Here is a 70,346-nt window from a genome sequence, read left to right on the forward strand (position 1 = left end):
GGATGTGACCTCCATAGGTAAAAAAGGAAGAATGAAATGGAAAACAAACTAGTTAGACATATACGTGGGTTTTAATCCCAGAACAAGTAGTGGTGAAAGATTTCTTTCCTCATTATGTGAAACTTGCTATGGAGGAGTGTTTACCTACAGATGATCTAAAATACACATCTTTATGTGAAAACTGCATTTTACTTACAAATTAAATAACTACATATTTTATTGTCATTTTAACGTTGACTGAAAAATTGGCTCCAGTTTCTAGTTATCTACCGTATTTCAATTAGACTCAGTGAGGGTTTTGCAGGTTGCTAGCACTGCAGATTATAAAACTTTCAAATTAGGTTGAACTACCTACATTTTCCAAATGTAAACATTTTCTGTCTGCTGGCATTGCAGTCTCAGGAGGGTAAAAATAACTGCCTAAGCACTCTGTGGGCTTTTTGTAGTACTTCGTATTCCTAACTCTGTCCTGTTTTCTGCATACACATAATCTACACATTGTAATCATAAATGTACTTAGTCTTTTTAGCTATTAAATATCTGACATTTTAATGCTGCAAGAGTGGCCTAATGAAATCATGATTTGTATTTCCTTAGCCTGACAAATTCAGAGTAAAGTCTAAGATTTGCTGATCCTGTGGTAAATCAGTAGCCAGGTAAAGATTATGAGTGAGAAAGGAAAAAAGGCTATTGTACTATTCCCTCACAGGAGTGCTGAATGATATGAAATTAATGTGATGAAATACAAAACCAGAAAGGAAGTGCCTTTTCTGAGAGAAAATTAAATTATTAATGGCAAACTTTTCATTTATGCAGTTCAGCCAGATGCTCCTGTGAACCTCTCTCTAGAAACAAAAACATCTGCTGGCATAATGTACCTTTGGGCAAAATGGTCTCCACCTCCGTTAGCTGATGTCAGTTCTAATTCACATGTATATCACTATGAGCTACAACTGAAACCTGAGAAAAAGGAAGAGTGGGAGGTAATGGAAAAAATATATTTATTGTATAAATGTTCTTTTCAGTGAGTCCTCTTGTCTGAATTTAACTGGTATTACAAAAAGTTTCTCTAAGGACAGAAAAATTAATGTAACCATATCTGATTAAAGAAAGAAAAATACTGTAGTGGTTTGTACAGACAGTGAAATTCAAGGTATTTGTATAATTGTCCTAATGCCATATACTAAAAAAAAAAACTATTTAGCCCACTGATATATTTAATTGTAATTTTTGTAAATGTGTCTGTTCCCCAGTGTCACAGTAAAAGACTGCTCAGTTCATGTAGTTTAAACCAAATCAGGATCAAAGCAGTATATTGATTCATTAAGATGTAGTTAACAAGCAATCAGTTAACTATGCAGTCAAGGTCAGTATCAGCAATACACAGATAAATCACAATACCGGGCACTTAAAAATGTTAACAGACACATACAAATTTATAAAACACTTCTCTAACTAGTCCCAGAAATATGCTGTATACAGAAATTCCCCTCTCCCAAGAAGGGTAGGTTACAAGCACACCCCACCCTCTTGGGAGTACAAACTCCCCTATTTACACCCACTTCTGCAGGGGACCATGGATGCTTTACCTTAATGTGAACTCATGTCCCTTCTTACAGTCTGCTAAGACACACATCAGTGAGAAGGTACCCACATGATCACATGCGTACACACAGGCATGGGTTTCTGCGGTGCTGCAGCCCACACTGTCTGGAGTGCAGCTGCTCACAGCATCAGAGAGGAAGGCTGCTCTGTCTGGCCCAGGTGGAGGTCATGATGCTAGCAGAGCAGCTTCTGATAGCATCAAACTAAACTTCAGCTACTGCTGAAGTTTCCAATCTACCCCCCACTATTACAAATTTTCATGCTTCTTTAATACTCTTTGTTTCAGAAGTCTCTCAGTTATTCCCTAATTACTGTTTAATTGAGCTGAGAGTCATCGTCATAATCATCCTCTTCAACCTGATCAGTTGGGGGCAACCCCCCTCTCAGAAAGTTTGGGGTGTCCTACTCACATACACTATTTCCATTGGCATTCCCAGCTGTTGCCATTTTGCTAGTAGTGGGCCACAGTACTCCCACGACTGAGATACCAGGATAAAGTATCATTCTTAAAGTCATAGTCAGATGGCCTTAATGCTGCCTAAATTGTTGATGCCTTATTGATGGAGAAAGCTATGTGTCTTGAAAGACTTCTGAAGAGAGATTCAAAGGGCCTGAGGAAGACACTTATTTTTAAGCACTAAAACTAGCCACTAAGAAGCATTTACACAGAGGGTTTATCTGTGAGTTGGACTGTCTGTAGTGTTCCTTGAATGGTGGATCTGATGGAGTACTAACTCTAGGAAGTCTAAACTAAATATGTTCTCGAGTGTCAGAATCTCAGTGTCAGTGAAGTGAGTTTTTCTGTTAAGTCGCTACCTTTGCTTCTTTCTAATTCACATCTTATAAAATATCTGACTGAAACCCTTGCCTTTCAGAAGTCAGTGACACAAGCCTGCTCCTTTATGGTTTATTTGTTAAAATGGCCCAATTCTTTATTATTTTTCCAGTCCATTTTCTTTTCCAGACAATATCTGTTGGAGTGCAGACACAGTGCAAAGTGACTATGTTACAAGCTGGGGTGAAGTATGTTGTTCAGGTCCGTTGTATGTTAGACCATGGAGAATGGAGTGAGTGGAGCTCTGAAAGACGCATTCAGATCCCCAATGGTGAGTGAATGATTGCTCCTCTGTTAGTCGTTTTTAAATTCTAGCCAGTTCAGTGTTGTGAAAAGTGTCTAAATGGCAGCCCTGAAAACACAGTTCCTCACACAGATACTTCATAGTGCTGGAGGAACAGCTTAGTGATCTTACCATACTTTTTGTGTAATTGTGTATTTAGTCCTATTGATCCACTCAGCTAGCTATAACAAACAGGTTGGGATTTACTAGGAAGTCACTTCTGATACAGGTATGCCTAAATAATTTATTGTTCCTATCCCTCTATTTAAAAATCATGCTTATTTCATCTATAGCTATAGAGAACAGGTAATGCCACTTGTGTAAGAATCATTTCTTTGTTCATTAGTTAGTGTCCTGAAAGCACTGCCATGTCTAACAGAGCATAACACCTGCAGCTACTATCACATGGAAATAATTATCTGAGTTTTGTTGGGTTTGAGTGGACATATTAAATATGCATGACATCATGTCTTGTTGTCAGACACTTTAGCTAGGTTGTCTCAGTGTCTTCTTCTGTATTCATTATTTGACATGGAGATTGCTGAGGTACTGTTAATAGAAAAATATTTTTTAAATGTTCCATTTTCAGATCTGCCTTAGGCAATTAGCAATTTTAAAAATCAATGTCCCTACTCTAAATAGTAGAAAATACATATTATTGATGTAATAAGGCCATATTTTGCCACAAATATATAACTGCAAAAGTTTCAAACACATCAGGGGTTTGACTAGCATCATCCTATTCAAAATTTAAGCATTTTCTTCTGCCCTACTCTAAGTGCTTTCTTTGGTCTATGAAAACATCACGAGGAATCCAAATAATTATAAATTGCTTGGCAGCAATCAGGCAAGTAGCCTGAGTATTGAGCATAACGTCACTTCTTTCAGAAAAGAATTACTGGCAAGGACATAGACAAATGGGCAAACACTTTTTTCATTTTTTTCCTATAAAATCCAACAAATGACAGCATATTTTTTAAACAATCAGAAGCATCTTAAAGCACTTTTTTGAAGAAAAAATGGTTTATGTAGAAAATAGATTGGGTAGCAGAGTGTATTTTAATTCATTTTATAGAACCTGCTATGACAGTATTTGAGCACCCCTTATCAGATCTGGGGGTAGAGAGGAGCTACAGCCAGGGAACTAAAACATAGCTCATCAGCATAACTGCAGTGGGAGAGGGTTTTGAATCCAGATCAAAGTAAGAGGCTGCTGCCCTAACTAGTGAACTGTCCTTCCTTTCCTATGCTAATATGAAGCAAAACTTTTTTCTTGTAGAAAAACAAGTATTCCCCTGTGCTCTGCTTGGCATCATTTTATGAATTCAGGGTTGACCTAATGAATAAAACTTACCAGTTAGTTAACTTCTTTATCTCTTACAGGAGAGTCACCTCCTGAGAAGCCTACAATAATAAAATGCCGTTCTCCAGAAAAGGAAACATTTACTTGTTGGTGGAAACCTGGTTCAGATGGAGGACATCCTACTAACTACACTTTGCTTTACAGCAAAGAAGGGTAATAAGCTGTGTATAATTATTCAGTTTTATTGGAAGGACCTGGAAAATCAGTATTGTTTGGTTTTGCATTTTGGAGATGCTGTTTTTCATAGCATGTGGTTTTGTCCAAGTGACATATTCTGGAATAGCACTATCAGCAACATATTTAAGGTTAAAATAGGATCTTTTGTAAGGTTTTTCAAATTTCTGTGAATTCTTCTTCCACGAAAGATAGACTGCCTTGAAAGTTGCCATGGCACAGCAACTGCACAATAGTATGCAATACAAATGTACAGTCCTGTAGCTCTTCAGTCATGCAGCCCCAGAAATAAAGCTTTCCAAAATGACCAGATATTGAAATTTTCATCTTCTAATAATGCTTATTTTGCACAAGTATTCATAGGCCATGAATGCCTCCTGGCTTCTGCAGTAAGCTTGGTCCTGGAACGTAGATCGAGTACTAAACATTAATTTTAAAGGAGTAGTCAATAGTTTGTTTGGGTCCTGAGAGCTATTTTTGGTTCACGCAGCACTGCTCAGCCTTGGACTGACCTAACTGGATGCTAAACTCTGTACTTAGCTGAGGGCCAGGTCTTAGTGGAAAAAGACAGATACTGGTCCAGCCAGCCAGGGCAGAGTGTGAGGTCCACATCCACAACCTTCTCTTTCGTTATTGTGCATCACAGAGGAGCCTAGAAACAAGTACTACATACTCAACTTTCTCTCCTATCCCTGCTCCCTTTGGGAAGCTTGGGAATGGATTTGGAGGACAGGTACAAAGTAGAGGTTTTCAGCAACAGGTGATGAAAGACCAAAATAAATCCTGGAAATGCAGAACTCATGTAAGTGTGAAATGAACACTGGAAATACTCAGTTTTTAATAGATGGGTTAGAAGACTTCACCAATCACTTCTACTGGCTCTCTGGAACCTGTGAGGACTATGCAGCAGACAATGGCATTCTGAAAAGTAGGAGCTGCACTCTACTAGCCCACTGCTGCATCTACAACAGCCTAAATTGTTCAGGCTTCGTAGTCTTTATTTTGGGAGGAAAACGTGTGCTACAGTCTCTGGAATTGTCCAATGACTCTTCAGTCTGAAAGCAGTTTTCTGATTTTCTTCACATTGCCAGGCATGAAAAATCTTATCCATCCCTAAATAATGCTGAACTCCTAGTAATCAAAGTCATGTGGTTTAGTCTGTGTAACCTAATCACTGTGATTCTTTCATTTCAGAGAACAACAAGTTTATGAATGTCCAGATTACAGAACTGCAGGCCCTAATTCATGCTACTTTGATAAAAAACACACCTCCTTCTGGACCATATACAATATTACTGTGAGGGCAACTAACAAAATGGGAAGTAATGTCTCTGATCCTCATTATGTGGATGTGACTTACATCGGTAAGAGATAAAAACTATTTTCAGTGGAACCAAATAATTCAAAATTATGGGTTTTGACACAAGAACTTTAATTCCAGCTCTTCTCATATATAGTATTATATCAGTTAAAACTTTGTAAGAACAAATAAGATCTTATCTGGTGTAATAATAAATCAATATTCATCCCTTTACCATTTTATTTTCAAATGAAGCATAAAAATGCTAAAAGCTTTAAAATTGCATTCAGATAACCATTTAGTGGTTTTCCATGTTTCTTTCAGTCAAGCCCTAAGAAACATCATCCACCTAAAATCTTTTTCCACTCTACTAGCAACTGAAAGAAAATTGATTTTTTAACTAATAATACTTATATTTGATTGCCTAAAAGTAGTTTCCAGACCCAGGAGAAGCTGAATTAGTGCTTTTTAAAGCAGTGTACTGATAATCTCTTTTCTCAGACTTTTTCCACAGAGTGACTGTGGACAAGTATTTAGGTTTTTTTCTAAGGAAACAGAACATTATCATTGATAACCATTTTTTTATCAAGGACCTGACTGCCAGAAGCCTAGCAACTGGAAAAGGGCTGCTGGAGAAAAGGCTTTATTTTTTAAATCCATGCCCTGACTACTTACTTGATGAAGCTTTGCATCAGACAGTAGTAAAATACATGCACCACATGCAGAAGCTCTGCCTCTGAACCGAGGAAGCTGCAAACCTGACTGTAGCAGAAACCTGCATTCCATTTTGGTTTATTTTTGAGATATAGACAGGACTTTAATATTACTGGTTTGTTTTATTTTAAATATCCTTATGTATGCATGTAGGTGTTATGTTTTCTGAATGTAAAAGGTGGGAGGAGGGGAAAGCAAGTTTCATCAGCTACATCTTGTGTTTTCAGCATTCCTAAATATATATGCCAACTTTGATAAGATTATGGTAAAACACAACTTCCATAACACAGCATTAAAGAAGTTAACTTTGAAACATAGTTGTGGGGAAAAGCAACAATAAATGGTAATGTAAGAAAAAATTATTTCTGGTGATAAATGATTAAGACAAATCTCAACATGAACTCAACATATTTACTGTTCTTCATTTTTTCTTCAAATTCATAAACCCATGCTTACTTTATCAGGAAACTCTTGATCCCTGTATTCCAGCATCAGTTCTAAATTACTAGACACAATGGAGGTGGCAACTCACCACTCACACCATTTTATATTTCTTCCTAAGATGCAAGAAAAAAATCATTTAGACTCTTATTGTCAGTTCTTTCATTTTAACAGTACAGCCAGATCCTCCTGTGAATGTAACTCTAGAATTAAAAAAGCCAATAAATACAAAACCGTATCTGGTCTTGTCATGGTCTCCACCCCCACTGGCTGATGTCAGATCTGGATGGCTTACCCTTGAATATGAGTTGCGACTCAAGCCTGAAGAAGGAGAGGAATGGGAGGTAAGAATGTTACAAGTTTTTGCTGGATGATGTTTTCTGATCAGTTAGATTTTGTCAGCCAGGTCCCATGCCTGATTATAATGAAGCAGGCACGTTGAGTAGTTCATCGTTTTTCTAAAGTGCTTGTGTGGTCTGTGATTTCCTACTGAGAATACTGGTATCTTGGATGCTGTCACATGATAGCAGGTGATAAAGTACTTATTTTTAATTGTGGCCATTTTATATTAATCATATTGGCATTACAGTTTAAATTATTTCTTCTCATTTAGTCAGGTTTCTTTTGTGATAATTTGTTCTTAACCACAAGCGCTTTTTAGGTAACAGAAAGCTCAGTGTCATTATGTAAAATCATTTAAATTTGTACCAACAGCCATTAGGTGATAGTTGTCACAGCAACATAATAATACTTGTCTATAGGCAGGATCTGCAACTCAAACAACTGGCAGCAAATTAAAGACTCCAGTTTAGGATTATTTTGGCTGCATCCCCTTCTTTGCTGCAATACTTCCCAGCCATCTCTGTATCTCCTCCTTCCTTCCTCTGCACTTCCCAGTCCCCTTGGCCATCGCAAGATCCACTTTTTCCTACCTAGTGCAGTTCATCCAACTCCACATTCCTTCTTTTCTCTCTGCATTATCTTTCCCCATCTCTGTTTCTTGCCTCCTTCTCCTCGTTTCACCATTGCAGTTCCCACCATTACCACAGTTCCTCCCTATTTGACATATGCTAATGATGTGTTTTTGTAGTAGTTTAATTTGCACAGTCTACCAGAGCCAGACCTCATTCCCACTGAATTACGTTAGAATGCTGAACTATAGAAATTAAATAAATGTACTGTTATTTCATGCCTGCATAACAATTATTAGGAAGCTGTCCAGATTAGTTCTATATTCCCAGCTTGGTTATCAAGACTTAAACCTAACTGTGATTTTCATAGAAAAATGTCTCAATTTTATATGCATTTTATGAATTTTATTTGATTTCCAGACTGTTTTTGTTGGACAGCAAACACAATATAAAATGTTTAGTTTAAATCCTGGAAAGAAGTACATTGTACAGATTCACTGCAAACCAGACCACCATGGATCATGGAGTGAATGGAGCTCAGAAAAGTATATTCAGATCCCTACTGGTGAGTGGCCAGGTGTTCCTTCAGTAATAGTTATTACATGGAAGTTCATGTAATACTTCTGTTAGCTGTTCGTGGCACCCATGCAGATTGACATCCCATAGTTTCCCTAGGACAGGTAAGAACATCATTGCTAAGGTAACTGAATTCTTAGCATCCCTGCACCATACCCAGTTAGCTTTCCCCTTCATTACTTTTTGGAGTTAAGAAGGTGAAGCCATTTCATAACTTATTTAAACCATGTCCTTTCTGTTTATAGCCTCATTTGTTCTCATGATGGTAGCTTTTAATTAGAAGAATACCAGTAACTGCATTAAAACTGCTACATAGACAATAAAGAGTGACTGCCTTCAGGCAGTAACAGCTCTTCATAACTCTTTATCTGGAATGAACACCTCAATGTAAAAAGTGTCATGTTACAATAGAAATCCTTAAAAATATCTAGTCTAGATCATTTAACCCACCATTTAATTAATTGTATGATATGTATTTGATAATTAAATACAATATTGGCATAATTGGATTTGACCCCAATTGCTACAACTGGCTTTGACAAAATTTTCATCTTCATACATTTGTGTAGCATTTTTCCGAGAGTTTATTTCCTGCACAGTGACATTAATGAAAAGTATATTTATTATCAGATATTACAATGATCAGTGAGATCCACCTGTGCTAATAAAGGCCTCTAGATTCAATACCAAATTCGGTGGTTTAGACCAATTTTTAAAATAAAAGTAATTTGAGACTTTTTTTGCATGATGACTGTCCATATGCTAGATGTGCGTCCTTAAATAATTCTGTTTGTTTCTTAGACTTTAGAGTAAAAGACATGGTTGTGTGGATCATCGTGGGTGTTTTGTCATCTCTTATATGTTTAATCATGAGCTGGACAATGGTTTTGAAAGGGTACAGGTAAGTCACCAATTTCACAATTTCACAGAGTTGAAAATCTCAGCAAACTTTTCAAAAATAGGCTTCTAATATTTGATTCAATTTCCTATAGGTTTTGTGTTCCCTTATAAGCTGTAAGTTACAGGTATTTGACTTTAAATTTGCAACTGATAAAGAGCTATTTCTGTTCTTTAGAGAATCCAGGCTAAATTCTCAATTGGTAAAGACATGTTAGATCTGACCATCTTGGTTAGCCATGTAACTATTCAGTAAACATCATTTGGAGTATCCCTGCTCCTGTAGAAGACACACCTTTTAGTTTTGCCTTGATTTCCTAAAGGAAACAAGGTTATATTATTAGGTTGTCTTTCTGCCCACCTGTCTGTCAATTCCCCAAATAATTTATTAGAACACTTGCTAACTTCAGTCAAATCTGAAAGAGAAAGATTATCACTTTTGTACAAGTCTTGCAAAAAATACTGGCTGAGTAGAAGAAAGAGATAGAAACTGTTGATGGAAAAGCCATCAGAAGTCATTCATCATAAATCTTGTTTAGTAGTAGTCAGTTGATAGTCAAGTATGTACATACAGGCCCACTAATCCTCCTGAACATAGCCCCACATAGCTGTTCCTTGGCCAGTGATGAAGTTACAGAGATATTAGAGGACTGGAGGTTAAGGGGCAATAAAGGGTCATTAGCCCTGTTACTTTTCCAGTTGAATAACTTTTGTACTGTTCTCATTCTTATAAATACATCTAAGAGTAACTTATGAACTGTAACTGGATTTGTAAGTTACCCGACTTGAGAGGTAGACAGGAAACAGAGATCCAACAGCGAAGTATCAGATACGGGAGAAGTGTTTAAAATGTCAGTCACATTCCAAGGAAATAGGAGAACAGAGAGATAGGGCCCATACTCACACCCTGTGTGTTTGTTCTGTTTTTTTAGAATGATAGCCTTTATCCTACCACCAGTTCCGGGACCAAAAATAAAAGGCATAGATACACATCTGTTAGAGGTGAGTACCACTGATATCAACAAAAGGATTCACTTTTCCAAATTATGTACTAGCAAACACAATTACCATAACAAAGTATAAACCAGCTTCAATTAATTTAATCAATGTTAAAAATAAGTGATGCTTTCAGGTTGATCGTGTGGAGTGTATGTGTGAGACAGTCTTGCCTTGCACTAGTAATAGCAGGGTGTTTGAGAACAGGGTTCATGACCACACCAGTTCCCTGGGACACCACAAGACCCAATGCCTGTGTGATCTTCCTAGTAGTTCTTAGGGAAGTTGTTCCTAACTGTCTCTTGCCGTGCTGAGGAGACAGGACATAGCCACTTTATCATTCTCCTCCACTTCTTCCTAAACCGATGAGATCCATACCTGCCAAAAGCTCCCTAGTCCTCCCATTTTAGAAACATGAATTCGGGGATTGTGTCTCCCCACTGAGGGAACTCAAGAAATTTTCTTCTGTTCTTCCACTATTTTCTGCAGCAGTACAAATTCAGTTTAAGTCTAGTGATATAACTATTAAAAGTATTTGTATATTGAATATGTAGATTGTTCACAATTGTTCCAGTCAGATAAACTAAGGTTAACAGTGAAAAAATATATCTTATTATGTCCTTAGACAGGAAAATCTGAAGAACTATTGAGTGCGCTTGGTTGCCATGGTTTCCCTCCAACATCAGACTGTGAGGAACTACTGATAGAATATCTGGAGGTAGAGGACAGTGAAGATCAGCAACTCATGCCAAGCCATGACAACGGTCATCCCAGTAAAAATGCAAAAATGATAACCAAGGAAAAAGACAGCGACTCAGGCCGAGGGAGCTGTGATAGCCCTTCTGTGCTTTCTGAGAAGTGCAGGGAGTCCCGCGCCCTTCCATCAACACTTCAAACACAAGACGTAAGAGATGTTCAAGAAAATAAAGAAGGAAAAAGGAGCTGGGAAACTGAGTGTATAGCCTCAGAACAGAAAATACTCCTCTTTAACAATGAGAGTACAAAAGAGACCACATGGCCTGCAACTCAGTTACCTGATAATCATCCTCCTATGTTTGCCTACCACAGTATTGTAGATGCACATAAGATAACGTTGACTACCACAAATGTGAACATCGCATCATTTTTGGTGGGAAATGAAGAGCATCAGTCACAATATCCTATCACTGAAACTGTCCACGATGACATGGAAAAGCAAAGAGAGATGGAGAATTTGCATTCCAAAACTGACCAAACCACAGTGCAGGTCATAAAAACCAGACCTAATGACAAGTCACCTTTTTTGAATCCTAAACTAATGGATTATGTAGAAGTTCACAAAGTCAGACAGGATAAGGAGACAGCAGTATTACTGAAACATAAAGAAAATAGTGGAAAGAGAGAAAAATATACTGTTCCAGGAACAAGCAAGGAATATACCAAGGTCTCAACAGTTGTGGACCATAATATTCTAGTATTAATGCCAGATTCACGCATCCATCACACATCTGTGATTCAAGAACCTGCAGTGGAAATGTCTCAGAACCTTCAGCAAGGTCAAGCTGAGAAAAATATGAGCTACTGTCTGACAGTTCCAAGCGAGTGCAAAAGAGAGACCAGTGGATCAGAGTACATGGACCCATCTTCCTTTATGCCCTTTAAATAACTAGCAGTTAGCACAGTACATACTTAGTTATTTACAGTACAACAAAACCACAGAGCAAATAGTTCCTTAAAAAAGCCTAGCCTCCTGTGTGTATTATACGAAGAATAAAAGAACCTGTGGGTTGAGATAATAATCATGGAAATAAAACTTGGATCATTAACACACGTTTCTGACACAGCAAAATGAGGAAATGGATATTATCTGCCATGAAAAATACATTCTAAACTAATTATTCAGGTCTGCAGATCTTCTATTAATTGAGTAAACCTGAGGGAATACTGCAGATTCAACAAGATGAAAATTGTTACGGGTCAGTCAGTACACCATAGTGATCTGAGCAGTTCCTAAATCAGATAAATCATTGCACAACAGCGTTCTTATCTACAGTGTATTTTCTTCTGAATGCATTCTGACACTAGATAAGTTTTCATTATATCTTTTCTCAATCCTTAAGAAAAAAGGAGCTCTTATATATGACAAATCATATATAAAAAAGAATATATTCAACAAATTACTGTAAAATAACAAATTCTCCTAAAAATATTTTTGGGTTTTTTCAATGTGACAGAAAACTTTGCATCCCATTCATATCCTAGTCCAATCAAACCAAACATGAAGAAAATATCAGGACAATATTTGATATACCGCCTTGCTGTATATAATATACAATTCTACTTTAGTACAAGACCATATGTTTAACAATGTATTTTTAAAACCTATTTTTCTATTACCCAAAAAAAGCAAAATAAAATATTTTTTAATTTCCCAATGATATTTAGCTACTTAGGAACTTTTCTGTTTCCTTCTGCTGAGACAGCGGTAACAAGTAAAGCTACCATTTCTATACAAAGCATAAAATTAAACTTTATACTAATTAAGAATATGAAGTAATTTTTAAACTATATTTCTAATATATTGCAGATGTATTACTATTTGAATTGTAAATTATTTATTTCACATGGTTTTTTATCACCTGTAATTATAAAAACAGAATCTAGGTTTTGAGAGCAAAGCTTCTTTCCCACTGATGCCAATCATGAATGGAATGGTGTTCTCCTGCATCCTTAGACATTGCACTTTTCTCTGAGCCTGGAAAGAAAGTTTGCAGTCAGATTTTTCATAATGAACTTACCAACATTCACTTTGGAATCCAGCCTCCAGCATCAAAGATATGAGGCATAAAGTCTGAGTCAGAGCTCTGCTGAAATAGCGGTGGGAATGAGGAAAGGAGTCCATGTACTTGGGCTGGACAGATGTACCCGGAACAGCAGTGGGAACAGTGAGGATTCCTCATATCCCATGTAACCAAAGGCAGAATCAAAATGATACTGGAACTCTGAACTTACTGTGGTCCTTCCTTCTTGAAACAAAAGTTTAATTTACTCCAGGAAAATATGACCAAGTGATGACTGATTAACAGTGGGCCAAGTATTTAGCCAGTATCACTATCTTCAGGGGAAACTGGAAACATAATGTAGGGGAAGTTGTACTGTACGTGTGAAGGAAAGTATATTTACTATAGATGAGCTCTCCTCTGTTCTTGTCCTTCCTGAACAGCTTTACATTTCTCCAGCTATTCATAATTTTATGCACTGAGACAGCCTTTCTGCAGTATCAGGTAACCTGCTGCAGAGCCAGCCAAAAGAGACTTTCAGATTTTGACGGTCCTAGGACACATCTCATTTGGCAAATCAGATTCTCACCTTTTACCTTCACTCCATGGAACTACTCAAGTATAGATCAGTCAAGCTGTGTAGCCCTTCTGCTGGCAGGACTTTAGAATTTAACTAATTATCTGTGTGTCTGTAAACATATGTATTAATGTATACTGTAAGATTTACTTTAGGCATCAGACTTAGAGCCTGTGTCCTCTATACAGGCAATGTACTGCCCACTTCCCAGAGGTTGATCAGAGCAGTCTGATGAATGTGTAGGGAAGTATGTTAGATTCCTAATTCAGCCACTTACTTAACACTTGAAGGCATGAAGTGGCTACTTCAGAGGGCAGCCAAACATAGAATTTTTAGCTACAGTTAACAAGACAATTTTACTGTAGATATACTGTTTGTAGTATATCTTACACATTTTCTAGAGATGCTAAAAGTACTGCAAAGAAACTATCAGCTTACCAGTCAAAACTGGCATGTTCTGCGAGGCAGCAACTTGTGTGTGTGCATTTGTGTAAGCTGTACACTCTTTCTGACAGTACTGCATTTACACTTCAGTTTTTTGAGTGAATCTGACAGAGCTGATCTGGATCAGACACATTCTCTTTCTTTACACAGATAGCCATATCTGAGCCAAGCCATTGTTTTCTACTCCTAATGCTGTGCATAAAGACATGCTGCTACAGGCCTTCTGTGATGCATGTGGTGATACATAAAGGCTATTGAATCTTATCAAGCCACAGCCTAAAGATTTTCCTTATCTAGTGGATTTCTTTGGGTAAAACACAGGTGACTACACAGATGTTGTAAACCAAAGAAAGCATGGGATAAGGTGTCAGCAGCAGGCCATTGCTGTCATATCAGTTACTTTGGTCCTGAGACAGACAAAACTTCTAGCAGATTTTAAGTGTATGATTCATCTTGCCTAACTGTAGGTATCTATATGTGTACCTCCAGTAATGCACACAGAAAGAGAACTGAGTGGAAGAGTTTCTGTGCTTTGCCATAAATTGGTACTGAAGCTGCAAAATAGCTGTAGCCTAAATTACATTGTGAGGTGTAGATTCTCTGCCACCTTTGCTGATGAATGTCTCAATATGTCAAATTCTCATGGCTTTCTGTGAAAAGGGAAATTCAGCCAGAGTAGAAAAGGTGCATTTGCTCGTTGCTCTGAGGTAGATAAACTTTCTGAGGGACATGCTAGTTAAATACAATTTGAACACAGTTTTTGTAAATATATTTAATTCTTTAATGACCTGAACAGGTTAATTATTTTTCCCTTGGATTTGCTTTTATTTTCCAAAACACCTTATTACTCCCAAGGTGGGAGCTACACTTTCTGATAGTGGCCTTTAACATCTGAAAGTACATTAAGAATAAACCAGAGTTCTGTAAAATCAGAATAACCTTCAGCTAAGCGCATGGGTCTTTGGATGTTCAAATACTTCAATCTTTATGTTTACAACAATATTTTTGCTTGCAGCTCTTTAAGGAACAGCTTTTTATTAGAAAATAGATGAGATTTTGCAGCAGTTGTACACAGTTGATTGTTGTAAAATTATGACACACCAGTGGGGAATAACAGACTCTTGACACTTCCTTTGATATACAGAGAGATAAAAGGTGTGACAGAATTTACCCCAGGAAAAGGAATTAGCCCTCTAGCTCTTGCACCATTAGTCAAATTTCTCACTTGGAATAATTATTTGAAGAGTTTGAACAATGTTTTCAACGTCAAATTTATGCATGTGTCACTTAAAGTGTGAATTACTTTTTAGTAGCATAACAGCCCTAAAAGGAAGCATAAAGGCTCTTCAAAAGTAATTAATTTTATAAAATTCATAAAATCAAATATATCTATTTTTAATTAATTACTTTTCCTTTGGACTCAGTCTAATTTTATTAAAAATTTTTCTTGAGTAGTGAAAATATGACTCTATCTTAAATTTTCTAATTAGACTTTTTTACTTTAGCAAAGACATATTTGATGTACAATTTCAGTATTTCAGTGTAATATTCCTGAGTGTTAAAGAAACACAATTTATTGAAGTGGGACATGTGCTCCCAAAACTCACTGTCACATAAAATGTAGGCTTGAAGAATGGTCTTGATGATACTATGTAACTAGAAAGATTATTTAATAAAAATGCAGTACACTGACCTTATATAATACTACTACAAGGATATATGTGTTCATGGAACAAACTGTAAAGCAAATATATAACGATAATTAATTTGTGTTAAAGCGGTGAATTTTGTGGTATATCTGTTTATGTGTCTATGTTTAAATGGCTGGAAAATACACAGTTGCTTTAAATGTCATTTAAGTATTTAAAGTGTAGTAACAGCAGGTGTTCAAACTAAGCAAAATATTTTTGTGATCTCTGAAGCATTGTATACATGGGGTTCACATCATGAAGCCTGTAGATGTATTTCATAGTTTTTTATTAACTGTGAACAATTTGAAGGTAGTGTGCAAGGAAACCAGTCATCTAAGCCAGCTGATAGATAGTAGACACCTTCTACAAAGCCATAAAGACAAATGAAATGAAAAAGTGTCATGAGACCAGGCATTATATTCTCAAAGAATTGCTACCTCAGATTATTTTTTTTGCTCCCTTTAAAAAGACAGACAAAAGCATTTTACTTTGTCTGTCAATTATGAATCATTCTATCGGGATTTAAAAAATCTTATTTGTAACATTCAAATTATTTTTGTTAACTAACAGCTTGTCATGGAATCATCACTTGTGTTGCACTGGTAGTAGTAGGATGGGATCTTTGAGATGTGCAGCTAAACGAAATGTTTTTAATATGAAAAAAATAACAGAGAAATTTCCATCTTGTAGGGAAGGTCATACTGACCAGCTTGGCAGCCATGCATCAGTCCCCTTCCTGGGCTGAGAAGTTTTTTGCCACTGCCTGTGTGTCCAGCTCACTAGGACTGAATAAGCTGAGTTGTCAGAGATGCTCTGATTCTGCATCTCAGCAATGGAACTAAGCATTTGTCAGTACTTGCTATTTATAAAGACCTGTTTTCAGCTGAGTTCCTGAAAGGTAAATCTTCAAACTCTGTCCCTAAATGAGTGAAAACGGAGGCTAGCCCCATTCTCAACTATCTCAAACCCTCATACTAAATTCAGACTCTAGTGCCTGTGGGTGTGGAAAGACAGACTGAATTACATAAACTGGAACAATCTTGAGGCCCTGCATTGAAAACCATTTTAAAACAAGTAACGGAATTTCTTCATTTTTCCTGTGTATGTCAAGCAGGAGTTTAAAGATAAATCGAATAGAGAAATACATAACATATGGGGATAGAAAGAGAGCTTAATGATGGGAAGAGGGACATCATTGCTGCATGTGGCAGAATGGAAGAGGAGTACAGGTCTATAGGATAGTACACTATAGGATGATAATTAGAGAAATCAGAGAGGGTAAGGATGCATTTTGACTACAGCTGAGAAGAGAGGGAGGAAGAACAGAAATGGAAGCAAAAGAAACAAATGTAAGAGTAGATAGGAAAAAAAGAGAACTAGTAAAACTGAGAGGAGTGATAAATGAGTTTGTGAGAAAAAAAGAGAAGAAAATGCTTTTATATCAAAAGTGGGAATATGCACAGCTGCCTGAGATTGTCCACAAAAGCAGTAAAGCCTTATTAAATGCTAAAGAGTTGGCAAAATGTTGAAATTGGCTACTACAGACCAGCTATCATATATGAGCAGAAAAAGTCCTGTAGATGAGAAGTGGTCATTCACTTGCTATCAGTTACAGAATTTTCTTCCACATACCTGACATTGGTCCTGGGCAAACAGAATGCTTGAAGAGCTAGACCCCTCATCCGATCTGCTGTTGCATCTCCTATGTTCCTAAGGAAAAATCAAGAGGAATAAAATGTACCACACTGTTTTTAAAAGCAGCATTCAATTTGTTAGATCTACAGATGAGGCATATTTCTCCATTTACATTGTCTCACGCATATGCCTATCATTCTTAAGCATTCTTCTATTTTTTTATTTATTAAAGATAATGTAATAACCTAGGAGCTCCAAGAGAAAAAGGTCTTTGTGGATCCTACTAAATGGTCTCTTGACATTTTTGGGCATCATTTAGTTTGTACCAGTGACAATGTATCTGTTAATATTTTCCTTAGTCAGAAAGTTCTTGGCTTGGTGATAAATTTGGAAGATTACCAAATCAAGCTTAAAATACATCTCTCTCATTTAAGCTATGTTTTTAAGAGAAACTATTCTATCTGTCAAAAGTAATTAAGAAAAATACCTGAAGTAGTTGTGTGGCCTTTTGCAGTGCTGATATGCTAAAAGCTGGGCTTATACTCAAGAAGTTGGTGTGTAGAGCAGTTAGATATAAGGGAGTTATTTTTTACATCTTCCTCTCTTATTTTTGCAAAGCTTAATGTCCTGTTCTAGTTTGTGATGTTGCTTGTCTTGGACCTTCTCTTTATTTAACTTTTTTTTGGACAATGTTCCTTTTGGGTCTGGTTTTTTGAGCTGCTGAGTACCTTCACCTCATTTTGACATCCGTAAAAATGGGAAGATTTCACTTCCCTTCCTACAAAGACTGCAATGGTCAGTTTTACAGACATGTAGCACTGAGTAGAATTTTTACAGAATGCTGGAAGTCTTTGTAGAAGTCACTTGTAGAGAATACCCCTTCAGTAGGACAGAAAATTACACGTCTAGGAAGAGATGTTTCTACATGCAGAATACATGCAGAAATATAATGATGTCAAAGCATATTTTTTAATGCTGTAGACTACTCTTAATTCTCATTCCTGTGTCCTTCAGTCCAAAAGAGGAAACTACTGCTTACTTACACTCAGAGATCCTGGGCTGCTTTAGTGTTGTTTACTTTTTCATCTTGGAAAGTAATTTTTTTATTCTGACTACAAATAGCATTCATCACCTGGAATAACACAACCAGCAGTTCCATATATGCATTATATTGCTCACAGATACTAGGCACTGTCTGGGCTTCTGAAATCTTTACACTGTGCTTCTTACATTTTTTCAGTCATTGTGTAAAATACAGCACTACTAAGGGTGCTGGTCTGAAAAAGTACTGCCCAGAAAAAAAACGTGTCAGCAGTCATTAACTAGTTGTATTTGTTCAATTTTCTGCCATGTTGTTAATTGCAGGTAAAAGTCTCTGTAACTTCCTTGCCTTTAATTGTGCGCCAGCAGGTCTCTCAAAGAAACATATTTATAAATTAAATTACATGTTCTGAATAATATGCAGAATAAACAGTATACATTCCAGTAAAGAGATGAGCCAATATTTAAAGCAAACTTATTTCCATTTGCATAAACCATTTCATTGCTAGCCTTGCAATACAAGCTAGGCATTTTTTCCATTATAATTTCAGAATTTGTATGCAATCTGGAACATCTAAGTTATTGCAGTGTCATTACTGTAGCAACAGAATGACTTGAAGCACAAGTATTCTATGAACCAGACCCAAATCTTTTGTAAATTTCTAAAATTTAAGAAACTCTATTAGAAAGTAGATTTCATATGCAGTATGTACATTGGTTGGAGAATACTGGTATAGAACTAGTTGCCCAGGAATTCTTCATTGTTTCTAAGTGTATCTGAAGGAAAATGCTTTAAAATGTGTTTTTAAAGTTCTTAATATTGAAAATGCTGGCTTTAATAAAAACTGTTAGTGATTTCACTTGTAAGATCAATATTGTTCTGGAGTCTGTAGCTTTCTGATGGACTTTTCAATCTTTTGTCATTGTAAAATCTCTTTGCAATGGTGTTCGCATTTCAATTTAATAAAAGTTCTAGAATAAATTTCACAAATTCTAGCTTTCTTCATGAAATATAACAATTCCAGTATACAATACATAAAAATGAAAAGGCAGACATCCAGCACAGTCTGTAGGATGGGGTCCCACTGTTCTGCATGTGGAAGGCCCCATGACAGCGTTTAACCCACTTTGCATGCACCCAGTAATTGGGCAGGTTAACGCAGATGGGTCATGCACCAGTTCACAGCTTTCATACTCATGCTTCTTTATGACTCTTTGTGTTGATGAAATTATCACTGAAATTCAGGGATTTCAAGTTAGCAAAAGTAAAGTTTGACTGAGCATTTGGGAGTCCTATGTATGTAAGCACTAACCTGGTTAGTAGGAAGTACAAATCTGTGACCCTTGTTTGCCGCAAGATCAGGCAGTTTTCCTACAAAACTGGTGCTGCCCCTCAGGGAAGGTGATGTAGTCAGCCTTCTGCCTTAGGAACAGCCAGGGTCACCAAAATCATTGTGCAATACCTTTCACTGGCAATTGTGTCTAGTTACAGTGTTTGCCAGCTACTGTTCTAGGGAACGCCATTACAAGCCTTATTTCTTTTAGTACTACCAGGCACCTTGTAGGAGGTTGTGCTAGTACTCTTTGCTGAGAAAACAATTTTTAAAAAGGAGGGAAGAAATGGGTCATCAGTTATCGCTCTCACAACATCTTTCAGTTTATCCACCCGGCTGTAAAGTTAACACCTCCTTCTGGGTTTTCTCCTGATGTGACTTTATACCGCCGGTCTGCCTCCTGCTCGTTGTTGCCCAGGCCGGGCACACCCTGCCGTCCTCAGCCCCGGGAGCGCCCTCGGGCGCTGTGCGAGGGCGGCCGGTGCTCACGCAATTGTCACCGCTCGGTACGGATGAAACACGCTCCCTCACAACCACTTTTTTAATTAAAGCAACATTCAAATTTTTCCAGAAAACGGCTCGAGATGGGCGTAGTATTGGATTACAGCAAAATAAAGCCGCCAGCCCTGGGCATTTAGCGCCGCAGGGGCCAAGGGCCGCTGCCCGCCAGGCCGCACCACCGCGGGCGGGGCGGGGGGGCGAGGCCCTGGCGCTGCCCCGGTACCGGCCGACATGGCGTGGGGGCTCGGGTCGCTGCTGTGGGAGCGCAGCCGCCGGCTGGGCAGCGGTAAGGGACCGGCGCGGTAAAGGCAGCGGCTCGGCTCGGGCGGAGCGGCCGTCCGAGTGCCGGCGGGACGGGGCCAGCCGCGGTCGCCCGGGCGGTCGCCCCGCGGGGCGGTGAGGGGCTGGGGCGGCTCTGCCCGCGGTGGGGACTCGCTCCGCCGGGAGCAGCTGCGCGGAGCCGAAAGCACCCCCAGGCCTGGGCTGGACGGGGGGGGGGCCTGGCGGGGGGGTCAGCGTATCTCCCCGAAAGCCCGCTGTCCTGCGGGGTTTTGATTGCTGCGCCCTGTTCGTACATGGGGGCGAAGGAGCATTTTCGGTGTGGCTGTCGATCCCGGTGAAAGAGGCCCAGTGGCTGAACTTCTCTAACTTACCACTGGACTGGACTCTTTTAGATGATTAATTCATTAGTGCTGTCAGCAGTTGTAAGGGAAGTGACAGTGTATGTAATGTATTTCAGGAAAATTTATTCTTCATTTTAATTTTAGTGTGTTTCAGAAATTGTTTAAAACCTTAGACATTTAAAAATAAATGCAGATAATGTTAGGGGTGCAGGAGAATGTATTTCAATTATAGCGTTTTCTGATACCTGCTTAATTACGCTTCCAGTTAAATGAAAGGTAGGACAGTGTGATGTTTTTAGGGTTTTAGAATGAGGACAGATGATGGCGGTGATAGTTGTCAGGGCCCTGAGCATACCTTGTCCACCCTGAGCAGCCTCACCCAGGGCCTCTACCAGTGCCCCGCTGCCCAGGAGCCCTGTTTCAGCTCAGCCCTGAGCCTTCAGCCCCTGCCTCAGCTGTGCCACACGTTCAGCCTTGCCACCAGTCCAGTCTCTGGCCCTGTCTCTGGATGGACCTTGGACCTCAGTTATAGCCTTGTCTCCAGCCCTGTCTCTGGCCCCATCTACTGCTGCTCCTGACTGGACTCCCTGGGCAGACCCTGGACTCCTCCACTTGTGTGGGGCACTCTCAGTGGGTCCAGCTCTGCCCACCTTGTTTAGGACTGTACACTTGTCCCTGAGAGCACCGCCAGGGCTGCGGTCACCCTGGGCTCCTGGCTCACACCCTTGTAGAGGTTTCTTGCTCTTGCTGCTCCCAGATCAGAATTTGTATTAGAAACTGGGCTTTGGAGTTTTTTTAAGTCTTTTTCTGTCAAAAGTCCCTGTGAAACTGTGAGTTTTAGCTGGTAAGAGAGAAACACCTTTTTTTTTTTTAAATCTACATATATTTTGCCCTTACAAAGATATTATTTTATTCCCCCAAAAAAATCTCTCAGACAAAAAAACCAAACGAAACCAAAACTTGCTTTGACCAGTTTGTGTGTTCTCTGAACAAGCTTATTGAGAAACTCTTTCAGATGTGCACTTTGATAAGTGTTTGATAATTCTCTTACTGTTTTGTAGTTGCCTTTAGGCTGAAGAAATGGAAGAGCTCTGTCTCCACACAAGCAAAAATGCCTACTTGCAATTTTGTACCTGAAAAATACAAAGTAAGTCATACATACTACACTGAGTTTAAGTAAGGCTGCATTACTAGATTTGAGTTATAGACTCATCTACTATAAATAGTCAATGCATTAAATATGATTATACAATTTGGTTGTTTGGGCAAAACCCAATTCTGTTACAACCAGGATATAACCTGTAGATGTACCTGTGTGACAGTTCTATAACTTATGGCTAAATTGTTGATTTGAAAAACTTTGAGGAAGGGATAAGTGCAGAACTGCAGTCTTATTTCAAAAGCTGAGTTTCAGAGGTCTGTAGAACCCTCTGTGTGCCAAAATTTGTTAAAATGTTCTTTGATCAACTGCTGTAGACAGCTGTGTAATCTGTGTGATCCACTACAGCTCCATTAGTCTGGATCTTTAGAAAGCATAAATGGATACTGACTTTTTTTATTCCTTTTAGTCCTATCCGTATGAACGTATGCAGAAGATTCGTGAACAAAATATTTCTCCTTCACTGCGAATGTATTACAAGAAGCCATTGTTGCTACATCAAGGACATATGCAGTGGTTGGTTGATTATGAAGGGCGAAGATACCTTGATCTCTTTGCTGGAATTGTCACTGTCAGTGTTGGTCACTGTCACCCGTAAGTATGTTACTATTTGATTTATGCTGTAAAATACAGGAAGAGATACCTGTGTCAGTTTTGTTCTTTGTTAATCTGTGACACTGTAAGCCTAAAACCAGAATACAATTCACTGAATTGTCATGTATTACTTATATTAAGGTCAATTTCCACTGTGTTTTGAAGAATTCATTAATTTTGTCTGCTTGTTCATCCATCTGGCAAATGGCGCATTCCTTTTCAGAATGAATAACAGGTAGGTGTGTGCATTTATGAGTGCACGTGTGTGCAGAATTGAATCCCTTTGTCTGTTCTTGTGCTACGTGCAGGAAGGTAACTGTGGCTGCTCAGAAACAGCTTGCTCGCCTGTGGCATACCGCTAATATCTACATGCACCCATCAATCCATGAGTATGCTGAAAAGCTAACTTCTCTTCTTCCAGACCCACTTAAGGTACTTTTCTTCTGATAGGAGCAGGGGCTGGTGAAGGGGGTGTCCGTTTATAAAAAATATTTAATATAAAAATATTTAGTAAATGGAAGTGCCATGATATCTGTGGGGAGAAAATGTGTATGGGGACCTACAGACTGTCAGATAAAAAGAGCATGATGTCCCTCAAGGCCTTTTCTTTAGGCCCAGTTGTAGACAAGCATAATATCCCAAGCTCCTGTTCTGTTTGTTCTCTCCCTCCAGTTGTTGCTGTGAAGGGTCATTGCCAGCTTAAAAATTACTGAAGATGTTAACTATTCTTATATGTAGCCAACCTTAATTTGCTTGATTTCATGAAAATCGACGGTGAAGAGTGTTTGACAGTACTTTGAGTACTGAGCATTACTGAAATTTAAATAAATAAACCACATAAATGTCACGTTTCATGTACCCAGAAACAGTAAGAAAAATATGGGTTTTGTTTCCAGGCAAAATAACCTGGTGATAAAAGGAAATTGGGCTAGCAGAAGAGTGTGAAGCTATTGCAATCTTAAAAATGGAAGGAGAGTTAAAAAAAAAAGCAACAAATGTAAAGCATCTGCATAGTTCTAAGCAGAGAAGAATCTCAAACACTTCTGGAAATTAACTTTAAAAGTGATAACACTAGAATTTGAGCTATTTGCAAATCTCAGAACTTGTATTCAGGATATCCCCTTAATCCTCATTTGTTCCCAATAAGCAAACTCTGCTTACCTTTTCTGTTCCACAGTTGTGTCTGTGTATGTCACTCCTAGTAAGTAACATGCAGGAACACCGTACAGCCCTTTTCACTTGGGTGAAGGTTATTTCTGTTCAGTCAGTCATGCTCAGTTTGACCCAGACACTTTCATTTTTCTTTGAATCACTGTTCCATCTTAGGAAAACCTAAAGACTCCAACTCTCAAAGATTTTTCTGTACTCTCCCTGAGTAGATCAGCTTGATCTCAGTTCTCATCTGTAGTGTACGGGCAACACTAAATTTATTGTGGTGAAGTCACCTTCTGGTCGTGGTATGTTATCACTCATAATGTTACTAGGTGATGTGATCTGATGCTGAACAAGAGGGTGGTGATTGTGTGCTGTACTGATCATAACCCTTCTCCTGTAGGTGGTTTATCTAACCAACAGTGGGTCAGAAGCCAATGATTTGGCTATGTTCATGGCAAGGCTATATACTCGTAACTTCGACATCATCTCTTTCAGGTAATGTTGATAGATCTTTACAAAACTTTTTTGTGTATGTGATCACTCTCTATATGCCTAAACCAGGAAAAAATAGAGAACTCTTTAACCCTAGATCTGCTGAGGAGAACGCTATAAAATTATTTTATTTGACAAAGAGGAGTAAAATGGAGTTGAAGATTTGGTGCAGTATATTAGGACTGGTTTGCATACAAAACACAACCTGTAATTTTTGCTTTTGTTACTTAGAAGAGGGTCTAGTCTCTGTGTTCAGGGAGTGCTTTGGTGGACCTTTGTTCAGGGCCAGAGCAGGCTTCAGCAATTGATACCTTCTTCCTTCATTCCACCCCTGCAGTGTCCCCCTTTGTGAGGGTACAAAGGTACCTCTGGAAGGGCGGTGCAGTGGACCACAGCAGGGAACTTCTCTGGCTGAAAGCTAACTGGGCAGAAGGATTTTTTTGCCTTGTTTGTTTTGCTGCCTTATTTTTCTGCCAGATCCCTGAACCGTAGTTCACTGCAGAGGTACGCAAACAGCTCCTCTGGCTTAACGACAGAGGTGTTGTAGGAGTGAGTGCTATGTAAGTACCAATGTAAGCAGTTCTCTTAACTATGCATCCCAGGTGGCCTCAAATATTAGAATAAAAGGCCTTGTTATGAAGAGCTTTATTTTTCTGTTATTCTGTTCAGCAGAACATTGGGTACCCACCTTGCTTGTACATTCTCATTAATGAACTTTTGATTTGTGTATAAAACTGGCAGAAAACCACTACGTAGTTTAATAATGGGCAGCATCTGTTGGAGAGAGCAGTGGTTTCTAAGATTCGAAGAACAGAGATGTTTGCTCGTTAGGGCTCAGGTGCTACAGCAGAACTTCTGAGGCACTGTCTGAATTGCTGTTGGTCCCAATCATTGTTCTTTTCTCCTTGCAAATATTACCTCACAATTTTAACGTTTGAAATTTCAGGAAACCAGTGCAGATGGGCGGTCATAGATCTTCCAAAAACAGACCTAAAAATGGCAGTAGGAATCTTTTTGTTTTGTGTGTAACAATACACATTTTCCCCAATAATTTGAGTCTCAGAAGTGTACCTTCTCAGAACTAATATTGCTAGAGTCTCTTCTTGGAAATGAATGATGTTCATGTGCTTTGTTTGTTTGCACAGAGGAGCATACCATGGAGGCAGCCCTTACACACTGGGATTGACGTCTGTTGGTCTTTATAAACACAGTGTTGCCAATGGCTTTGGCTGTTCAACAGTGAGATTTTTACTATTTTTTTTAATAATCTGGGTAACAGATTTATTTGAATATTTCAACAATTAATATATTTTCTATCCTCAAAGTGCTTTGTGGTCACTAACTAACTGCAGTGTAGCTGTTCCTGCTGTGTAAGCACAACAAGAGCCAGAGTCTCCTTTCCTTCTGTGCATAGTTAATCATGCCAATTTGCAGTCAGGACAGCCATAACACTAGTGGTCATGATTTACAGTTCTTTAGTCATGGTTGATGCTTGCATGGAAGTCTATGTAAGGTGCAAAATAGGAATGCTCAGAACCCCTTTTCTCAAGTTTATTTTGGCAAATCTGTGCAAAGCTGCTTTCAGCTGGCCTGAAGTAGATCCTCCCCTGGAATGGAAGAAAGAACCTATGATGTGCCTCATTTCAGCAAGACAGGAGACATATCTGTTAAGGAGATCCATTGAGTCTAAATGCCTTTGAGCAGATGGGAACGACTTTCTGTCTACTAGAAGCTGGCACTGGCTACTGATCTGCCCTGGTAATAGCTCAGCCACAGCACTGGCTGTAGGAAGGCTCCTTTCTAGCAGCCTCCCAACCTGGCTCAGTAAATGAGTTGCCTAAAGTCATGTGGTATTTCAGCAGCAGTCAGGATTAGATGGCTGGAGTTTGCAATTTCCAGCCTGTAATTACTAAATTTGCCTGCTTCACCATATTTTGCAGATTTTTATCACACTTTGAATTATTGAAGTACTACCAGCAACTCTAAAAATGTTGCTATTAATCTTAAATAATTTAAGACTGCTGACTAACTTACAGAACAAAACAAAGGAAATAATCAATTGAGTGACTATTGCTGGAATAGTCTAAACCCGTTGGTTCCAAAACCATCTCTGTTCTACCATTTCTTGAGGGGGAAGTTTGGGGTTATTCCACAAGTGTTCTTCAGACAAGTGGCTTGAGCTAGGTATGCCCTTTGACTCTTAACAGACTTTTCTGAGCTTTTTTCATTAGTCATCCCTAAGTATGATCAAAACATCTCTTAGAAAGGTGTCACGAAATCTGTAGCTGTTTCTCTTATGCTTGACAGACAATGTTACCAGATGTTTTTCGTGGTCCATGGGGAGGCAGCCATTGTAGAGATTCTCCAGTGCAAACTGTTCGAAAATGCAGCTGTTCTGAAGGTTGGTCAATGACAAAATAGTATTTGGCTTTTAGATTAGAGAATGCTAGAAGGCCGTGGAAATAGTTTATATTTACCTCCTCAAGAAAGGTAGGCCTCTAGTTAGGATTTACAAGGGCAACCAAAGAAAATATTGCAGAGAATCTCAGGCACCTGCTTCCCACTGAGTGCAGGTGACACCTCATATGCTCAGATTTCTTCTTAAAATCCCAGCCTTTGTTTCCAGCATTTGTTGTGATCAGCTCTGGAAGCTGTGGAACTCAGTTTAGCACATCTGGAAGAACAGAAATGTTGATTGGTGTTTTCTACTGCTTCTGAAGTTTTGACAGCTCTTCAGCTTTTGTTTTGGAATCATTTGAATAGAAAGGACAACCTGGAGCCAGTGATAGGCAAAAAGTCTTATATGAGGCAAAACATACCATATGCAGCACAGTGTGTAAGATCCTCTGCTGCTCTCCTGTTAACAACAATTACAGTGTTTTTTTCCACTGTTTCAACAGGCACTCTTTAGTATTTTAATTCACAAACACACATAACAAAATGTTTTCTTTTCACTTTGCTGTCCCTAGTGAATGGGAGCATTAACTATACTAATTGCTCTGTTCTTTTTTTCGGATACGCAGCTGTATTCTCCAGAATCCTCATACCTGCACTAACCTAACAATTCATTATGTCTTATGCTGATGTTTATTAAACCCTGAGAAAGTGTCTGCTTATTCTTTCTGCTGTGTAGGTGATTCACAAACACTTTCTCTAACCTGCAGCTTACTGACTTGTATAATGTGTAACATCTTACTGTCTGGCAGCTTTGCCTTGCTGTTTTCAGAGTGGCATTCCTTAGGGTATATATGGTTTAAGAGAAGATAAGGGACTCTCTCCTTTAATGTTTAGCCTTTTATTGTGTATTTCAGAGGTGATATTGACCATGCAGTCAAATAATACTTGTTGCTTAGAAGAATTTACATTAGAAATTACTTAGAAATTTTACATTTTGAAGCTACTTTTGTGTCATTTAAATTCCCTTTAAACTATTCCCCCTGTAAACAGGTGTATGTCATGCAAATGACCAGTACATTGAACAGTTCAAAGATACTCTGAATACCTCGGTGCCAAAGACAATAGCTGGATTTATTGCTGAACCAATTCAAGTAGGTAGTTTGCCATTTGTCAATTGTGATAGCACAAATAGTGTGAAACACTCAAATCTGATGTACTTTAGCTACATCCTAAGCATAGTCTTGTGCTGATTTTTATTAATTTTTAATGCCTTAAACACCTTAAATATTTGTAAGAATGGATGCACTGTCTTAAAGTGTCAACTTTTGTCACTGATTTCAATGAAGCTACCATTTTGCTCATGAAGTTAAATTAAACAGATTCGTGATTAAACATACACATTTTTTCTGCACTTAAATAGCGAGTATGATGCATGCTATTGTTTAGTTTCTAATACCATCTTCCAAATTTCATACTGCTTTTCTCTTTACTATTTCTGTAAACTTTAACGCAATTCCCCTTCCACGTCTTCCTAGCCATGTTGTCCACTACATTTTTAGCAGCTCTCCAGCAAGTGGTGGCCACAGAATTCATTCTTGTGGTGCTTCACCTGTTTCAGAACTGTTGTGTATGTAGTTCTTCAATAGGAAAAATGGAGAATATATCCTGGGAACTGGAAAGGAAAAAAAAATGTGAGAATTGTGACCATAGAGAAAATTGGAGCTGTTCTCTGGTTTTGCTGTCTTCTAAGCCTTTGCATACTTAAGTCTAAGAAGCTATTGCAGTCCGACTGTAGAGTGGAATTTCTGATCCAAATGAAAACTGGCAAGGTGAAGAGAAATTGAGGAAACAATGTTTTAAACAAATTAACCAAAGAAGAGATGTGAATTCTCTGGTTAACTTTGTCATCAGACACAGTTTCTCGGTTTCTCAGAGTGTATGTTTTCAAGGTACTTCTTTTGGCAGTTTAATTGACTCTGTCTTGCCATGATCCAGTTTACAGTATGGCCTGACAAACATTTATACCAGCACAACTAACAGAACAGCAAACCGCCCTGTGGAATGGGAGTGAGTGACCTGAGCAGGAACTTTCTGAAGCAGTTTCACTGCTGAAGCCAGAAACTTGACACAACAGTCTTGCTATTACCTGAGGACTGCTGATATTTTTTCTTATTGTAGGACAGTCACACAGTGAAACTCCTGTTTCCTTGTCTGTTCCTGAAGACACTGTCTTTTTTGTCTTGGCAGGGTGTTAATGGAGCTGTTCAGTACCCAAGAAGTTTCTTAAAGGAAGCTTATCAGCTAGTACGGGAACGAGGGGGCGTTTGTATTTCAGATGAAGTGAGTTTTTTTGACATAAGACCTCTGGAGTTTGGGGTACCTCTGGAAGTTATCTTAAAAGAAGCCGAGTGGACGCAGTCTGGAAACCTGGAAATAATCTAAATGAAATGCTGTACACTTCATAGCTTAAGTTTAACACAGTGCATCTTTCCAAGCATAGGAGCCTCCCAGTTTTTACTGCCTTATTTTGCTATGTGGTATTCTGATTTTAGACATGGGTAATGTTAGTAGCAGACTTCACTCCTTACCTTTTGGGAGCAGTAAAGTTACACACATGTGCAGCTAATAAAGGCCAGTTGTGATATGATGTTTGTCACAACAACGCTTTCTCTTATGAGTGTTGTTGACATATATAAACTCTAGAAGGGAGCTGATTGCTCTACCTCTGCAAATACATTTTCTAGATAGAATTTGCTTAGCTAAAGCTATTTTGAAATAGTAGCAAATGCTTCAGAGTGACAGTGATACATACCTCAAGCAGAAATCAGCAATCATGGTTGCTTTTGAAATGTGATAAGCAACTGCATTTCCTCTCCATTTTGAAATGGAAGGTGCATCTTATTTGTGCATTTCAGCATACCTAAGACATGCTGACGTATTATCTATTTCATATGTGAAAGAAAAACCTAGTTACAATAAATAGTATTTTGTGCAAAGCCATCTGAGTAAGAATCCTAATACAAGTTGAGTCCAGATGTAGTTGCAGTTTAATGCAAATCAGTAACAATAGAAAGACAAGAAAAAGAAACCATATTGTAAAGTGTGAAAAAGTGATGAGGATTTCTCTGGATTTTCTTTTGAAAGGTACAGACAGGATTTGGACGGACAGGCAGCCACTTCTGGGGATTTGAAACACATGGTGTAGTCCCTGACATTGTTACTTTGGCAAAAGGAATTGGTAATGGCTTTCCAATGGCAGCTGTTGTTACAACAAAAGGTATAAGTGTTCTATTCTGCTGGATTTAAAACAGAGCAATTACAAAATATGCTATGCAATAATTACTCCCTGGAGAGATGTGTGTTCAAGCAGCTGAGCTTTATTAATCATCCTTATCTCAATCTATCTTTTGACAAATTAATTAGATTCTCATTACTCACTTGTTTAACCAAGTGCTGTGCTATACCAGTGCAAAGCTTTATTTAAATGGGGTTAGTTGTATAACTGAAGCAGGGATGACTTTGTGAGTCATTGGTAGACGTGAGAATAGATCCTGGAAGTCCTCACTGAATTTACTGTTTTACTAATCAATGTACTGCAAGTATATAAGGCAGAATGTTAGCCAGCTACTTGATTCCTACCAATGACTGCCTGAATCTAGTGAAGAAAATACGTAGATGTCAGTTTAAGGGAACAAATGACAGCATATGTTAGAAGTATGACTTTTTAAAAAGAAGTCTGGTTTTAGCATCTTCTAGACACTATAGTTTTTTTGCAGTAGTCATATTTTGCACAGACTACTTGCAGGAAAAAAATAAAATCTTCCTACTGCATTGTCTCCAGTAGAATCAGGGTTGAAGCACAGCAAATTTAACTTAACAGTTAAGTTAAAGCAGGCGGATACTGTCACCAAATATAATACAACTGTAAGAGTAATCAGTGTTGTTCTTTTTCTTTTAGATATCGCAAGTTCCTTGGCTCAAAATCTTCACTTTAATACATTTGGAGGAAGCCCTTTGGCCTGCGTAGTTGGAGCTGCAGTTCTTGATGTAGGGAGAGCATTATATATATTTATATATTCCACACTTTTTCTTGTAGCAAAATACAAAAAATATGTTTATTCTTACTGTAAAGTTATATGTGGACAATTTTTTAAATAACTGTATAAAATGCATAAACATATGCATGTATTATGCATACATGGCCAATGTGCACTATGTGTAGGAAAAATTCCTACTTGGTTCCTTGCAAAATTTTCATCCCTCAGGCAAGAATAGGAGTCCTCTGATTATGTTTTCAGAATCATCTTTCTTTGTCTCCCTTATATTATTTATTTTGTTAATAAAAATGTAGGAAAGCATTTTCTCAAAAGCCGTAGCTAACTCTTTCATAGGACTATGCAAATCCCCAGCTAAACCAAATTTATTCTCTGGCACATATGCTTAACAAAATTTTTAACTCCACAGCTTTTACACTGTGCCTAAAAAGCCTTAACAACCAGCTAGTTAAAAATATTTAAGGTCAGAATTCCTTATGAAAAAAATCCCTTATGAAAAAGACAAATCGAAAATTTGCAACATATTTCACTTACTATCCAACAGAAAATCAATCAGTGGGCAGTAGGTCGCTCTGTAATTTTTCTTGATCGTGCACAGACCATTTGTCCATGAATCTCACTTCATTCCAGCAGACCCTTTCTATGCATGTTACTTTCCTGACCTGACCCTTTGGGATTTTTTTTTAAGCTATTTTATAAGATGGTTGCTCATATAAATAAAAATATTTTAAAAAAACAGTTTACAAATAAGAAGGTCTGAACCCATGTTTTGGATGTTTTTGCTCTGAATTAACTTGGAGCCTGGATCTGAAATAAGTCCAAGGAGGTTTTCAGAATCAGAAATAGTAAAATGGAGATGAAAGAAAAGGAAAAAAAAGTAAAAAGGATAAACACCCACTGTAACTTCTGTAATTGTATTTTTTGTTTTTCTCATGTAAATTTTCTTAATGCGAATATTAAGTTCATAAAATGGCTTGCGTGTGCCAGAGCTCATAGTTGGCTGCATGTCAGAACTTTGATTAAGGAGAGTAGAGTAAGGAAGAAAAAAAAAATGGTGATTAAAAAGCATGGTGTTGATAAATCTAATTAAAAAACTCAAGTTGTTCCCTAAAAGGCTGGGTAGTACACATAGGTGTGCCTTGTCAAATTGTATTCTTCTCATGATACTGAGGAAGAATTAAAATATTTCTGATAAGATTTTGAAAATAATCCTGCTGGTCAGGTATTTTTCAGTTATGACTACATGTAAACATGAACTACTGGATTATGTTTATGGAATAATAAGTAAAATGTGGAAAATGCCACAGGAACATGAAAATATTGTGTCTTCTGATGTCATTAGAGGACTTTAAGAGAAAAAAAACATAAGGATTGTTGTAGTGAAGGAACATGGTCTGCAAGGAAGTGAGATAAACGTAATGTGTCGTCAAGCTAAATGGGGATTAAGTGACTGTACTGGAAGCTTTTACTGCAACACTGTCACAGTACATCATTTTAACCAGGCTATTGAAGAAGATGGTCTACAAAAAAACTGTGAGGATGTGGGAACATATATGCTACTGGAGTTGGCTAAACTACGGGATGAATTCGAAGTTGTGGGAGATGTCCGTGGCAAGGGACTTATGATTGGAGTAGAAATGGTGACAGATAAGGTTAGTGATTTACTTCTTCCTTTTAATTTACAGTGCCATTGAAAGTTTTGTCACATTTTATTTCAGTTGAAATAATAGGAAGACTTTCTATTAAAAAACAGCTAATGGTGAGAAAACATTGCTCTGGCTAAAAATGATCCAGAACATTCCAGCATTTCAAATATTTCACAAGCTTTGAGTAAACAGTGAATTGTGTACCTTAATTGCATAAACTCATCTTAGAAAGCAGATAAATTATGCAGCTAATGTTTTCTGCCAGAGATGGCGGTGGGATTTACTGGAAAGACTGGACTATACATCTCTTTCATAGAAGTGATTTAGAATATCTAAGTGAAGTTTAATGTTCACTTTCCTTAGGACAGTCGCCACCCTCTTCCAGCTGAAGAAATCAGTCAGATCTGGGAGGACTGTAAAGACATGGGGGTTCTGATCGGAAGAGGAGGACTCTACAGTCAGGTACAGAACCTCTGATTCTGCATAAAGCTTATTTTCTGTCCTTGTGAACTACATTCTGTTTCCCTCAAGCTAAATTAACTTTAGTAAATAAACTAGAAAGCATATACTCTTAGGAACTATCTCTGTTTAATTTTGCTTATTTTATAAATCGGGCAGGAGCTATTTGATTCTTTTCAAGCATGCTGAACTAGCTCTAAGCTTTGAGTTTTTCTTTAGAGGGACAACTTCCCCTAGAAAAGCAATAATATTATAGTCTATGTAAATCAGAAGAAATCAGCAATATTCAGGCCTGCTAAGTCTTTGCTACTGTTCACTTTATCACCTGACTGTCAGTACAGAGCAAGGTTCGTTCTACTAGTTCTTACAGAGCTGGTAATATTCTACCTGTATGGTAATTTTTCCATTAAAAAAAAGGAGTTGTTAATAGCAAGTTCAGCAACACAGACAAAAGTGAGGATTGCATGTGAAGGGGCATCAGCCCCCACCAACTGAAGATGCACCATGCTGTACCCAGGGTGCTGTGTGAGTGGTTTCTTAGGACATGCGAGTTAACAGCAGAGAATTGCCTCAGGGCTGGGCTGGTCAGTGAAGCCCTCTGACATAGAGGAAGCAGCGTCTGTATGAAATACATGCAGGATGCCTAAAATAAATAGGGTGCTGCGTCTGTCACCTCATCGGTTCTTCTGCAAGTCACAGACCAGAACACAGGTAACAGGCTGCAGCTCAGTGTAGTAAAATCTGATTCTGTGTCACAAGACTATCTGTGTTAGCTTCAGTGGGGCTGTGGGTGGGAAAGAATATTATTCCACTCTTGCTGCATAAAGTCCTGTGATATGATGACAGAAAAATTTAAACTGAAAGTTTAAGACTCTTGTGGAAGTTAAATACTCTTGGAAACATTATAATATAGATCAAACGTTTGGATTAAGAATCTACATTCTTGACAAGTTGAACTGTGCATATATCCCTTCCTGATCAACATCCATTCAAGCTATAGTAACTAACTGAAGGTTAGTATTTAGTGATTATTTCATAATACATTATCTTGGAAACCTTAAAAAAAGCCTGTAATACAACAGCAAACCAGCTGACACAACGCAGGATGCTGCCACTCTCAACAAATACTACTTTTTCCCTGTGGCAAAGCTGCCAGAAAGGAAAATACACCCATGTGTCTGTTCTTAATACAAGCCCATCTGAGGTTTTATACTAGCTCTGTCTGGAATAACAGAGCCACAAACAGGACCTGCTCTAGTCAGGTCTCTTTTGGAGGCAGTTGCTTTGTCACAAGAGTGCAGTGGGGAGTTGGATGCAGCCAAGTCCAAAATTGCCCCACTTCAGAGTGCATTGATCAGAAGCCTCAGTCCCTGCTCTGCTGTTCTCCTGTGATACTATTTTTCACATTTTTGGTTAGATTTCTTTGCATAGAAGGTGAGTGCTGACCTAGATGGGCTGCTAGAAACTACTTTTTCCATACAATTTTAATTTTTTTTCTCTCTTCTCAGACATTTAGAATTAAACCTCCTATGTGCATTAATAAGAAGGATGTCGACTTTGCTGTGGAAGTACTTCGTACTGCTTTACAGAGACACATGGAGAGAGCAGCTGCAAAATAGACATGATCTGCTTCCTTACATGGGACGCACACAGAACCCCTGACCCTTGCCACCCAGACCTAGCACTAATCTACACTGGATTAAGAAAATCATAGTCTGAAGATGAAATACTTGTTCAGTATTGTAAAAGCAGTCTGACAGATCCATTGTTTAATAAAGAATACGCTCCAATCTGTTTTGTAAACATACAGTTCAGTTCTACAGTGGTGGTGTGTGTTAGCTGCACACCTATTCTAATATTAGCTTAAAAAACCCTGATTGGATCAACTGAGTATCAAATGAAGAGGCAGACATATAGTCATCTTCCATCTATGAAAGTCGTTATCAAAATTTGTTATTTTTCAGAAAAAGTGAAGGGAAAATTAGTCCAGTTGCTTTGGGGAAGCACATCGTTTGGACTCTGTGGCATCCACAGTCCCTTGGGGGTGGTACCAGCGCTGCAGTGGAGTGCCGCCCCAGCCCTGTTCCTCTGCGCCACCGTGCTTGCTGCCAGTTCTTTAATTATCTTTCCACAGAAGCACCGCCAGCTCCCCTGTGGCTGAGCACTGGTGTGCAGTGTTGCAGAGCTGCCTGGGACCAGTGCAGTGTAGTCCCCAGCTGCCTTCCACACCAGTTGCCACTGCTGCTGCCCCCACCTCTGCCACCAAAACCTTGCCATTTATACCCAAGACATACAAGCACTTGTAAAACACACAAATGATAAAGTATTTGGTTTTATTTAAATAAGAAAAAAATTTAAGTTAAAAAGTAGTACTGCAGGGTTCAGCCTGTGAGATTTCACTTACATAAGCATATCCAACCTCTGGCCGAGAAGCACCCTGAACAGAGCATAACTGGAGGTTTCAGAGTTAAAATTGTTTACCCTTACAAGGATACACTGTAATTAGAGCATGGGAAAAAAAAGTTTGCACAAAGTTGAAAAGTTTCTAATTACAGTAATTATTTTTATCATGGGGCTCTCATCCAGTCATCATCCTCTCGAAAACATGCTTTTCTTTTCCTCCTGCTGCGTTTGGGATCGCACAGCACACCCATTAGTCATTTAGCAAAGATGCAAACTCTGGGTGGTGAAATAAGATGCTGTGTTTTTTTTCTTACATGATCATCTTCTTAAATGTTTTAGTTCATTACTTCCTTCAGTTTCCAACAAAAAAAAAATGGTGTTGTGGACAGTCAGCAAGAACTGTACATTCATCATTTTACTTTCATTCAGATTTTAACATATGAGTAATTCTTTGATCCGATAAAGTCAAAATGTTAACTTGTTAACATGTTAACTTATAGGGGAAGAAGAGTGTTCTGCCATTTCATGTGACAAATTGAAACTTTACAGGAACTTAGTTAATGCAAGATCAGTGCTTCTGGAAAATTTTACACTAGGGGTTTCCTAAACAACATACTACAGCCTTTGCTGAGCACTGCCTTCTCCAACTGCATTGACAATTCCTGTGTAAAATCCACTCCAATCCCACCATTTTGTTTTGTTTTTTGTTTTTTTTTTTTTTTAAAGTGCTACTCAAGATCAGGTAGATTATGAATTTAAACACAGGTGCAGTACCAATTCCCATGTTTTTCATTAGAAATCAGAACAAATTTATTCATGTCACTCATTTATTTCTCCCTTCACTTATTCCAGCAAGGCTCTTCCGCTACTTTTTTTCCCCCAACATCTGGCATGCAGGTAGATACACAAAACCAATAGGAATTGTCAAAACTGATTAACCAGCCTTGTCGTCTTACTCCTTCCCTTCCATCTGCTGTTTAATGTAATTTAGTAATTTGAAAGAGCCCTTGGGGATGGCAGAATTAAAGCCTGTGTTCTATGTCCTGGTGATGTTTCTTCTTTAACAACGAAGCACAGGCCCTTCCATTGTCTACAGTCACCCTCTCAGAAGAAAAGCAGCAACAAAAGTGTTAAAATAATTTATTATTTCCTCTGCATGGGTTCTTTATCTGTGCAAGTTTCTACAGGAGTGCAAGGTGAGTAGCTTTGAATTACTATTTCCCCACCCCCAACATGAAAGCTGCTGAGATGGTAGGTCACATCCAGTCATTAAAGAAAGGCCGATAAAATTAAAAGAAAGCACAGGTTCCTTCACCAAATAATACTCCTTTTGTTGCATCTTCCTTTTTTTTTTTTCCCCAAAGATAGGAAGTGTCTTCTCTCTTTAACCCCGAATCCAGGCAATGTGCACCTTTCCGTTTTGGGAAAGTTTTCATGTACGATTCTGAAGACCATCACTGTAACAAAGTTCTATCTGTTTTTACGTTTCTCTTTTTTGTTTCTGGTGTTTACAGCTTTACCTACAGGTGGTGCTTGTGTTGCTTTTGCATGTCCTGTGGCTTTTAGGTGTTCAAACAGTTTATTTCGAGATGGAAATGCACAGTTGCAGGTTACACAATGGATGGGAACTTCATTCTACAATGAGGAAAAAAACAAAATGCTTCACATTCATATGGAATATCTAATAAATGTAATACACCAGTTTGTTCTATGCAGTCTTAGACAATGCAACATGACTAAGCTGTTTGTTTCTATCACAGATATTCCATTACTGATTAACAATTAAATATACATATTTAAAAAAAATCGTAAGTATAACTTCTTGGAATTTCAAAGTGTACTAAGTAGAATGAAGAACAAGAATAGAAGCCTTGCAAGTCTAATTCAAGATAAACAATACTTTTGACCTCACCTGACTATACACACAATACTTGAGGCTTTGAGATTTAGTGAATTTAGTATGTCTTAGCTGTAGTTACTACAAAATCTTGTTCTTTCTGGGAAGCATCAATATTGGGAAAGATGCAAATAGTACTGCTTGTCACCTGCCTGATGACAACAGCTGTGTCTTCAGTTGTTTAATTTATTTGGTTTGACCAGCCTTGGATACAGAGCTTTAGCAACTCTGAGAACTGAAATTTAGCCCTGCTCTTCTCTGCAAGGACAAGAGCTGATGTTCCAGTCTCCTAGCTTCTAATAAAATCACAGGGATAGAAATACCTGTATCATTAAAAAAATAAGCAAAAACATGTAACAATTTGTGGACTGGAGGTGATCAAGTAACCAACCTTGTTTGTAGTAACGTGACTGCCAGCTTTTAAATAGCGTTGAGTAATTTGACATACCGTTGTTGGGTGCTCTGAAGATGCCTGAGCAGACTTTTTTGCATCCTTGGCTTTTTTCCCTTTAGGCTTAGTACTGCTGATAGACAAAGAGAAACCAAGATCAGTGCACAGGAACATTCGACATTTAAGACCTTCTGATGGTTTTCAATCATCAATGTCTCTGCTGCTTTCCCCTGTTCTTCCTTCACACAACACAATAAAAGTGCTTCCAGAAAAAAAATAAAGCAATTTAACTTATAGAACCAATCGTTGATCTTGAGATTCGGCTAGATGATGAATCAGCTACTGGTAAGTGATGTGGCAGGGATTTGCAGTCAAATGCCATTTCCAAAGTACATCCTAACACACCTTTTCAGTATCATATTTATTGAACTCTGATTTAGTGGAGTAGTGCCCAGTTCACAATGGTGAGTAAATCTACACTGTTGACAGTATCAAACATGACATAGAATGACACAGTGACTGCAATACTGCAAGTCAGTGCACCTTTTTACTTCACTTTTCACTTCATTCACTTGGCCGACATCTTCTGTAGTGCTTGCATCCTCTGACACAGCACATCTTTGGCCATCATTTACCAACTCCTCTGCTGAGCCACTGTCCTTGTCCATGCCAGGCACCTCCTTTTGTTCAACTGTTTCTTCATCAGTACTTTTATCAAGAGTGTTCTCATAAGTCTGTCCAAACAGAAGAAATGCAAGTTAACTACTTTAAAGTAATTACTGATTATGTTTACAGTATTATACTCATTTACCTCAAATATGGGTGGGTGGGGAGAACAGAAAGCCATGGACCCTCTTAATTTTACTGTGTGTTTTCAGTGAGATTGTAACAGGTAAAACCTTAGTTCTCCTGTTTTGAAAGGTGAGGCCACCTGTGATGAAGGGAAGAAACACCAATAAAACAGCCTCTAAAATTACAGAAGAGGAGAATGAAGGTAGCTTTTAATTATACACAAGGCTCATTCTGTTCTGGCTACCACTTCACATTGTAAGATAGTCTTTGCTTATAACATTGCAAAGTGTTAATTATTTAGACTAAAGTTTTCTGTGCCAGACACCTGCTTTACGACAATTAAGCCAAAATGACTGAGCTGACTGAAGCTAGATAGACACACTGTATTTTCCCTCCCTAACATTGGAAACACTGGCAGCTTTTTCCACATAGTTTGGCAAACGATCAACCCCTGAGCATGTCTGAAGCAGAACAGCTCAGCTCCCAAAAGCAGGATCACAAATTTGACCTAACACTACATTAATGAATTCTATCACCTCTAGTATCTTTTGCAGAGTCTCAGCTACCTGAAAAAAAAAACTTGGCTAAGAAAACAAAAACCATAGCAATTCCCTGAACTCAAAAAGAATCTCTCAGCACAAGATACCAACTCATGCTACACAAGAGTGGCACCTACTGTCTGGGCTGCAGAAAACCTTGTGACCAAACGGATGGAAGACAGACACAATGCCTATGGGCAACCTATACAGCAAGAACAGGACCACCAGATTTCAAACTGAGGAGTCAAGAGTTGAACAGAAGCCTGATGTCCTGCATGGAAACAAGAAGGTCAAGTCAATACTGACTCGGACTACGCAACACCAGCCAAAGAGAAACAAGAAAAATGCAGTTGCTTGAAAGCCTCAGGGAAGTTTCTTGAGATTGAGAGATGATGTGGGAGAGGGCAGAAGGAGAACACACAATAAGAGACTAGAGGGGTTATGCTGTGGGAAGATGGAAGACCATCTTGGGAAAGGATGGAAGAGGCAGGATCTGTAGCAGCAACACAGCTAGGATTGAGGTAGTAAGTAGAGAAGAGGTAAGACTTGAAAAGGATCAAATTTGAGGAAGGCAGACAGAACAGTTTGCTCACTATAGCACTCCTGCCACTCCAGCCTGAAACAGCTTGCAGTTCTTGAATTTCACCCTGCTGCTGTCTGCACAGATCTGTCAAATCATGGCAACTCAGATCCTGGAGTACAACAGATTGGTGTTACTCACGTTTACAATTCAAATGAAAGGTGGAATGGATGTGTTGGTTCCAACAACTACAGTGTCAGTAGGATGCCAATAATGTGGGGTTTTTCCCACCCCTTAAGTTAGAGATTAACAAACAATACATTAACTCCAGCAACCAAATTAGAAAACGACCACCAAACAACTGAGCTGCCCTAAGACCATTGCTGGCCTCTCTGATCAATTCGTTGCATTCTCTCTATCTGCCTGTTTCCATCTGTTTTCCTTACACTTCTGACTGTAGCCTTTTAAGAGCCAGCATCACATTTATTACAATTTGCATAAACAGAACAAAGTGAGGTCTGTGAGATTATCATCTTAAAATATGATCATAAGTGTAATAATTATTTTGCAGTCAAAGAAGAATTAAAAAATATCTGAAAACAGTCTTCAAGTTCTGTAGAATTTCAAGTTCTCTCATTTTTCAGGGAAAAAGAAAAGTTAAGTTAGGTATCATGGGTTAACCCCAGCTGGCAACTAAGCACCATGCAGCTACTCGCTCACTCCTGCCCCCGAGTGGAATGGAGAGGAAAATCGGGAAAAAGTAAAACCCATGGGCTGAGGTAAGAACAGTTTAATGACCAAAATAAATTTATAATAATGATTATTATTCTTGTCATGAAAATGAATATAGCAAAAACAGAGAAAGAGAAATAAAACTCAAGAAAAGACAAGTGATGCACAATGCAGTTTCTCACCACCCACTGACTGATGCCCAAGCAGCGATCAGCCCCCAGCCAACCCCCCCAGTTTATGTACTGAGCATGATGCTCTATGGTACGGAATATCCCTCTGGCTAGTTCAGGTCAGCTGTCCTGGCCATGCTTCCCTCCCAGCTTCTTGTACATCTGCTCACTGGCAGAGCATGGGAGACTGAAAAATCCTTAACTTAGGATAAGAACTACTTAACAACTAACACATCAGTGTGTTATCAACATTATTCTCACACTGCAAGAGACTACTTTTAACTCCCAGAAACAGGGCCTGAGAGAAACAGGCCTGCGAGAAACAAGGACAAAGAGATAAGGGATGGGGGTGTGGGAGCAGAGGCCCTCCGAGCCAAGGAATGTCTTGCAAAGTAACGAAACTACAGTCACAGGGTGGATCATGTGGAGGTTGAAGTTGATAAGGCTGCCTGGATAGCACAGGATGGGCTGGAGGAGGGAGCCCTGGGGAGACAGGACGGTTCTGCTCTGGTGCATCTTGTAAAGCTTCAAGGACCATCTGTCTGGTGAATGAACTCGCTTCATTATCTGCAAAATGCATATTAAAGTTGACATCCTGCATATGCTAATGAAGACTAACAAGATCATGCTAATTACATCATCCCATGAGCCACCTTACCCCTCCCCATACATGGGATAAGTGGGTATGTGGGTTGACCTGGGGGATGGACCCAAGGAAAACGTGTATAAATTGAGGGGGGTCAAGGAGTGAAATAAAGGAAGAAAGAAAGAAGTGAAGAAAAGAAGACAGATGCATCCTTGAACCCTCGTCGGCAGGATCAGTGCAGGAACTCAGGCTGGTGATCTCTATTTCTACCTCTCAGTATCTCTCTCTTCTTTTTTCCCTTTTTCATCATTCGGTAACACAAGGCATACTATACTGCATATCATAATTCATTACATACTTAGTCAATTATCATGTATTCAATTAGTACACTGTGGGAAATTAATAAATGTCTGGACTTTGAGACTTGTCTCACTGTTGTCCACTCCGTTGGGGATTTACAATCTAAGCCACTCGTCTCCCTCATTTGAGCAGGACGTGACACATACGAAATCCAAAACACAGCACTGTACCAGCTACGAGGAAGAAAATGAACTCTGTCCCAGCCAAAACCAGGACACTAGGAGATAACAAAACTGGATTGTAAAGTTCGCTGAATATCATTATATGACTACATACCATCATTGTTTTCTGTTTCTTCCTCTGCTTCTTTGAGAGTCTGTAAAGATACGAATTTAAAATGACCTCTTTTCAAGAAAAAGCAAAAAACAGATGAGTACAATTTCTAAAAAGATACCAAGCTGTATTTTGCTCATCCTCTTAACATATTAGGAAGACAGTAGCCAAATAGAAAATTACTCATGCCTGAAATGATTAACAACAATTCTCCTAAACTACTCATTGCATTTAGTAAAACATTTATTCTGCTCAGACTGAACTTGAAGATACTGGTGAGATAGTTGGTATTACACTTTGGCCATTCAAAAAATGAAGTTGTGCACCTTATTTCATCAATTCTGATTTTAAGCACAGTCATTTTCTACGTATGCCAGCATCCAACTGACAAAAAGCACCAAAACAATAAACCCTGGCCTTGTGCAAGTTCCCCTGTCTGAAAAACAACATTCACTACTTTTCCTTAACATGTAACTTTAAGAAGCATTTCCTTAACGTGTAACTTTAAGAAGCAGAGAAAATATGAGACTATTATCCTACAACATTTGAATCCAGTCATACTAATGCATGCATTTAACTGGAACTCTGATGATAAGAAATATTCTAAATTGCACAATATTGTGAGTTCCAGCACTATAAATCATCAGAAGCTCCCTCTGAGGGCTTCCAAGACTTATTAAATTATTAGTCACAATAAAATTAAAACCAATGTAAAGTACTTCTGCTTAGGCATATCTTCTGGTTCTTCCTCCTCTTCAGTATGTATTCCACTTGCATCATCCAAAGACACGGGAAATTTCCCTTCTTCTTCTTCCAGTTGCTGTCGTAACAGTGCTACCATCTCTCGATGCTTCTTTGATTTTTCATGATTCTTCATCCTGTGAAGACCAGCAGATGGTTACTGCAGGTAGCTCTGAGCAAACACTGTTATATTTACATATAAATTAATAAACAGGCCCTTTATCGATCACTAGTAAGTACAGAAAATTCTGCCCTGACAGTGTCTCTACTGGAAAGACAACACTGACCATTATGTGAAGTTAAAAACTGTATAAAATGCATTTTTTTAAAAAAATTAAAAACCCAACAGCCCCACCCTCAAATCCCCAACCACAAGCACTTACATTTTCTTAGCTTTTAACAATTTGTCACAAGCAGGGCAGTACAGACCATCAAGAAATTCAGCTTCTTCAGTCTCATCATGCAGTTTGTCTGAAGAGATCAGTGGGGATCAAAGTCAGATGAGTGATCTTTGGAACAACTCAATATAGATCATCTCCCCACATCCATACCTTCGATGCCTTTTGTCTCCTGTTCTTCTAATTCATCTTCATCATCTGATCCATCTCCAAATTCCTTTTCATATTGTGCCTCCATTTCTTGCAACTCTCTCTCCAGATCTGACATGGTTATCCAGCTCTGCTCTTTATACTGCTCAGCAAGCCTTTAAGTAGAATAATACAGTAACTTCTACATTGTGTCCATGAGATGGGAATTACAGAAGCAGTATTATTTAAAAGGTAACATGTTTTTCTCTGGTATTTCAAGAGGAAATTCCTGAACATATTATGATGGAGCAAACAATTATCTATACGGCCTGGAAATCTGAGCAGCTAGTTTATGATGTCAGTGGGCACATCTATGCTGCAAGTAAAGAGGTATTAACATAGGTGGGTCCTGCTTGAATTTCAGGCAGGAAATGCTGTACAGCATGGTCAATATCAAGCTGACAGCAGGAAAGTCAGCTCAATCTTCACAAGCAGTACAGCTGCTTTTACCTGCTGCAAGATCCAAACCCACAAACAGCACAGGACCACAAAAGCCACAAGCACATTACTCCTTGACTCTGCACTATGGGAATGTACCAGCTCAGTTTTCCAAATTTAAGTGTGGCCCAAGTTACCAATCAGTGCACCACAGTACAGCTGAATTTTGTGCCAGCTGGCTCATGGACTAAGAATTATCAAGCCATTTGTCAGTAAATGCATAACTCTGCTTCATTCTCCCTTTAGGGGGAAAAATATAATATATAATTTTAATCAATATGCAATTATTTTTCAAGTGTACTCTTAAGAATTTAAGCTCCTTCCTCCCATTTGCAGGCAAAAATCTCTTCTAGTTGGAAGAATAAACTGTGCTTACATTCAGGACATCACCTCTTAATTTTGGGAAAAATAAAACCATCAAAAAGCACACTGGATTCTGTGCTACTACAGCCAGTTACCTGCAGCACACAGATAACTATTTCCAGGTTATCTTAGCTCTCTACATGTCAGTTCAATGCAGACCCTCAAGTTTTAAAAAGCTCAGACTTGAGACCAAAACTAATAGATAAAATTTTCACATATGTTTAAAAGAGCAAGTGGAGCTAATATTAAGAGTCTAACTCTATGTGGTATCCTCATGAATAGTTTCTCCAAGTTTAAAAGAAAAGATTTGTTCCACATTTACATACTTAGCTTGTTTGAGCTTCTGCTGCCTTCGAAATTCCTCTGCTTTCCTAGTTTTTTCTGCATTTTGTTCTTCTACAAGTTTTCTGTGAGCCTGTACTCTTTTATCCCTTTTACGAATAAAGGCTACTAGCTGACGGACCAGTTCATTCCTCTCTTTCTTTGCTTTCTCTCTTGTTTTCTTGTTCTCTTTTTCCATAGCTCGTTTCTCCCAGCGGTTCGAGGCTTGTCGTGTGTCATATTCTTCTTTCCAAGCAAAGTTTTTCTGAGTACAGAAACTCTGCCAATATGCATAGAAAGGGTGGACTACCTGTAAGAAAAAAACAAAAATATTAAGCAAGTCACTTGTTTGGCCAGGGGCAGATGGGACACAACACAAAACAAAAGCCATACCAAATAATTCAGGACTTCTGTAGCAGTTTTGTGTCTTCTATACAGGCCAGTTTTCCCTCAGGTTATAAATACATCGCATGAATGTTTAGGGAAACCTCTAATACCATTCTTAAAATTTCAATCCATGCCAAATCAACAACCTGGTCTAAACCATTCCAAACTGCAATTTCTAAAAAATATCCCCTTGCAGGATTGGATTGTATTGACACTAGTTACTTAGCTGTGCTGTACTTTCCCTGTTAAACTGAAAAGCACAATCAGAATCAGACATGCTGTCCACAAGCAGGCATATGCACATATTGCCTAAGAACCACCATACTAAATTATACCAAAGATCAGCCATACATTTTCAACAGTAGCCAATGACCAGCACAAGAGCAGCAATAAAACAAGCACATGTACATAATGCTATTTCTTCACTGTATATTCTCTCTGCTTCCAGAGCAAGACAGAAATTAATACCCCTTGATGGATTTTTCTTTCATTAACCCATGTAAATTGCTGGCGTATACAATAGCACAGAGCAATGACTTGCAAAGTTTAACAAGGGGCTATGTGAAGATGCACTTACTCCTGTTTTGTTAACAAATTATATGACTGGAGGTTAAAATTAGGCCTCTAGCTCCCATATTAAAAGAAACAGTAAATGATCTTTCCTTATTCTCCTTCCTTTTACTATTCATGAGTAAATGTTGGATTAATAAAATGGCACAATTATTATTTTTTGGTTTGTTCAGAAGCACAGAATCATCTAGGTTAGAAAAGACCTTGAAGATCACCCAGTCCAACCACTGACCTAACACTGACAGTTCCCAACTACACCAGATCACTCAGCGCTATGTCGACCCGACTCTTAAACACCTCCAGGGATGGGGACTCTACCACCTCCCTGGGCAGCCCATTCCAACACCTAACAACCCGTTCTGTAAAGAAATGCTTCCTAATATCCAGTCTAAACCTTCCCTGGTGCAACTTGAGGCCATTCCCTCTTGGCCTATCATTTATTACTTTGGTTAAAGAGGCTCATCCCCAGCTCTCTGCAACCTCCTTTCAGGTAGTTGTAGAGGGCGATGAGGTCTCCCCTCAGCCTCCTCTTCTCCAGACTAAACAACCCCAGTTCCCTCAGCCGCTCCTCATACGACCTGTGCTCCAGACCCTTCACCAGCTTCGTTGCCCTTCTCTGGACACGCTCGAGTCATTCAATGTCCTTTTTGTAGTGAGGGGCCCAAAACTGAACACAGGAATCGAGGTGCGGCCTCACCAGTGCCGAGTACAGGGGTAAGATCACTTCCCTGTCCCTGCTGGCCATGCTATTGCTGATACAAGCCAGGATGCCATTGGCCTTCTTGGCCACCTTGGGCACACTGCTGGCTCATGTTCAGCCGGCTGTCAATCAACACCCCCAGGTCCCTCTCTGACTGGCAGCTCTCCAGCCACTCCTCCCCAAGCCTGTAGCGCTGCTGGGGGTTGTTGTGGCCCAAGTGCAGCACCCGGCATTTGGCCTTATTGAAACTCCTCCAGTTGGCCTCAGCCCATCGCTCCAGCCTGTCCAGGTCTCTCTGCAGAGCCTCCCTACCCTCGAGCAGATCAACACTCCCACCCAACTTGGTGTCATCTACAAACTTACTGAGGGTGCACTCGATCCCCTCATCTAGATCATCAATAAAGATGTTAAACAGGAGTGGCCCCAAAACCGAGCCCTGGGGGACACCACTCGTGACCGGCCGCCAACTGGATTTAACTCCATTCACCACAACTCTTTGGGCCCGGCCATCCAGCCAGTTTTTTACCCAGCAAAGCGTGTGCCCATCCAAGCCGTGAGCAGCCAGTTTTGCCAGGAGAATGCTGTGGGAAACGGTGTCAAAGGCCTTACTAAACTCAAGACAGACAACATCCACAGCCTTTCCCTCATCCAATAAGCAGGTCGCCCTGTCATAGAAGGAGATCAGGTTTGTCAAGCAGGACCTGTCTTTCATAAACCCATGCTGACTGCGCCTGATCATCTGGTTGTCCCACACGTGTTGTGTGATGGTACTCAGGATGAGCTGCTCCATCAGCTTCCCGGGCACCAAAGTCAAGCTGACAGGCCTGTAATTTCCCGGATCATCCTTCTGACCCTTCTTATATATGGGTGTCACATTGGCCAATTTCTAACCCGTCAGGACCTCCCCGGTCAGCCAGGACTGCTGGTAAATGATGGAAGGTGGCTTGGCAAGCACCCCAGCCAGCTCCTTCAGCACCCTCGGGTGTATCTGTAAGAGTCGGTCAGAAGATCAGCATTGTCTCAACATTGTCATCAGGGACATGGACAGTGAGGTACCCGACAACGGCCTGTTTGGAGCGCAGCTGCCGACCCCTGGAATGGAATGTGGTGCAAAGGCTCCTGAAAGCAGAACTGTGTGGCACAGCCAGTGCTGTGCTGTTCTCCTGAGTACTGAACCGTGTGGTGCAGGCAGTGCAGTGCTGTTCTTTGGTGCCTGAGCCGTGCAGTACAAAGAGTGTTGTGCTACTGTTCGGTACCTGGGCCTAGCCAGAGCAGTTAGTGATAATTGCATAGCCATTGTCAAAAAGATGGATCGTGACTGTTGCCATAACACCGATGAAGAAATCATGAACCTCAGATGAACTTTGCTTCATTATAATACCAAAACACACCTCCTGGTTGAAGGTTACCCACCTCCGAGACTGACCACACCTCAGACACTCCCCCCCGCGCACGCGCGATGGCCTTGCTCGAGAGGGGTGGAGATATGATAATTGAATTCTGAGAAGGGCGGAGACCCCCGAGGCAGAGGTGGAGCAAGGTGTGTTACTAAGCATAAAAGATGACTTCTGGACAATGAAAATTGGAAGCTTCCCCACCAAGGACCACGACGATCGACGACGCAGTATCAGCTGGACCCGGGACCGTTAGGACGTCGTGAGATCAGCGGTGGTAGCTATAACCTCTCTCCCTCTTCTCTCTAAAACTTAACTTTACTTTTCTCCTTTCTTTCACCCATCTCTAACTATCGCGTGCCTCTTCACAGGCAACCCAATAAAGTTTCACTGTTTGATTACTGCTATCCCCTTTGGAGTTGGTCACCTTAATTTTGCACTTTCGAGATCGTAGCAAACGAATCATCACGAGTCCACCGAGTGGACCGTGACATTAAACTGGCGTCACGGACAGGATCCTGAGAGACAGGGGGGTGCAGGTTGTGTGTGGTCTGTAACAGGGGAATAACTTTTCGCTCCAGCCGCACCTGGCCCTACACCCAAAAGGGTGAGAGGTGTCCAGAAAGCAAGGGGGGCGATTCGAGATTCCCGCACACCACACACGCCTCGGTGTATTGCACCCCAAACTCGAATTGAGGGCTCTGTCTATCAGGATCAAGTGCAAGGATCTCTTAGTGCAAAAGGGGGAACTGCCCTCAATAAATGAGGTCGACTACCTGGGGAAGTGAAAGGGACAAACTGAGAAAGTCTGCAACTAAGTTTAACCTCCCCGTGGTAGATTTTGGTCCCTTCAGCCACTCGGGGAAGAGAAGGGCGACGCAGCAGCTGTTGCGTCTGTGGTGTAACTAAGTTTTCCTCCCCGAAGTGAGTTCAGCCCCTTCGTAATAAGAATGACTGAAAAAGATGTTTATCAAAACCCTCCATTAGTAAAAAATCTTGACTCGTTCTATGCACTCTTGGCAAAGTATGGAGCTCGACCCTCCCTGCCCGGGGAAGAGTGGGCTCGAGACAATTGGACAAATTTACAGAGTGTAACAGGCCGAGTGATTTCCATACATAATGAGGCTAGATTACGGTCAGGTAAAGGCAAAGCGATAATCTGTGCAGTCCTTGGAGCCTGCCTGGTCGCAGCAATTGAAGACCGCTCTAAGCGGCGTAGCCATGAAAAACAAATCATAGAATCCCTTGAAAATTTGGCACAACTTTTGCAGAAAACAATCTCCAACCTGGAAGAGCAATTAGCAGAGAAAGAAGAGCAGTTAGCAGAGAAGGAGAAAGTAATTTGTTTGTTAAAACAGCAGATAGAAGAAAAGGAAGAGATAGAGGAAGAAAATCACTTGTTAAAAGATGCCCTTAAAGAAAGGGGATGGAAGGGTTCAGAAGGATTGTTGTGGACTCTTGGGACACCGCAGCTGAATATCGGGCTACCTCAAACTGCAGCCCCTCTGCCGCTTAGCAAAGTAACTAATGTCAAACAATATCCCCTCCCCCTGGGAACAAAGGAAGGTGTCAAACCAGTTATGCAGGAAATTCAGGAGCAAGGAGTGGTGATAAATACTCATTCTCCTTTCAACTCGCCGGTGTGGCCAGTGAAAAAACCTAAGGAGAAGTGGAAGCTTACAGTAGATTTTAGGCGACTGAATGCTAATACAGACCCTCTAACTGCCTCAGTCCCTAACATGGCTGAACCGGTAATAACAATTCAGGAGAAAACTCATCCAATCATGGCAATCACAGATGTTAAAGATATGTTTTTCATGATACCTTTGCGACCAGAAGACAGAGATCGTTTTGCTTTTACGTGGGAGGGTCAACAATTTACCTTTATCCATCTGCCTCAGGAATACAAACATTCCCCTACACTATCTCACCATGCTTTGGCCCAAAAACTGAAGAAACTACCAAAAGCTGAAGGCATAGCAACCCAACAGAACATAATCTCTCATTTGGAGAACTTGGGTTTGCAAATTCCCCTAGAAAAGATCCAAAAGCCCTCACAAGAAGTGGAGATGATCACACGTCAACAACCAATCGTGCTAAGAGGCCCGTTTAAAGTTATTAAAGCAGTCACTAGCGGGACACCCCCTCCTGACGGGGTGGCCCAGAGAGCCTCAGTACGAAAGTGGTATTCCCAGATTGAACACTATTGTAACCTTTTCCCAGTGACTGAAGGAGCTTTAAAAAACTTAGCTGTCCAAGAAACAGAGAGCCTGGACAGCAGCCAAGACAAACCTATCTCAGTTATTCGGGTGGCCCCTCCTTTCTTTCACGATCAGTCAGTGAATGTTTGGTTTACCGATGCTTCTGCAAAGCGAGAAGGAAAAGTGTGGCAATACCGGACAGTAGCTCTCCACACTGCTACTGATGAACAGATAATAACAGAGGGAGAAGGGAGTGCCCAGAGAGGAGAATTAATTGCAGTATGGAGTGTTTTCCAGCACGAAGCACAAACCACTCCTCCTGTCCACATATACACTGATTCCCATGCAGTGTTTAAGGGATGTATTGAATGGCTCCCTTTCTGGGAGCAAAATGAGTGGGAGGTTAGCCTCCAATGCCCTAGGGAAGGAGCATCGGATAAATACTCACTGGATAATTCCATCATTCTAATTTTCTGTCTGGTTTTAATTTTTGCCTCAGAGAGGCAAGTTCTGGTTTATTCTTGCAGAAGAACTCCGAGGGACACCAAGAATAACATGAATCACTTAATTGGATTGGTAGTACTTTTCTGCATCTTACCACTAACCTGTAACCAAAAGAATACAGAATGGCCATGGTCCCAAGCTACCATCAAGCATACTAGCACTCTAGGACACTATCCCAAAGACCGTCTCCCAAACTTAGCCACTGTAGTATGGTGGTACAAGGGGATAACATCCCAGTAAGATGCAGATTGATCACTGAATCCCACATTGAACCCACAAACAGTTATGGAGCTGGACCTCATGACCCTATTTTGTTATGTAAAAATTAAAACCTAGATTGTTGGCTAAATTTGACTGCTGTACAGCACGCCCATAAAGTTATGTGTGGTAAAAATAACACTAAATACTGGGGAGAACTCAAAATAGATGTTGTAATACCTACTACCCAACCAACTGTTGTGCTTAGCCCAAAAACCTTTGGAATAGGACCATATGTAATCAGGAATACAGGCCAACAACAAATGTTGCTTAACCCGGCATGGTCTCTCAAACGAGTTGAATTGCTGATGCAAAACAATGTTTTGGACATTCAGCCAGCTTGCTCACCCTTCCTAAAGGCTTCTTACGAGGGATGGACAACCTGGCTGCAAAAACGAACTCTTTCCACGAGAAGAACACGGAGAGACCTAACCAGTGTTTTGGGAACAGGATTGGGAGTTTTAAATAGTATCGATTTAGAGGTAATAATGAACAAATTGGCTACCTCAATTAGTGATTTGGCTAACTTACAACAGCCTTTGTGATCTTCTTTATTGGCTCTGGGGACTAACCAGTGGCTGTTGTCAAATATATTACCAAAGTGGGAAAAGGTAAATGTAAAGGACCATGAATTGATTACAGATGCACTTGGGGTGATCCAGAATAACCTCTCTTTAGCTCTCAGCTGTATCCAGGCTCAAGTATGGATGCAGTCGGTAGCCGCCTCAATTATAAGAGAAGGTGAAGAAGGCACTCCCCACTGAAATTCAGAAAATAATTTGGGACAGTGCCACTGATTTTGAGAAGAAACTCCAATCCTGGTGGAATCTGGTGACTTTACCTATGACCCCATCACAAACACAGCTACAACCTTTGTGCTTACTATATATAATGCTACCCTATACCCAATTTATCCCGCCATTGCATTAGGGTTGAACCACAACGGAGCTATACTCTATCCTTTTGAGCATAGAGCATGGGCCCGAAAGATGGATGAAAAATGGCAAACTGTCAATTTGGAATCTTGCATTGTGCGAGAACAACAAGGATTTATCTGTGAAGGCAACGCAATTGAGGCTCAAGATGTTTGTTTAGATACTGAACAAAATATTTGTCATTTCGAGATTCATCCTAATGAAAACCCTGAAACAGTACTCATATACATTGGCAAAGGCTGTGTATGTTTGAGGACTGTTTGTGATTTTTTATCTGTGGACAAGGTAATTGTAGAGACTAAAAATTATTCAAATTTCTGTGTTTGTAATTTTATTGAGATTATTGGGTGTGACTTTTCTTATTCGGCCCCGGTCACATCTTACCAACTTTTGCAATCTAATTACACGTTGATTCATGAATTGCTGCCTACACCCATTGGAATGAATCTCACTTTGGTAAAGCAGTTACTACAACACAAAGATTTGATTGAGATTTTGGAAAAAATTGGGGAAAACGGACAGAAAACCTTAATAACTGTTCATCACAATGTGAAAGAAATACACCGAATTTTGGAAAGAGTGCAAAAGGATATAGAACATAGATGGTGGGACACACTTTTCGGATGGTCGCCTACTGCTACAGGCATCCTGAACAAGTTGTGTCACCCCATCGTGGTTCTCTTGATATTGGTTTTGATCAGTTTGGTTTTGTCAGCAGTATTGTATGTCATAACCTGGAGAATGATGAATCGGTTAACACGTTTGATGTTTGTATTGAACACACACAATATGTTTGATGTCTCATCCAATGTGGATATCCCCAAAACAATTGATGTTTTAAAATCCCATTAATTTTTTTTTTATATTAATAGCTTTGATTATAATTATTTTATAAATTTAATTTTGCAGATTGTTCGATCACTGTTATTTCCTTTCTTTCTTCTCTCTCTCTCTGTCTCTCTCCCTTTCTTTTGATTTCTTTCTTCCTCTTCTACTATGCTACTACCGTGCGATCCCAATGTCCTGACGACCATGTTGAGCCACGGGGTGGTGTAAGAGTCGGTCAGAAGATCAGCATTGTCTCAACATTGTCATCAGGGACATGGACAGTGAGGTACCCGACAACGGCCTGTTTGGAGCGCAGCTGCCGACCCCTGGAATGGAATGTGGTGCAAAGGCTCCTGAAAGCAGAACTGTGTGGCACAGCCAGTGCTGTGCTGTTCTCCTGAGTACTGAACCGTGTGGTGCAGGCAGTGCAGTGCTGTTCTTTGGTGCCTGAGCCGTGCAGTACAAAGAGTGTTGTGCTACTGTTCGGTACCTGGGCCTAGCCAGAGCAGTTAGTGATAATTGCATAGCCATTGTCAAAAAGATGGATCGTGACTGTTGCCATAACACCGATGAAGAAATCATGAACCTCAGATGAACTTTGCTTCATTATAATACCAAAACACACCTCCTGGTTGAAGGTTACCCACCTCCGAGACTGACCACACCTCAGACACTCCCCCCCGCGCACGCGCGATGGCCTTGCTCGAGAGGGGTGGAGATATGATAATTGAATTCTGAGAAGGGCGGAGACCCCCGAGGCAGAGGTGGAGCAAGGTGTGTTACTAAGCATAAAAGATGACTTCTGGACAATGAAAATTGGAAGCTTCCCCACCAAGGACCACGACGATCGACGACGCAGCATCAGCTGGACCCGGGACCGTTAGGACGTCGTGAGATCAGCGGTGGTAGCTATAACCTCTCTCCCTCTTCTCTCTAAAACTTAACTTTACTTTTCTCCTTTCTTTCACCCATCTCTAACTATCGCGTGCCTCTTCACAGGCAACCCAATAAAGTTTCACTGTTTGATTACTGCTATCCCCTTTGGTGTTGGTCACCTTAATTTTGCACTTTCGAGATCGTAGCAAACGAATCATCACGAGTCCACTGAGTGGACCGTGACAGTATCCCATCAGGTCCCATAGACTTGTGTATGTCTATGTGATGCAGTAGGTCACTGACTATCTCCTCCTGGAATACGGGGGGGTCGTTCTCCCAGTCTCTGTCTTCTGGCTGAGGAGGCTGGATTCCCTCAGTACAACTAGTCTTGTTACTAAAGACTGAGGCAAAGAAGGCATTAAGCACCTCAGCCTTTTCCTCATCACTCATTGCCATGTTTCCTCCTTCATCTAGCAGGGGATGGAGGCTTTCCCTGGTCGGTCTTTTGCTGTTGATGTACTTATAGAAACATTTCTTGTTATCCTTGATTGCTGAAGCCAGATTAATTTCTAGCTGGGATTTAGACCTCCTGATTTCCACCCTGCATAGTCTCACAGCATCTTTGTAATCACTGTGAGTGGCTAGTCCCTTCTTCCAAAGGCCGTAAACTCTCCTTTTCTCCCCGAGTTACAGCCAAAGCTTCCTGTTCAGCCAGGGTGGTCTTCTCTGGCACCGGCTTCTCTTACAGCACCTGGAGACTGCCTGCTCCTGTGCCATTATGACTTCCTTCTTAAAGATTGTGTCCAGCATTCTTGGACCCCTAAACCCTTCAGGATCGTCTCCCAAGGGATTCTGTCAAGCAGGTGCCCAAACAAGACAAAGTCAGCTCTTTGGAAGTCCAGGATGTCAGTTCTGCTTCCCCCTCTCCTGGCCTCTCTAAGAATAGAGAACTCTATTATTTCATGATCGCTGTGCCCTAGTCGGCCTCCAACCGCCACATCATCCACCAGTCCTTCTCTGTTCACGAAGACGAGATCCAGCAGGGCACCTTCTCTGGTTGGTTCTCTCACCCACTGTGTCAGGAAGTTATCTGCCACACATTCCAGGAATCTCTGGGACTGATCCCACTCTGCTGTGTCATATTTCCAGCAGATGTCTGGGAAGTTAAAGTCTCCCACAAGAACAAGGGCAAGCGATCATGAGATTTCTCCTAAGTGCCTATAGAATATTCCATCCACCTCTCTGTCCCGGTTGGGTGGCCTATAGTAGACTCCTACTGCGACATCTGCCCTGTTGGCCTTCCCCCTGATTCTAACACAAAGACACTCCACCCTGTCTTCACTATGCTTGTGCTCAAAGCAATCATAACAGTCCCTAACATACAGCACCACCCCATCACCTCTCCTTCCTTGTCTATCCCTCCTAAAGAGCTTGTAGTCATCAACTGGTGCACTCCAGTCATGGGAGACATCCCACCATGTTTCTGTGATAGCCACTACATCATAATTTTCCTGCTGCATCATGGCTCCAAGCTCCTCCTGTTTGTTACCCTCGCTGTGTGCATTGGTATACATGTTCTCTATTGCTCTCCAAGTAATTACTGATCCTCTGCATTCTGGATATTCAAGAAACAAGATATGTCTGAACTCCCTTCTTACATTACTTGCCCCATTAAGCTGTCTTTTTACTACTTACTCCTACATGCTCTACTGCTTATATTTCGGAATACCTCATAGAGGTATCTAACCTAACAGTTTAATATCTCTTCTTCTAGTATCTCCTCTTCTCTTCCTTCTGCCATTAGTATTCACATGGACTACAACTATCAACACCTCTACACTAATTTCTAATGGCCTATCTACATGCAAAGGTTCATGGCTGTGGCCTCTGACAGGTAAGTCACTACGGTTTCTCTCTGCTATCACAAAAACCCAGCTCTGTAATAACCAGTAAATATCCATATTTAATCCATAACTTAAGTGAGATTAGGTTCCCTATCTCACATTTCTGCTTCAGAAAGGGATACCTTCTGTGCAAAAGTATGCACAGCCATGAACTGATGACAGGGGCCCCTCACCAACCGTAAGAGCTAAGACTTTCCTCCTCCTCAGCAGCTACCTGAAATACAAGCATATCTTTGACATTCTCCAGAAGACTGTACAGCAGCTCTTGCTGAACTCCCAGGTGGATTTAGCCTACTACTTACACTTGGAGCTGATCGCTTTTGTTTCTGCATCTAAACTGACCTACAAGTCTTGTGAAGTCACAGACTTAAGCAAATCTTCCCTGGCTGCCTGGCATTGACCGAGCTGCCTGTCAAGCTTCTTGTGAATCAACTCAGTTGACTGAACCAGAGATCATTCACATCACAGATTTTGAAGCCTCTGTAGAGTTTTTGTAGCTCCCTTCTAAAACTCTTTTCCCACGATACTCCCACTAAGTCAAGAAGTCAGCACTACAATGCTGGAATCCTCAGACAGTGTAAACTCTTTGTATGAATATAAGATAAATGGCCTGTTAACTGAGGCTATTTCCCATAGAATACCCCTATGAATTCCTTTTTTTTTAAAAAAAAAAAGTGAGCATTCTGCTTCCAGACAAAGCATGTTAAAGCATGCTGGTGCTAGAATTCCAGCCATTTTTGCAGTTATTAATTGACAGCATAAAAGCTATGTGGGGTCTGTAATCATATCTATCCCATGGCCTCAAAACAAGCAGCTTCCAAAAGATGTTTCACGGTAACTCCATTAAAACACTTTTAGCAGTTTCAGAGACACTAAATGTTCTCTCCCTGGGAAAGATTTCCACTTGTTAAACCATCCTGTAATTTTACCTGACATTCAAACACCCATTCTGACACTTCTTAGTTTGATTTGTAACTTTGTTTCCAACTCCAGACAAGTTTTGTACCATTGAAGTTACTCGTTTTTAAGGTATGTATCAATTTAAATTTCATAAATAATTAGTCATACAGTACAATTCTACTAAAAGTGACAGGGAGAAGCAGCAGACTAGGAGCAACATTTGAGTACACTGATACTGTGCAGTTATTTACTGGGGAAAGTGTTACTAATGTACTATTTAATTTCAACACAGGAATACTGCTAACCTTAAAAACAAATCGTAAGTCTGATAGAATACAACAAATAGTTGGCAAACCAGATGACAAGTATTCAAGTGTACCACAGACATTTTCTTTTCTTGCTTCCCAAAGAAAAGCATCCAGTATTTTGGAAATGAAATCTTACTACAGGATAACTGTAGATGACAAGAGTATCATAGTGGGAGCTCACACTGCAGGTCAACCACCACACCTCCCATTTTCTAAAGGTTGTGTTATGCAGTAAGTGTTATATGGCTTTCCTAAATGAGGCAAGACACTGCATGTTATTTAAAAAAAAAAAATAATCTCAATATCCCTGTCTGTAATGTAAGTTGCATTAAACCACTGGTCAGCTATTCTCATCAGTAAGCAGAGAAAACATCAGTTCTTTTGTTTTATAGGCCTTGCACTACACTTAAGTTTCACTGGCATAACTGATGGTTAGCCGTGTGAAGTGTTTATCTGACAATGTACCGTAAAAGCCTCACTAACACAGTCCAACAGGAAATACCAATTTTAATTCACTTAAATATTATGAATCAGAACACAAGCACTTCCTTTATAGTAATGGTCTACAGTATGTAGAAAAGACAGCAGATACATGGGTTTGTATTCACCTCAGAACAGCAGGATTTCAGCGTGGGACAAAGTAATGACTTAACTGTGTTACTTTCAGTTCAGATTTACACTTGCTCTTACCGTATCATAGTCACTTTGGGAATATCCAAACGTAGGGAATAATTCGGTATCTTCCTGGGTCATATATTCCATCTCTTCTTTTGCAATCTTCTCAAAAACTTGTCGATAGACTGTAAAGAATCCCTGAAATTAAAAAAAAAAAGTCTGACTCATTTTGCATGGCTCAATAACAGATGTACAAATGCTCAGATACAGTAGTGTATTTTAGAGAAATACTACAATTCTGCAACAGCAACTCAAAACCAGTGTAAAGGCCTTGTAAGATCCTTCTGTTTAACAAACTTCCATTCTCTCTCATTCTTTTTATTTCCACCTGCTTCATGTAGTCTCTGTCTCTCTCACACATCAATCACCCATATTCAAATCTAAATCAAAAAAAGTTTCAGCATGCCAGAGCTGTTGATAAGTTTCGGGTTACAGAGGATCAAGTTTTGAGGAAGTTCCAAATATAAAACTCACTATTAAGTATCTCTCTTTTTAATTTGTTACTGACTCACTCCTAGTATAGTAACACAAAGACAGATACGGATTTTCTCTGGCAGAGGTTTTTATAATCACCTGGAGCTTTTAAAGTTTACAAGTATCTTTAAATCCAACAAGGAATTCAATTATAGGAAGCACACTTTCCTCAAGGACTGTTGTTATACTGCCTTTTTTTTTTTTTGTTTGAAGCATTCTAGCTTGTAAAAGATGTTTCTGAATAAACAGATGGTATTGCAAAGCACTGGAATGTTTCACTATGTAATATAAATAATATACACACACTTTGTAGTTGTGTGGTATAGTTGGAAATCATGACAAAGTAATTGTTGGACAATAAGCAGGAATTAAAGCTTCCCTAAGCGTCCAGCGTAAAATTTGACTTAGAAAGATTTGAGTAAGCATTATTACTACCTGTGTTCAACAATTCCATACATAGCTTTTCAACACAAAGCAAATGCCAACATTTTTCATGAAATTTAAATTCATTCATTAAAGATGAATTAATTCATTACCTTTTCATCATCTCCATATCCAGAGTAACAGCTAACAGTGAAGTAGCGCAGCAGATCTAAACTATCATCTTGATAGTCTCCATCAACTCCTCCTTTCAGCAGAGCCTCCCTGTGATTATCATACCTAGCAAAAATTCACGGTATCAGAGATGTAGAGGCACAGAACGTTCCCCAGCACCAGTACACTAACACAGTACACATATCGCCTCAATGTATAGCTTAGCACAGTGTCTGGAATTTCTGTCTCATATCCAAAGTCTTCAGAGGGAAAAAAAAAAAAACAGGCTAACAGGCTCAGTAAATACTTTCCCTTGATCTTCAGTTTACTTGCTGTTACTTTATCTGCGATATCGATAGATTTCTTAACAGGCAGCTAGCAAAGACGCATCAATAAGCTTTCAGGAATGGGTAGGACATAATTTATATCATCCAATACTTACACATAAAAAAATCCCAAATCATACATTAGCACACAAAAGCTGAGAATGGTACTTTCCTTTCAAGGAGGACAAACCGTACAGGTGTTTTTGGCTGCACAGTCTGGCAGATGCTTCAGCCCATTTGAAAAACAAGCTACCCAGAACATTTAAAGCAGCTATCTCTTAAAAGTGTGCGTATTTCAAGTTAGGGCTGTTACAGAAACACGACACTATGTATGTCATTAAGGCTTACCACCTGCAGCAATCAATAGCATGCTACACACCTGGACGTGGTGCTGGCTCTCCCCGCCCCCCCCCCCCCCCCCCGAGGCAGGGAGGGCTGTGACCAGAGGGACACCAGTGTTAATGCGCACGCTAACTCCTGCTCTGGGAGGAAGAAACAGAGGCCAACGCTGGCGTGTCCCCCAGCACCCCGCCGTGCCCAGCCCAACACCGCCTCCCGAAACACCTCGAGGAAGGTGCGTGTGGGTGCGCAGCGGTGCCTCCCGGCACAGCCCTCAACCCTTTCAAAGCCCGAAGCAAAGTGCCTGCTCCTGCCACAGAGGCCTGTGCTGACTTGTTGCTAGGCCCAGTGCGAAGTAATTCAAAGTCCTGGCTGAGGCAGAATTAAAAAAAGTCTTTTCCAGGCCGCTAATACACAAACACTGCTCACCAGGCTCTTTCCTGGGGGTCACTGAGAACGTCATACGCTGCCTGGATTAACTTGAACTGCTCTGCTGCTTCCTCTGCGTTCTCTAGGTTTTTATCTGTAAGACAATTTAACGAAACTGTAAACGGTCTGACGCACGACGGCAGCACCCGCCACGGACGCTTCAGAAACCCGAAGCGGGCAAGCGAGGGGTGAGCGCTGCCGCCAGCACCGACAGGCTGCCCGGGCGCTGCCTCCCGGCCCGGCGCCCCGCAGGGCCCCGCCGCACACCCGCAGCGGCCCAGCCGGCGCGGAGCACCGACCGCAGCCTCCTGCCAGGAAAAGCGGCTTCTGCCCCTGCAGATGGGGGCCCGCGGGGCCAAGCGAGGCCGGGGAGGGCTGGGCCCGCTCCTCGGGCCTCCGGCCGGGCCGGGCCGGCGGAGGGCGGGCGTCGCGGCCGTACCCGGGTGCCAGCGCAGCGCCAGCCGCCGGTACGCCCGCTTCAGCTCCTCCTCGGAGGCGTCGCGCTTCACCCCCAGCACCTCGTAGTGACACTTCATGGCGGCGGCGCGGCGGCTCCGCGTGGGGGGAAGTGCAGCCCGGCCGGCGGCGCGGCCAAGGCAGCAGGCGAAGGCGGGGCCGGCGGCGGCGCGGCCTTCACGCGCCCTGGCCGCCGCCGCCACCGCCCCCCGCCGGGAGGAGCTCCGCGGGCGGAGGCGGGGCGGGGGGGCGGAGGGCCGCGCCCCGGGGCGGGGTGGCGGAGGGCCCCGCCCGCCGCCCCCACAGGCCCTCGGCGTCTGCCGAGCGGGGCTGGCACCCGCCTTTCTCTTGCCCGGGCCGCTGGCGCTGTAGGAGAAGCGCGGGGAGGCCGCTGTCTCCATCCGCGCTGCCGGATTTCGGTCTTACAGTCACCCGCTGTCAAATAACCAAGTGCCTGTGCTAGAATTTCTGTGAGTACTCGGGGCTCAGGTGTACAGCCAGTGCAGCTCCCATGTCTCAGGTTATTAACGTTAACTTTTTTCTTTTTTTTTTTTTTTTGACACCTGTGCTCTTCAGAGATCTCAGGTTTGGCCCAAGCCACCTTTTTCTCTAGAGGTGTATCAGTTGGCACTGCATGAACTGAGTTTCAGATTAGAAAACAAGATCTGTGAGTCTGGGTTGATGGCAAGTTGCATAGGAGTCAGTGGTGTGCCCTGGCAGCCAAAAGGACCAACTGTGCCCTGGGGTGCATCGAGCACAGCATTGCCACCTGGTCAAGGGAGGTGACTGTCCCACTCTACACTGCACTGGTGTGGCCCCACCTCAAGTACGGTGTGCAGGATTGGGTGCCTCAGTGTAGAAGGACATCGAACTATTAGAATGTGTCCAGAGGAGGGTGACCAAGATGGAGAAATGTCTCAAGGGCAAGACTTACGAGGAGCAGCTGAGGTCACTTGGCTTGCTCAACTTGGAGAAAAGGTTGAGGAGTGCCCTCATGGCAGTCTACACCTTCCTCACAGGGGGCAGCGGAGCAGGAGCAGCTGATCTCTCTCTGATGACCAGTGTCAGGACATAAGGAAATGGAATCTGTGTCAGGTGAAGTTCAGGTTGAATGTTAGGAAAAGGCTCTTCACTAAGTGTGTTGGGTTTGTGTGGTGGGGTTTTTCATAGCAAGGGAGGGAGCTACAATGGTGGCTCCTGTGAGAAGCTTCTTGAAGCTCCCCTGGCTCCAGGTCAGACCTGCTGCTGCACCAGTGCTGAGCCAATTAGTGACGGTGGCTGCACCTCTGTGATAACATTTTAGAAAGGGAACCTGAGGGGAGGAGTGAGAGTCGTGAGGATGTAAGGGAGACACCATGCAAACACCAAGGCTGGTGGAAGACAGGAGGAGGAAGAGGGGAAGTGGGCCAGAGCAGAGACCCCCCTGCAGCCTGTGGTGAGAGGGCAGGCTGTGCCCCTGCAGCCCACGGAGGTCATCGGTGGAGCAGATGCCCACCTGCAGCCCGTGGAGGACCCCATGCTGGAGCAGGTGGCTGCACCCAAAGAATGCTGGAACGCTATGGGAAGAAGCCCCTGCTGCTGTAGTTCAGTGCTCGGAGGATTGTAGCAGGTGGGAGGGACCCATGCCAGAGCAGCTTGGGAAGCACTGCAACCCGTGGGAAGGACTCACGTAAGAGAATGTTCATGGAGGACTGTCTTCGGTGAGAGGGACCCCACGCCAGAGCAGGGGAAAAGTGCAAGGAGTCCTCCCCCTGAGGAGAAAAGAGCGGCAGGACTGACTGCAGCCCCTCATTCCCTGCCCCCTGCACTGGTGGGGGTGAGGAGGTAGAGAAATTGGGAGCAAAGCTGAGCCCAAGAAGGGAGGGGTGGGGGGAAGGTGATTTTAAGATGTAATAATACTTCTCATTGTCCTATTGTTTTGTTAAATTTAATTCAAACACTAACACCACTTATGTTTTTTCTTCCCCTAATCAGACTATCTTTTACCTCTGACCATAATGGGTGAATCACTCCTCTCTGTCCTTATGTCGATTCCTGAGCCTTTTTGCTTTATTTTCACCTACCCATTCCTGAGGGGGAAGGAGTGAGCGAGCAGCTGTGTTGGTCCTTAGTTGCCCTCTGGGCTCAAACCACTACTGAGAGTGGTTGGTCACTGGAAGAAGCTCCCCAGGGAAGTGGTGACAGCACCAAACCTGTCAAAGAGGGTCTAGACAACGCTCTTAGTCATGTGGTTTAGTTTCACGTAGCCCTGCGAGGAGCAGGGAGTTGGGCTCGACGATCCTCATGGGTCCCTTCTGACACGACACATTCTGCGGTGACCTCGTGAACTGAGCACATGCCTGTATTCACCAGTCTTTCTTTCCCATCAGATGGCACACAGATCATCTCATCATGGAGGTGACACTGAATTTCCCTTGCCCTGCTGGGTGGGATAATATTTAGCACTTAACAGGTCAGTTTCCTCTTGTGCCAGCTGTGTCTGTTCAGCACCAAGGCACCAGAGGCTGAAATCAACAGACCCAAATAGAAACAGGCTTTGAGCAAGACCCTGAAACACGGGGAAGCTGGGGGAGCAGACAGGCAGACAGCACTAGAGTCAGTGGAAGAACCAGATCAAGGTCTCGAACTGGAAAGCAGATTAAAGAAAGGTAATGAAAAAATAGCCCCCAAGAGGTCTATAACTATTTCCTAACAGCAGTCAAGAGGAGTGTCTTGGAATCAGACTTCTGCTGAGCACTGTACAGGAATTCTCACCCAATTATGGTTGAATTTTTTTAGTCTGGTTGGAGGCTGATGCCATTAGATTTTCTGTGAGAGAACAGTTGTATACTCCTGTCCCCAGCTAGCAAGTTATGAATGGTGACTCATTTAACTGCATCTGGCAAAAGGGCAAACTCACAGACAATGATTTCCTAAAAGCTTCATGAAACATACAAATTAAAGCTGACCTCATGCTGTTAGCTCTCAGGCAACATCAACTGTCAGACAGTGGGCAAGACTCTGGACTTCCTGCTGTTCATCAGTGTGCAATGAACACTGCTGCATTTAGAGTACAGACATTACCCATGAACAAAATCAAGGCTTTTGGTTGTAATGACTTTTAAGCAATACTGGAAGCTTATTTGTCAATTTTATATAGAAAAATCTGTATGGACTCACCCAACTTTGAAAAACAAGACCTAAATAACACATACAATTGAACTAAGAGGACAGCGTTTTTGTAAAAAGGAAAAGTTTCTTGCATGTTAAGTGTATGAAAGCATGGAATTCTGTGCTTTTAAGCACTGTTGCTGTAACAGAGAATCATGGGCAATTCTATTTCAGGCTATGGTAGGTGTATGGTTTTGAGACGCATCACGGGTAGCACTGCCTCTTGCCTTTAGGGAACTTGCAACGAATCTGGTATTAAGGGCTAGAATCCTAAGTTAGCCTATTTCTCCCCCATAGCTATGCTTGAAGTCCTAAGAACCTGACTAGGTACAGGAGCTACCACAGGCAAAAGTAGCAGCATTTTCACTATTAATAAAAAAAGGCAATTAAGAGGCCATAACACTTCGCACTCCCTAGGGATTACGAGGAGAAAAAAATTAACACCACTCCCCACAGAATTCATATAAAAGTTAAAACTTTGAAAAGGATTTTCTACTGCTGTCAGACTAGGAAAGCTGACTTTTGAATTGCAGTTCGTGACAAGCACTAGTGACTACCCAGTTATTTTTATTCCTTGTACATGTTACAGTGAGTTGTCTCCCAGAGGTACTCAGGTGTAAGGGGCCAATTCTCAAAAGCAGAAATATCTGGAGTCTCTTACTCCCCCTTCCCCGTTGCCATGTTATTTTTCAAAACCCAGAATCCTCTCAAAGAGGGTAAGAGAGTAAGAGGGCAAACTCAACCCTAATAAAGAAATTGATATTTTACTTAAAACTGAAGTCATTAGTTTTGCCTGTAAAAACAACTATTTACAGTATTATGTCATAGGTAATTTCATCACTTGTAACATTTACGCTGATGCTTCAGTTCTGAAAAGCTTTTTTTGCTTCTTCCTCTGTATTTTGCGTAGCTTCTTCTTATCTTTGACAATTGGCTTTGACTCTGGTTTCACGAGCTGTATTTCCACTGGCTTTTCTTCAGCTGGAGTCTCAAAGACCACTTCAGTGGGATCTTCTCCCATGAGCACCTTAGTCCCTTTTTTCTTAATCTTTTGTACTTCCTTCACCTGCTGTTTCTCTCTAAACTTGGCTGCCACTGACAATCTTATCAGCCGTCGATGCTATAAAAATAAGAATTTAAATTACACCAGGTTTCAAATAAGCAAGATAGAAGAAATCGGATATTAAGGAAACAGGTGGTAATTTCTCTTCTTAATTGTCAAAATCCTCACTGTAATGCCATCTTTTCAGTTACAGGAATTTTGCATTCATTCCATTTTCACAAAATTACTCTGTTCTCAAATTGTGATCAGTTAGGGCACTCTTTTCCACAAAGGGTCCCAGGGAAAGGCATACATGATTCTCCTGCACAGACAGACTGCAAGACTGGTTTTCAAATTAGTTGCTAAATGAAAGAGAAGACAACAACAAAGGTGCTTACCATATTTGGGGACTGGTAATGGGGATTTTCATACAAAGTTGGTCCTCCAAAACTGCCTTGGAAGATTTTTATGGGGTTCAGGACAAAACGAGGCCCAATTTCTACTAGAGATGCATCTTCTTCTATTATCTGCAATAAAAAGAATACTTCATTTCTCAGGGATCAAATCAAAGCATATGACTTTGTAGGCATCTTGCATATGGTGATACATCCAAGATACGATGCCACTGAAGCTGATAAGCTAGACTTGTATAAACAGAATTCTCTATATAAAGCAGTTCTTTTAGGTTCAAGCAAGCACTTGGAGAGTACTAGGTATTTGTGAATTCCTGCTTTAGAAAGTAAGCTCCAGTACACTTCGGGTCAAAACAACAAGTAAGGTCAGAAGGCAAGCAAAGCTTAGGCTTTGGCTAGTACTTCCCATTGCCAAGACAACCACCACAGAATCACAACTAACAAAATCTAAATTGAAGCACACAGAACTTAAACCAGCTCTTCCCGGAGATATGGGAGAGGGTAAGTCATTTTAAGAAACCAAAACTACTTTGTGCAAGCACTAAGTATTGGCATATCCTGATAATAATGATTCTTCTTATTTTATTGTAATTAATGGATTTGATATGAAGTTATTTGATATGAAGTACTCCACTGAGCTCCTCTTGAAGAGCTAAGAGACCACTAACCTGGTAATTCCGAAACCAGATCCTCTCGTCTGTAACAGTGAAGGTGAAAACATGATCTACAAAAGGCTGGCTTTTGGGGTGATACTGTGGTGTACTAAATACCTGTAATAAAAGGAAGTATTTCTAAGTATCTGTAATTTAAGAGGCCAAACATAATTGGCTCATTTTTAATTCATTTTGATTTACTATGATCTCGATGCCAGGTTACTTTCAAAACTCAAAACTTGTAAGAACAAGTGTCCCAGTGATTTTAAGCACATGACTCTAATCCTTTGAAGATTTTTTGCAAGTTCAGAAGTGTAAAACTAGTACTTAAGTTGACATTTTAAAATATGTTGCCAAAAGCCATTTCCAGTAAGGAAGAAACACTGGATAGAAGAACTACAGACTGACCTGAATAAGCAATTCTTTTAGCAGGGCATAATGTGGCTCCTTGTCAAATGTCTACAAAGAAAAAATGTAATTTTGCATACAAAGGTAAATAGAATAGTCATGCAAGGAAAACAAAAGCACACTCAATTAAATAAAACCTATACTTACTGGATCAAAAGACAAAAGGGGCCGTGAGCCCCTCAGGCAGTTTCCTGTCATCTTCAGTTCAGCCAGTGTGTGAACTACAGAGATTTTTTTAAAAAGACTATTTTAGTACTTACAGAAAACTGTACAGACAAGAAAGCAAGAGTCCAAACACAATAATGTCAACCAACTTACCGTTCTGCACTAAGAATTTAGCTGATGGTCCCTGTGGTGTATTTGAAAGCCTGCAAAGGACAGGTAGCGGGGAAGAGAGAAAAGAAAAACGTTAACAGCAGCCAGAAGGTATGCCAGATTTCTGCAGTACACTCCAACCAGTTGTTTCTGTATTGAAGTAATTTCAGTTGCTTTTCTATCATTATTGAGTTCCTTTAACATACTTATGAACACTTGCTTTCAAAACAATTTTGTAAAATGCTTCTGTAAAGTCTACAACAGCTGGTCATGCATTGTAAACTTGTACTACCCACAGAAGTGCAAGATTTGTACAAATTTAACTAAGCACCACTATTGCATGCGTCTTCATGATTAGAGTAAGAAATTTTAAATAGAAGGGCGGCATCCCCACCTATATATAAAAGTGTAAGAAAAGATAGCATTTTCTTACCACATATAGAGATCCTGTTTCTTTTTGGCTTCAAAAAAGATGCACTTATTGCAGTTTTTCATTTCACACACCTACACAAGACACATCAAATTAGATGTTTACAAAATTCTCATCAATCTCTAATATCTTCCCCCATGCAAAATGTAAGTTCAAAAGCAAAGGTCTGATCTTAATGAATTACAGCTACTAATCCCCAAACTTAAGTTGAAACACTTGTTTTGTTGAAAAGTCTCATGTATTTATTACCAGGAGTAATAACTTCACTAAAGCTACAAGCATTCTGGTAAGCTCTCCAGGACATAAACATTAGAGCAGGAGCTGACATTAGGTTCTAGTTTCAGAACTACCCATGCCCTACTACACAGTTTGGCCTGGCTGCATATTTGTTCCCCGCTTTCTTCAAGTATAAACTGTAACACACCTTTCCCCTATATTAGAATGACAGATTCTGTTTTATTTCTTCATGACAAAAGTCTATGTTTAACTAAAGGTCTCATTTTGGTTTTATTAATCAAACGTCAACTTCCTGTTCTAACATAAGTCCTTTTTGAATATCACTAATTTTCATCTGTGAACTTATACAAGTCCTATAACTTGTATGAGTTCCTTTGAACTTGTTGCCCTTTTCTCTTGCACAATGCATTTCCAGAGAAAATTAAAAAAGCACTAGTTAAATCCTGGATTACCTCATTAATTACAAACAACTGGTCTTTACGGTCCATTTTAGTATCTGGAAAACAAGAACAACATTTAGAAGGCTGGAAAACCAATTTAACACAAGAAGTTCTTTTAACAGTCAATTGTTTTGCAAAAATTTTACTGGCTATAAATGAAAGGTTAAGAATAATTATCAAGTTGTTTCAGACATGTTATGCAATAAATAAACATAGCAACAAAATTGTCTGTGCACTTAGAGGACTGAGACCATAGGAGTAATTTTCCAGAAAATATGCAGATACAACAACAGTCACTGTATTTGTTGGCTCAAAAGGAATTTGGTGTTTGTTTGTTTAAGATAAAAGTTTCATCAACACAGTTACGTACCACAGTTTTAAAAAGAACAGGTTGTTAGAAGTTCTTGGTTTAAAACTATGCTGAAAATGTAAGTTAGGGACGATGCCTAAACTACCTGCTTTAGAGTGAGGCATCAATGTCCTTAAGTCTTGCATTAGGTGCCTTGTTCTGAAATTAATTCCACGAGAAGAGAAAATAAGCACTCGCTCCTTGTTTTTCCATTTACCCTAGGAAAAAGACACCAAAGTGAAGCAGGCAGTTTCTAGCCTTAAAACTAATACAGTCAGCAACAATAAACGTTTGAACTGTAATTACTGGAAAACACAGTAAGAACATCTGTTAACATCATCTGCCCATCTGCACAGAATCACTCTCTCAGCCAGTGATGACTTTCCTACAGAACATAGTGGCCTAAGTTTTTACATGAAGAGCCATCATCCGCCCTGCTTCAGTATGTTCCTACGTAAAGCCTTTCACTTGTACAAAACATAAAGTATATATGGCATTAAGAAAACAATATGCATTGCTTATTTGCAAAAGGCATCCCCTCCTTCCCTGAAAAATGACCCGAGCTACAGCCTCAGAGCACAATTTAGCTTCTCCTACAGCAGAGCATATGACGAGATCTGACTTCAATGTGCTTTTTGTTTTTCTTTTAGGCAAACTACATGGCAATTACTGAAGCCGTCTCAGGCCAATTCCTAAATGAAACAGGCATAATTCCCATACACCCATTGCATATAACAGAATTATTCAACTCTTTAAAATACTTTTGAGATTAAGGTAACACATCTTAATTCACATCGACCAGAGTAATGTTCTTTGCCTATTTCCACAGAAATTACATACCACCGCATGTTGCTTGTATGTGAGCCAGGATTATAATAAAACTACGAGAAAGCCTCTCTATCCTCGCTGAGCGGCTGGGTTCCCCCCAGATACCCCGACTCCTGGTGCCCCAGCCCTGGGAGCAGCTAAGGCCGCAGAAGTCGCCCCCCAGGAACCGTCAACAGAGGGTCACCTGTGCCTCTGCTGCCCGCCCCTGGAGGCGGAATACCTCCCTAACGATAGCCCTGGGCACTGAGGCGAGGAGCCCTTCCTACGGGTAAACGCCGGCCCAGGCAGGGAGCAGGGCAGGAACACGGGGCCCGGCGCGGCCCAGCCCGCTCCGCCCGGGGCAGAGGGGCTGGGAGGTACCTGGGAGACCGGCGGCGGGATGCTGTACTCCTCCGGGACCGCTCCCCCTGGGCCCGGATCGGCATCCGGCTCAGGCGCGCTTGGGGCCTTCTTAGCTCGCTTCTTGGGTCGCGCCGCCGGGCCATCACGCTTCCTCTTGGCCGCCGCCATTTCGGGCGCACCACGCCGTGCCCACAGCCGCGGGCACTTCCGGCCTCTCGCACTTCCTGCCCTCGCACTTCCGGCCCCTGCGGAAGCGCGGCTGTGGCGGCGGGGGGGTGTCCGCCATGCCGTTCTCAGCGCAGCCGCCCGCCAGCGGCGAGCCGTACGTGCTGGCCGCCAGCCTGGACAATGCCCGCCACCTTTCCAGCCTCCTCAGGGCTGTTCACTTCCAGGACCACGCCACGTGTTTTGCCACGGCCAACGGCCTCAGGGTGACCGTGGAGGACGCCAAGTGCATCCAGGCCAACGCCTTCATCCAGGTGGGGCCCCGGGCCCGGCCGCTGCTGGCGGGGCAGTCCCTCCCCGGGGCCAGCGGTGAGGAGGGGCTAGTGCCGCTCTCCGAGACCCTAGAAAGGCCCCGCTTACGGGGTAGAGGGGGTGTGCAGCGAGTTTACCCGCGGAGAAGGGAAAACGTTGCAGAAATCACGGCATAGGGGCGGGAGCTGAGGTGAAGGAGGTGACGTGGTCGTTTATGAGATGTCCGTGCTATTGAAAGGCCGAGCTCAGCGCCTGGTTTGTTCCTGTATGCCTGCTGTGTGATGAGATTGCGCTCTTGTTTAATGTGTTGGCACCTGCTAAGCCCACTGCTCCTACTGACCATACCACTCAGATGTATGAGCAAGTTCATAAAGTATCTGTCTGTCTTCTAAGTAATTTTACTATGTTTCATCCCAAAGCCAAAAAGGTGAATTTAAGTCAACTCTGAAAGAGTACGAATTCACAGACACTCACCTGCAGTGTATCAGCTGGGCTAAGCTGAGAGCTTCCAGCCACAACACAGGAATATGTGTTTTGCCACAGGACTAGAGCAGTGGACTGCCCCTTTCACACTCTGATCCTGCCTGTGCTGAACTTTGTCCAGAAAAGGTGCTTGGGAGGTCACGCTTAGAGGATCTCAGCTACACGGAACTGTCCATATAGGCAGCTTTAAATAGCAATCTAAATTACTTTTCTTCACTTGCATTTAATAAAAGATCAAAAGCATCCTTGCTCACTTTTCTGCTACCTCATTTGTAGCTGTGACTGCCAGCTTTGCTTCATTTACAATAGTTTACTTTCTGAGTGTTTTTTGTTTGTTTGCTTTTATTTAATACATATCCATCTTGTAAGTGCTTTGTTCAGAACAACAGGTGTTGTGCTGGTTCCTGGTTTTGAAAGCATGTATGATACTGGGGATATAAATGGAAGGGGTGAGGAATGTTACGGTTGTAACTCAAACCCAACTTTGCCTTTCTTCTGTCCTTTAGAGTCTGTCTTTGCTGTCTGTGAAACTGCAGCCTGAACTGTGTGTGAAAGGGGAGAAGCCTGAGTCTTCCTGTTCCTGCATCTCCCCTTTCTTCTGCTCCTTGCTGCACAGTCCTTCTTCACACTAGTGCTGTATTTGTTTGGTTATCTTTCTGCTATTCGAGTAAGTTAAGCTGGCTCGTGAAGTGGCTAGCGTGTGCTAGTGGAAGTTAAGCAGTGGGCATATGTGGGCAGGAGCAGAGGAACAGTGACTGGAGGTGCCTTTGAGAGTTTTGAGCTGTTAAGTATAGAATACAACAGAATATTTCAGTGGGAAGGGACCTACAACGGTCATCTAGTCCAACTGCCTGACCACTTTCACACTGTCCAAAAGTTAAAGTGTGTTTAACAGTAAAGCTTTGTCCAAATGCCTCTTAAACACTGACAGGCTTGGAGCATCGACCACCTCTCTGGGAAGCCTGTTCCAGTGTTTGACCAACCTCCCAGTAAAGAAATGCTTCCTGATGTCCAGCCTAACCTCCCCCCCCCGCCCAGTGCAGCTCTGAGCCATTCCCACACGTCCTGTCACTGGAGTCCAGGGAGAAGAGATCAGCACCTCCCTCTCCACTTCCCCTCCTCAGGAAGCTGTAGAGAGCAATGAGGTCACCCCTCAGCCTCCTTTTCTCTAAACCAGACAAGCCCAGAGTCCTCAGCCACTCCTCACAGGACACGCCTTCCAGCCCTCCCACCAGCTTTGCTGCCCTCCTCTGGATGCATTCAAGGACCTGCACATCCTCCTTAAACTGTGGGGCCCAGCACTGCCCACAGCACTCAAGGTGAGGCCGCACCAGCACTGAACACAGCGGGATAATCACCGCTTTTGACCGGCTGGTCATGCTGTGTCTGATGCACCCCAGGCTGCGGTTTGCCCTCTTGGCTGCCAGTAAAAATATGTAACTGCTTTTTTAAAAGCAGCTCACATGACCCTGCTTTATTTCTGAGATACTCTGTTCCTGCAGTTACTACAAAGCAGCTAGTGCCCAGTGGCAGATGGGGTAGCCTGGAATAGTTTACCCCCATCAGACTAGTAAAGGCACATTTCAGCATGTTTCAATGTGGTGAACTCACTATTCTATTCTGTTCTGTTCTTACATATTTTTATTATTTGAAGTGTTTATTCATGCTCTAGGTGAAGAAAAGTATTGTTTCTGGAGGAGGACATTGTATAGCTGCACTTGTATTGCAGTGGTGGAGTTCCCAGTCCTGAGAGATATGGGTCAGGTAAAGAGTAAAGTCCCGACCCTGAATTTTAGGAAAGCAAACTTCCAGCTGTTAAGGGAGTTAGTCAACAGGACCCCCTGAGAAACTGCCCTCAGGGACAAGGGAGTGGAACAGAGCTGGAAGATCTTTAGGGGCGCTTTTCATAGAGCACGAGAGCTCTTGATCCCCATGAGTAAGAAATCAGGAAAGGAAGGCAAGAGACCAGCATGGATGAGTCAAGAACTCATGGTCAAACTAAAGGGCAAGA

At 41.2% G+C, this 70,346-nt stretch overlaps 5 protein-coding genes across 7 annotated transcripts in view; 3 read left to right on the forward strand and 2 right to left on the reverse strand.

The window, feature by feature from the left end:
- Positions 1–11,740, forward strand: part of PRLR (prolactin receptor) — a 15,654-nt gene extending 3,914 nt beyond the window's left edge. The window contains exons 3-12 of the mRNA XM_074855544.1: positions 1–17; positions 817–983; positions 2,570–2,711; positions 4,107–4,239; positions 5,455–5,624; positions 6,890–7,059; positions 8,047–8,191; positions 9,004–9,103; positions 10,032–10,101; positions 10,721–11,740. The exon at positions 1–17 is cut by the window's left edge and continues 153 nt beyond it. Of these exons, the coding sequence (XP_074711645.1) occupies positions 1–17; positions 817–983; positions 2,570–2,711; positions 4,107–4,239; positions 5,455–5,624; positions 6,890–7,059; positions 8,047–8,191; positions 9,004–9,103; positions 10,032–10,101; positions 10,721–11,740 (2,134 nt within the window). The remainder of the gene's footprint in view (positions 18–816; positions 984–2,569; positions 2,712–4,106; positions 4,240–5,454; positions 5,625–6,889; positions 7,060–8,046; positions 8,192–9,003; positions 9,104–10,031; positions 10,102–10,720) is intronic.
- Positions 11,741–20,203: 8,463 nt separating this feature from the next.
- Positions 20,204–34,447, forward strand: AGXT2 (alanine--glyoxylate aminotransferase 2). Its single transcript, XM_074855523.1, has 14 exons — positions 20,204–20,363; positions 21,762–21,847; positions 22,269–22,453; positions 22,762–22,885; positions 24,009–24,103; positions 25,246–25,339; positions 26,408–26,501; positions 27,548–27,648; positions 28,745–28,837; positions 29,642–29,774; positions 30,456–30,544; positions 32,055–32,204; positions 32,562–32,660; positions 34,166–34,447. Exons 1-14 carry the CDS (start codon positions 20,309–20,311, stop codon positions 34,274–34,276), a joined length of 1,509 nt encoding a protein of 502 aa, XP_074711624.1. The 5' UTR covers positions 20,204–20,308; the 3' UTR covers positions 34,277–34,447.
- Positions 34,448–34,971: 524 nt separating this feature from the next.
- Positions 34,972–58,962, reverse strand: DNAJC21 (DnaJ heat shock protein family (Hsp40) member C21). Of its 3 annotated transcripts, none has more exons than XM_074855942.1 (12): positions 58,752–58,962; positions 58,313–58,406; positions 57,221–57,344; positions 56,226–56,348; positions 43,776–44,080; positions 42,613–42,764; positions 42,445–42,532; positions 42,040–42,198; positions 41,324–41,363; positions 37,892–38,082; positions 37,406–37,478; positions 34,972–36,695 (listed from the first exon to the last, which is right to left on the reverse strand). In XM_074855942.1, exons 1-12 carry the CDS (start codon positions 58,846–58,848, stop codon positions 36,531–36,533), a joined length of 1,611 nt encoding a protein of 536 aa, XP_074712043.1. In that variant the 5' UTR covers positions 58,849–58,962; the 3' UTR covers positions 34,972–36,530. The 3 variants fall into 3 exon arrangements, with proteins under 3 accessions (XP_074712043.1, XP_074712042.1, XP_074712044.1); XM_074855941.1 differs by having other exon boundaries at positions 37,406–37,481; XM_074855943.1 differs by lacking the exons at positions 34,972–36,695; positions 37,406–37,478; positions 37,892–38,082 and adding an exon at positions 39,975–40,668.
- A 3,704-nt stretch (positions 58,963–62,666) lies between these two features.
- On the reverse strand, positions 62,667–67,593 carry BRIX1 (biogenesis of ribosomes BRX1). The gene is made up of 10 exons (XM_074855205.1): positions 67,394–67,593; positions 66,312–66,423; positions 65,869–65,912; positions 65,183–65,253; positions 64,753–64,802; positions 64,582–64,655; positions 64,435–64,485; positions 64,042–64,143; positions 63,359–63,487; positions 62,667–63,038 (listed from the first exon to the last, which is right to left on the reverse strand). The coding sequence occupies exons 1-10, from the start codon at positions 67,541–67,543 to the stop codon at positions 62,769–62,771; spliced, it is 1,053 nt and encodes a 350-aa protein (XP_074711306.1). The 5' UTR covers positions 67,544–67,593; the 3' UTR covers positions 62,667–62,768.
- RAD1 (RAD1 checkpoint DNA exonuclease) overlaps positions 67,587–70,346 on the forward strand; it is an 11,378-nt gene continuing 8,618 nt past the window's right edge. Inside the window, exon 1 of the mRNA XM_074855207.1 lies at positions 67,587–67,854. Coding sequence (XP_074711308.1) covers positions 67,660–67,854 — 195 coding nt within the window. The 5' untranslated portion in view covers positions 67,587–67,659. The remainder of the gene's footprint in view (positions 67,855–70,346) is intronic.

This window comes from Strix uralensis, chromosome Z (assembly GCF_047716275.1).
Source record: "Strix uralensis isolate ZFMK-TIS-50842 chromosome Z, bStrUra1, whole genome shotgun sequence".
In the NCBI taxonomy this organism is placed as follows: domain Eukaryota; kingdom Metazoa; phylum Chordata; class Aves; order Strigiformes; family Strigidae; genus Strix; species Strix uralensis.

Bases quoted from the DNA above. Each gene is read 5' to 3' on its own strand.
- AGXT2 (XM_074855523.1), top strand. From the start codon at position 20,309: ATGGCGTGGGGGCTCGGGTCGCTGCTGTGGGAGCGCAGCCGCCGGCTG. The intron at 20,364-21,761 runs GTAAGGGACCGG...ACTGTTTTGTAG, and splicing joins CAGCCGCCGGCTGGGCAGCG to TTGCCTTTAGGCTGAAGAAA. The intron at 32,205-32,561 runs GTTAGTGATTTA...CACTTTCCTTAG, and splicing joins TAGAAATGGTGACAGATAAG to GACAGTCGCCACCCTCTTCC.
- DNAJC21 (XM_074855941.1), bottom strand. From the start codon at position 58,848: ATGAAGTGTCACTACGAGGTGCTGGGGGTGAAGCGCGACGCCTCCGAG. The intron at 58,407-58,751 runs GTACGGCCGCGA...ATTGTCTTACAG, and splicing joins GGCGCTGCGCTGGCACCCGG to ATAAAAACCTAGAGAACGCA. The intron at 42,533-42,612 runs GTATGGATGTGG...TGATCTCTTCAG, and splicing joins GGAGACAAAAGGCATCGAAG to ACAAACTGCATGATGAGACT.
- BRIX1 (XM_074855205.1), bottom strand. From the start codon at position 67,543: ATGGCGGCGGCCAAGAGGAAGCGTGATGGCCCGGCGGCGCGACCCAAG. The intron at 66,424-67,393 runs GTACCTCCCAGC...TCTTTTTCCTAG, and splicing joins TCCCGCCGCCGGTCTCCCAG to GGTAAATGGAAAAACAAGGA. The intron at 64,486-64,581 runs GTAAGTATAGGT...TTTTCTTTGTAG, and splicing joins CCCTTTTGTCTTTTGATCCA to ACATTTGACAAGGAGCCACA.